Source organism: Medicago sativa, chromosome 1, assembly GCF_051527215.1.
Source record: "Medicago sativa cultivar Bolivia chromosome 1, Bolivia_mono, whole genome shotgun sequence".
Lineage (NCBI taxonomy): Eukaryota > Viridiplantae > Streptophyta > Magnoliopsida > Fabales > Fabaceae > Medicago > Medicago sativa.
Window position 1 is genome coordinate 74,071,912 of NC_140749.1, and position 67,263 is coordinate 74,139,174.

A 67,263-nucleotide genomic window follows, 5' to 3' on the forward strand; every position below is an offset into this window, starting at 1 on the left:
TAGTTTTTGTCATTTGTTTTTTGCAGGTGGACTCTTGAATCTCTTGGTGCCTTAGAACCTAGACAAAGTGCACTTGAAGAGGATTTTGAGGAGGAAGAGGAGAATGAGGATAATGAACAGCCTGCTGAGGAGCCTGAGAAGGTGCTTTCCTTTCTTAAGCAATCTACTTTTCATCTCTTTTTATATGAATGTGATTCTGATGTTCTGGTTTGATTGTTGAATGGTTTATAGGATTATCATCGTGGGCGAAGCCCTGCAAGGGAAAGAGATAGGGATAGAAGACGTGATAGTCATAGACACAGGTCAGAGTTCTCTCCTTGTAAATGTGCTGTTACTTCATATGAATTGATGTAGATACGAATCCCGTCATTTAAATAGCTATCCTGGTACTTCTTTTTATTTGCTTTTTGGGTTGTAGTTGACTCTGTTGTGCATGAGTGTATCTTTTGGGTCTATGTTGGAAGCTGTTTTTAAACTTGCACAGAGCCCTGCTCACACACACACTATGTATGTATATCTTAAAAAAGTTATACATCTATTTCCACTGCGGCATAAAGAGCCATTTGTGGTATACAACTGCTTCCTATAGTAAAGTTCAATGATCAATGATCCTGCCAGGTTTCTCTGCACTGACAGTGTGCAGTTGAGAAGTATGATGGATCAAACAGTTATGTTGCATTGGTTTATGTTCCCTGTTATCATGATCCTATTTATAGAAGATTTGGATTTTCCTTTATTAAATAAATGTTGGATCATCTCATTGCCTATTTTTTTTAATCTGGGGTTAAAATTAATAATTCTCCACTTGGTTGAATTATGACTATTGAACATCCATTGGAGAGTTTAATTTGATGTAAAAAATTTCTTTAACAAAAAATAATTTGTTAGTCAGAAACAAAAGTATATTGCAAGAGACAAAAATTCTTCCGAAGCTTTAAAAAAGGAAACACATACATATATATTTCTTGAATATCTTCAGTTGTCGAAGTGCGGATTACTTTCTTATTTTTATCATATTTAGTGAGCATCCTGTATTTCATAAAAATTGGGGGGCGATATTATCTTTATGCGAAGGCCATCCTATCCAACTTTTGGGCATTAAAATACGTTTCAGAAGTGGATTATTATCATAAGAGATTCCTAGCATATCATAAGGTTCCCATTCTTGAAAATCTGAACTTTCACAAGAGTGTGAAAAACATAGGCTGAAACTTTTGTTGCCCTGCAGTCCTTGAACAGTTATAAAAACACTAGTATTTTCCCTCTATATCAGCATGTTAGTACAAGATTCCGTCAAATATGTAACTGAGATATCTGAACATGAGTTAGTTTTTAGTTTTTTGTTTGAGGCATTGTGGTGGTGAAGTGACCAATTATTACATGTCACTTTAAGAACTGCATTGCATGCACATATACATCTAAATGGTGGTAAAGTTGGTACTGATGGTGAAAGCATTTGAAATTTTGATTTATAGACGGCCTTTTATCATTGATGTTATCATGTACTTTAAAATACAAAATAGATCAATGATGTAAGTCTTGTTCTGTTTATCGTCAGGCATAATTTCTCTCCTTGTGATTTTGGATGAGGGAAATACCTTATACTACGAAGAGCAAATCAACGAATAACAAGAATACACAATCTCTACCGTGATTTCCGCCAAATATATGTTTCTTTTAAATATTAAAACAGTAATATTGATAACTGAAATGTACTGTGTCGTGGTTTTCGTGGTTATGCATCTCGTGTGATATAGCATCACTTGGATAACGTCCGTGGTTTTTTTGAGTTAAATGGACATGTTGTCATTAGTGATAAATTTTGTTGGCGAAGCTTACTAAACTTTTGCTTTTTTGGTGTCCTTTTCATAGGGATCGTGACTATGACAGAGAATATGATAGAGATTATGACAGAGAGCGTGGACGTGGCCGAGATAGAGATCGGGACAGAGATAGGGAAAAGGAAAGGGACAGAGATAGGGAGAGGGACAGAGACCGATATCGTCTGAGGGAAGAAAAGGATTATGGTCGTGAGAGAGAAGGCAGGGAGCGCGAGAGGAGAGACAGAGATCGTGACCGTGGTAGGAGGAGGAGCTACTCAAGGAGTCGAAGTAGAAGCAGGGATCGCAAGGAACATGATGGTGGGGACTACAGAAAGAGACATGCTCGAAGTAGCGTAAGTCCTAGAAGAGATGGAGCTGAGGATGGTGAGCCAAAGAAGAAGAAGGAAAAGAAAGAAAAGAAGGAAAAGAAGGATGACGGGACCGACCATCCAGATCCAGAGATTGCAGAAGCAAACAGGATACGAGCATCACTGGGTTTGAAACCACTTAAGATGTGATCTGAACTGTATGGCTTGAATTTGGACTGGGTTACAAAAGACAAGGCAATAGCATGTTACCTCAAGGTTTGTGACGTTTGACGCACTTTCAGTTTTTGTACTGCCCTGAGCGGCAATTGTCAATTCAACAGGAATAGTTTGTCATACAAGTATGTACTTGTGTAGGTGCAGCGGTATGCTTGGTTGTTCATACTCCATAGAGTTGTTTTGATTGCCTTTATCTATATCATACAAATCCTGTACTGACAACTAGAGTGTTCAATTGATGTAATGGCTTGAGTCTATTGGTACTCTGATAAAAGGAAAAGAAAAACGTTGTGGCACTGCTCTTGCGATATGAATGGTGAAATTTAAAGCGAATCTTTTCTTCAGAATACAAAATAGAAAATAACCAAAATGAAGAATAAAAAATAGAAAAAATTAGATGTTTAAGCAATACCTAATTACGAAGTACAGAAGAGTACATATGAAAAATATGAGAAATGAAATATTTCTAAACGATATTCATATTTCAAAAAAATGGCACCATGCATTTGTCAAGAAGTCATTTCTGGTAACAGAAGCCTGTCTGTTTCATAACCCAGGTAGTGTGGACTTGGAGAACACAAGGGCTTGCATCTTTGTCCCATGAGAATCCTTTTTTTGCACAGTTCTCTGTCATCATCTTCATGTTCAAATTGCTTTGTCACTTTCTTTTTCATGAAAGACTTTATCATCTTCAACTTGAGGCGAATGACCACTAATTTGGATGGAATCCTAACCAATCGCCACGAACTAACCTTCCTCCTAACTTTTCCAAACCTGGTGACAACACAATGAAAATCCTTTTTACTTGCCCTCCATTTGGCTGTAATGAAATTATTCAACCCTTTCTTCTTCTCTAGAAAACCCAATAAAATTTTCAGACGTTGCTTATCCATTCTGCTATGCTTTCCTTCATCTTGCTCCAGTGCTTGTTCAAGTAAAAGAAGCTGAGATAATGCACCTACAACTGGTTTTGGTTCATACTCATTTGAAAATGCAGCCATATTATGCTTCTCTTTTCCAATTTTCTTCACTTTGGATGGAAGTGAATATCTTTTGTTTCCAAGGACACTAGAAAAGACTGAGCCGAGTGATGGCTTTGGCTTAGCCCTTATGCTTCCCTCATCACTGTCAGTAGCAATGTCTTTGTCTACTTGGAAGTGAAACTTTCTTTGCATCATTGTGGCAACCGGTAACCTTGGCAAATTAATCCTCAACTTTGGATGACCTTTCATGGTAACTATGGTGTTGAAATCAATTATGCTCTACTAGTACTACCACTAAACTTTAATCTTGTCTTTACCATAGAAGAGAAGCCGTACGAGGTAGCAGTTACTATAGTTATTATTGTGATCGAGTGGAGAAGAGTATGGGGGTAAGTGGGGTACATAATTCAACTTCCAACTTACTGAACAAGTGGGGACGTGGACGTGTAGCGGAAAACATAGGTGTTGGATGTACGAAAAATGAAAAAACTTCAACTTGCATCGTGAAAAGGTTTCACCATATAGTAGGTGATTAACTTATGTAGGGAAAATTATTTACCAATAAAATATGGTCTAAATACGTCTTCATTTCAGTGAAAAAAAAATTACAAACGTTTTTCAGTTCATGCAAATACATTAATTTCTTTTAGGGAAAATATACTTTCTCTCTTTTATTTGACCCCTTTTAAATTTTTAGTTTGATCTTGAAATGACCCATTTTTTAGGGTAAAAAGGCGTAGTGATATTTGAACAACTGTTTGAGGCAACTTTTGTGACAATTTTATTTTTCTCTTTTTTATTGGTCAAAAACAATAGAGAGAGAAAAAGAAAGACAGAGAATAAAAACATCATGTAAGTATAAAAGAAAGAATTTTCAAAAAGTTATCACAAAGTGGTCGTAGAAATGTCATTTCTCAGCGATTAAACACCAATCAAGAACACAAAATACTCACACGACAAAATGTCTTTAAGGGGGTGTGTTTCATGGATTGTAAATTTATTTCTAGGAATGTGACAATGAAAATCCTTGGTTCTCATGCTTGATTGAAGTTTTCATAAATTATGTCTAGGTATTTTTTATTCATTGTTGTTCCCATGTTAAGGGGCGGGACTCCTTTTATTCCGATGAAAATAAGAGATAACCACCCGTAACTTCTCACTCCAAAAGCGTAGTATTTTGTGTTCTTATCTGGTTTTTAATTGCTTATCAACGTTGAGTGATGTTACGGCATGCTAATGGAGGGAATCAACTTGTCTTTGTGAAAACTCCAGTCCCAGAAAGATGAAAACTCCTGTCTCACTTAAATAGAATGACCCATCTTAAGTGACAGGATGGAGAAAAGTAGCGGATATGACACTTGAGAATAAAAAGTCGAGGAAATTTTTTAGGTTTAATTTGTATACACCGTCTGTTAATTTTTTTCACACATTCATAATTATATCTTACCACAAAGATAATTATGAAGATATTTTAAGAACTAACATAACAAAATATTAAAATTGAGATATTTTATTTATTGCATGTGAAGAAAATGTTCACTTGCGAAAATGCATAGAAACTGAATCAATTTTATAAAATATATAGCACTTTTGTTGAAATTTAATGAAGGGTTGGATATATTTTTTTGTTTTAATTAAATTAGCAAAATTGATTTTATTGCCTACACAAAATTTATTAATTTTCAGTAAGGCATTATTAGTAAATGACAAGTTGTATAAATCTCATTCTACCCTATACCTCTGAAATTGAGAAATAAAATATAAACATTTAACATATTATAATATCGTATACTTCATTCCACACTTTTTTAGAAACGGCAAAATTTATTAACCAAGAAACCCGTGCAAGGTGCACTACTTCATTGATGTAAACATAGACTGCAATTGTAATCATTACATCAATAAGGACGGTAACAACAGAAAACAAAAAGTAAAAAATTTATCTTGATCCTCAATTCTTATTCTTCCCGCTGCCAATCATACATTACACATTTACAAAAAAAGTAGGCGGGTTTTTAGTTTTACAAGTGAATTTTGTAAAAGAAGATCTACGATTAAACTTAAGAAAATATATGATTTAGAACTATATACTTCAACTGTCAATTGATTAGTACGATCATATTTGAGGAGTAACAGACATTGTAATAGACACCAAAAATGTGTTCCTGTACACCTCTCCCATACAAGAAAATTAAGAAAGCTAAAGTATATAAATGAAAAAACAATTAAACAAAGTAACCAGATGTAGATGCTTCTATTCCTCCAATTATTACAGATTTTTATGCTTCCATTAAATGGGCAGATTTCTTCTAAAACAAACCCTCTCCTGCCAGCATGAATTTATTAGTCAGTCGAAATTCTAGTTAATAACAGACATCGATGTTAATAGTAACAATGTGCCCAATAGAACTCCAAAAATACGGTCACAACTCACATACTAAAGTGACTGAAAAGGACTACTAAAACGTGTTACTATTTGCAACAACAGTTAAAAAGAACTTACTAAATTCATCCAAGGAAGTTTTATCAACGCTCTCTCCACTCCTGATGAGGCGAAGTTTCCCTGAAGAGATAACATGGAGAACAATAACTCAGTATGATCCCAACATGGGCAACAACAAACTATCAGTTTGTAATGAGTCGAGAGAAACAAAAACCATAAATATAAGATAAACTGATATGTTATCTATTTAAGTGGGTTCAGAGTCCTTAATTAATTCCAATACTCATGAAAATTGTAACGTCGTCTTAAGTCAGTTCCCTCTTCACCAAGATAAAATCAGCCTTTCTGTGCAAAGAATACATGTTTGGGCTCTCAAAACTGAAACTCCATTGCAATACAAATGCCACAGCGCATTTGTCCCCAAATTAAATAAAATGAGTAAAATAAGCTCAGATGCCTCATACAGCACAACAAACCCAGAGATAAAAATAAGCAATGTATATAATAATTAACAATTTTTCAATTTTTCATAATTCAATTTTTCAACTATTATTTGAACTGTGGTCAAACAAATAATAATTAAAATATAATGATTAAATAAATATTATACTAAATGAAATAATAATCTAACAAAATAATAGTAAATCAATAATGAAGGATCATAATTTATGTCCTGCAGGCTACAGCATAAAATTCAATAATAAAAGGCCAAGTAAACCATCCATATGCGGACAGGTGAACCTTAAATGCATACCTTCATATGTCTCCAAAAAAGGGTTTTGATAAAATAAAAAATAAATAATTTAAAAAAGGCTCAAATCAGATTTTTAGTACCAGTTTGATAAGTTTCCCAATCCCCATCGTTGCTGATTTCTACTCAAACTGCCAGTTCGGTTCACACTTTTAATATATGATAATCATATTAACATTGATGATGGGAAAGTTGATCCAAATCATGGTCAGGTTAAGTGTTGAGTAGTATCACTTTTTCCGTGTAAAAGCACACCGTCTGTTCCTTTATATATATATATATATATATATAAAAGGGTTTTGCTAGAAGACACCTTTTATGAAGGTGTCTTTTAGCAAGTTATTCTATGAGCATTTGTTAAAAGACACCAACTAATTTTTATGAAGGTGTCTTTTAGCAAAGTTATAACTAAAAAGTGGAAATCACACCTTAAGGTGTGGGTTGCTAAAAGACACCTTCATGGGTGGCTTCTAGCAAAACCCATATATATATATATATATATATAAAACATATTTTATACCCTCTGAATGCAGAAACAAGCTACTACACCCTATGTTTCTCCACTACAATGTTCCTACTCTCCCAAAACCCAGACAAAAAAATGGGGAGCTTGATGCTTCTAACCTAATAAAAGGCATTACGGATACGAATGAAACAACTACTCTAAAACGTTCAATATACACACAACAGAGCCTAATGTTTGTTGGCCTTTCTCAGAAAGCTTAATAAAGAACAAGGAAACATAAACATATAAACCACCGTACCATCACGACGAACGCATATCTCTGGAATGCTTTTGACTTCACCATTAATACTATCATTATAAACTCTAGTCTCAATTTCACCCTCAACATACACTGAAGAACTGCGTTAAAGTTTCAAGCGTCAGTCTTGAATAATTTTTTATTCACAACAAAGTCAAATATCCCCTTGTATAAACACTTACTTTTTAAAAAGTTGTTGGACTGCATAAGCCCCTAGTACTTCATTATGCACCGCAATGCGATGCCACTGAGCAGGTTTAGGCAAATCCTTTGATCCTACAATTCTCTGGTCATACATCCCCCCCGTTCCAACTGTAAAGATGGTCACATTCTTCCCATTCCTTAATATCTTCTGTACAGGAGCTTGGCCAACTTTACCACAAATAATTGCCTGTTTTGAATCACTACCATGTTGGTCAAATTATTTTTCGGGTGCAAAAAGCAAATATAACATGTCATTAGAAGCAAAGGAGAACAGAAGACATACAAAATTGTTCAACAAACTATCTTCTATTCTAAGGTCTCAATCTCTATTTAGTGAGAATGTCTTTTTTATTAGCTTTAACACGACCATAGTCCAGAATTGATTCTACTTATTCAAACTCGTAAAAGTACTGGTTCTGGTAATATAACATCAACTGAGTACTTTTACGAGAATTGATTCAACTCTATTAAAATCTTGCACTGAAAAAAACCACTATACAATCATAGCAGACAAAACATGATACAATGAATCAAGCACGTCAAAATACAATATATCTCAACATAAAATAAGGTCCAGTCTGGAATTTCGATTAACTTCTAGTCTATGGAATGGAAGCTCTTCAACATAAATAAGTATATAGTTATGCACTTACAAAAATGTTGTTATAAACCTATTAGTCTTTATAACGTTAGAAGTTAAATAAGAGGGTTTCTTCAAAAATCTAAGAAATAGAAGCTAATTTCAACCTGGGTCTGTTTGGATCAACTTTTTTGCGCTTATCTACTGACTTAAGCACTTGTGAGATTGTTTGAGAGAGCTTATGGAAACAACTGATGACATGTTCATAAGCTGTTTTCAGCTTAGTTCCATAAACTCTCTAGGATAATTTATGAAAACAGTTTATAGCTTATATGAAAACATATTGACTTTATTTTATCTTTTGAGATAGAAATAACTTACACATAACCACGTACATGATGAGCACTTATGATATAAGTGCTTAATTATGCTGATTATCCAAACATAAGCTTTTATTTTTAAAACTCAACTATTACAAGTTTTTATTTAATATTTTTATTGTGCTTATTGAGAAGTTAATCTAAAGTGATTCGAAATTTATAGAATTAAGTTTTCTTTCAGCAACTACAAAATCAAAATTCCATTCCATGCTAGAGATGCCAACAAAACCCAGTAATAAAAACCAATCAACAACACACAGTACCTTGTGCACACCACGAAATCCCCAACCTCTACTGGGATCAACACCCTGCAGCTGTAACTCGGGCCTTCCACCAAGGAAATCATCAAACTCATCATCTAATTCTTCCTTGTTTAGCCCATTATTATCACGTGAAGGCTGACCAGCATCAGTTTCAGACGTAAATGTCGAGAAGCATAACACCGCGCTTCTTGGAACAGAAGCTGATGAATTCAGAAACAAACACAAACTTCAAAAATTAACTCGAGTAGCAATCATTTTCTCGTTACACATATGAACGAAAGTAAAATATAATAATGCCTAACAAGTGTTTGACAAAATGCACCAGTGAAACTAGAAATGAAAAAAAGTAACGTATTTAAGTTATTATATAGTTTATGCAGAAATAGAAAACAGAGTAAGAAAGAGACCGTGAGAAGAGCGTCGAAGATGCTTGGAAAGTCTTAGCGCAACAGAATTCATTTCCAGCAACGAGGAACTGCAACAACTTCTTGCAAGGGTTTAACTTCAAAAACGGTAAGTGTGGGTTTAAGCAATATTCATGGACCTAACAATATTGGGCTTCGTAAATGAAAGTATGAATAATTGCTCTTTTGACCACTCTATTTGCTCTTTAAACCTATGAAACAATGCTCAAGACTCGAGAGATATCTTCCTAAATATTTAGAAACATAAAAAAATCCATGGTAGGTTACAAACCGAACAGTTTGGTGGCCAAAAATATAAAATTCGAAAATATGATTGTTTCTTTTTCACCCTACTAGCATTTTTGGATTTTAGAATTTGAAATTAGGGAGTGAGAAGATTCGAGAGTGTGAAAAGAAATTGGGTTAAATATGATTTTGGTCCCTATAAATATGTCAACTTTTAGTTTTAGTCCCTCTCAAATTTTCCTTCAACTTTTAGTCCTTATAAAACTTTCAATATTCACTTTTGGTCCCTCTTTTAAAGTAAACTCATATGTAGAATTCATATTATTTAATAAAATTTTCCAGAAAAAATCAAAATATTATAAGAATCACTCCAAAAAAAATTCAGAATTTTTTAACAAAACATGAATTTAATATGAATTTTTATATTTTTACGGTTAAAAATTCATATTTAATTTTTGTTTTGTTAAAAAATTTTAATTTTTTTTAGGAAATATTTTTAGAATACTTTACACATTTCTGCACAATTTCGTTAAAAAATACAAAAATTAAATTAAAAATAGGGACCAAAAGTAGTGATTGAAAATTTTATAGGGACTAAAAGTCGAAGGAAAATTTTAGAGGGACTAAAACGAAAAGTTGACATATTTATAGGGACTAAAAACATATTTAACCCAAAAATTTAATATCAAGTTATGTGTGCATGAGGCCAACCTAACACTTGATAAATATGTTTTTTTTGCAAGGAGAGAATACTTATGATTGATTTTTGTTTTTGTTTTGAGAGTATTGTAAGAAGGGAAATGATTTGTATAATGGGAAGAACTTGTCACACCTTGAATATTACTTTAGATGTATAAATATGAAGGAAAAAATGTGAATTTTACATCGTTTAAAGTTGTATTTTTAGACAAAATATGTCATTCGAAAATACATACATTTTCAGAAATATCTATAGTTTTTTAGAAATAGGGTAAAGAAAGTTGCTCCCTTGCAAAATTTGCTAAAGTCGTCTAAAACTCTTTCCAAATACTTTTTTGAGTTTCTCCATGTATTCCAAATACTTTTTTGAGTTTCTCCACGTAGAAAATGTTTTAAATTTTATGAAGAAAATGAGCATTCATGCAAGGTGGGTGACTATCATCCATATCACTTTTATTTTCTCTGTTATTTTGCCCTAAGTTTTCTTTTTCTTTTTCTTTTCTTCCTTGACTCTCAAACAAAGTTTTAGTTAAGTGGGTCAAACCCTACCAGCCTTGTAAACCTAATCTCAAAATTCGTTTATATTTTTTTAAATGACAAATATTAGTACGTTAATATATTGCTTTATGTTTTAGAGATAGTACGAGGAGCTTTGTTTTTGGAGTTCAGCTTGGTCTCGTTGCAGCATCTCTGTTTCCTAAAGCTGAAGCACTTGGCCTCCTTAAATCCTTGAAGTCGATGCTTTATCTAAATCTTCCCAGCTAATAATGAGCTCAGTGGTATTATTGCTCACTGCAAACCTATCATGTGTACACATCTTGATTACAAAGTAATGCGTGTAAGACGTCAAGTTAATAGAGTTGCTCATAACTTAGTTAAAACATCCGTAGTTCATACTAGTCCCTGCAATTTGCATGATGTTCCTACAACTTTGTACCCATTTGATTTATGATGAAATGAATTGAGATTGCTTTCCATAAAATAAACGACAATCGAAAAACCAAACCGAAGATTTTTTGAAACACAGCATAAGGTTCGGCATCATTTACTTCAAATTAGGCTACTATGGTGTTTGTCCCATTAGGTAGGTAGTTTTGTAGTCCTTCATATTTATTTTGGCTACTATTAACTGCACATTTCTATTTTGATTTTGGTCATATATTGTTCACATTTTACTAGTGAAAAATATCACAATATAATAGTTAAAATTATATTTATTCAAAAAAAAAAATAGTTAAAATTCCTCTGGTTACATCAAAGCATGATTACTTATCACCCATATGCAGCTCATGTTCAGTTCAATTTACTAGAACTTGTTTCACAAAATACTTTCCGTAGAACTTTGTTTTTATTTATAAAAAAAGATGTTACAAGAGTTATGCTAAATTGTGTCCTAAGGGCGCAGGTTAAGGAGCTAAAAATAGAATTAATAATAAATTTTGCATTCTTATTCAAAAAAATAATAATAAATTTTGTATTGAAAAGATAAATGTTTAAACTTTTAAAACATTGAATACACAATTTCTAATAAAATACTTTTATTTTTATCTTCTTAAGTTGTGCTCTTAAGACACAAGTTAACATTTCCCAATTCTGGTGATTGAGATCATATTGTCTAACACGACACAACATATAAAAGATATAGAAGCAATTGAGATGTATAATGTTAAAACAAATGAAATTATCAGTTACAAGCCGTTAGCAATCAAATCAATATAATTTTAAACCAAACAAAAAGTGTAATGTTAAACATGAAATTATCAGTTACAAGCAGTTAGCAATCAAACAAATATAATTTTATCTACTAAACAAAATATTTGTTCTGTCAGTGAGTCCAACAGCTGAGCACAAGCCAAAAAATAATTTGCAACAACCTTCAATGGACCTAACCTAGCTAACTCAATTCTCAACCTCATTTGTCACACACACACTTATGACACTCACCACCCAAATGTAGAACCAAGCATTGCTCACACTGCCAAGGAAAAATTATACAAATATTTACTATGCTACTAAAATTGAATACTAGATAACTATACTGTTGTTGCTCGGACTTCAGGACCTTTTTCCTTCCATGGCGTCTTTCTTCTTCTGACAGTTTGTGCAGAGGAATGGACCTTCCCATGGCTTAGATACCGGAGTGATAAAATGATCGGTGTTCACTGGTAAACCATCACCAGATGGTTGATCTGCTAGGCAAACTGCACAGCGGTGAATACCAGAATTTGTATTGGAAGGAACATCCTTACCTAGCCTGCATTTTAAGAAAACAAAAAATCTTATCAAACACATGAATACACCCAAAATGGGAAAATAAGGACATGTTTACTTTCTAAAAACATTTTCAATTTTTACTTTTTACATCGGCAGCTGGAATGACATTTGATTATGAATCTTTATGACATTTGATTATGAATCTTTTTGGCTGTCATTGAGAGAACATGAAGGCAAACTAGAGAAAGTGCATTTTCGGAAACACTAACAACAATGTTTTGACATTTTTCAGAATTTTCAGAAATATTGAATCCATTTATAAAATGCATTTTCAAAAATGTCTATAATGTCTCTCTAATATTTATTTTATCAGTTAAAATGAAAAACAGAAAACACCCGAAGTAAACAGACCCTAAACATTTTTGTTCCAATCACTTGTTGATGATGGCACAAAAGAACTACTAAACTTTAAAAGGCAGCATGCAAATATAAATTTTGCAGTTATAGTCTAAGAGTGACCTCTCTGTAAGCATTGCAGAACCCTCTTCAAATAACTCCTCCACAATACCAACTGCAGAAAGCTTATTAGTTCCTTTGTTTGTCGAGTTTTGAGATTTCTTTCCAAAGAGAAGTGAACTAAGCACATTATGTTTCTTTCTTGGAGTTGCTGGCATCTGCAACACAGGATAGTCTGAAGGAATAATATCTACAACAAGGCAGGTTGTATCATCCTTCAGCCCTCTTGACCTTAGAGCTTCCTGTTCAGGTTAAAACAATAGACAAAGCATTGAGTAACCAACATAATGAGACTTGAATTCCTCAAAAAATAAGAACACTGCCACAAATAACCATCACCTTAACCACCAGCTTGGCAGCAAGTTCTGCAGGTACACCACGACATGACTTGGCAGCCGTATCAGAAGACAAAGTATCCCAAATTCCATCAGAAGCTATAATTAGTCTTCCGCCAGCATTTGAAAGCTAGGAAACAAATCAGGGGAGCCAGTGAGCATTGAACTTTAGAAGTAAACACCTTCACATAAAAGGGTCACTAGACTAAAACCATGAAAATGAAACCAACTCACCTTCACTTGCTTAACATGTGGTATTGGAACGATATACTCTCCCACATCGGTGTCACCAATCGATCTAGAAAGGCACAATCCACCAGGCCAACAGCGAAGAGGCCCTACCTAAACATATTAAGGAACCAAAACAAGTTAGATAAGGAAGAAATTATATGAAAGGAATATGAAGATTACACATCATACCTCATTGCCTCCGAATACGTTGAGTCTTCCTACTTCACCACCACTGGCTGTAACCCGCTCCCTCTCTTCTACATTTTCTTCCAGTCTGTGATCAACTGTCAAGAGAGAAACAACACCTCCCTGGGTATCTAATATGCATCGGGAATCCCCAACAGATGCAACTGTAACGGTCCATCCATCAATAATCACAAACGTAGCTGTCGTTCCAGAAGTTTCCCCTGCAGGTAAAATTAAATTTTAGAATGAGTGTACATGAACAAGTACAGCTCCAATAAGGATACAAAGAAAACTGTGTGTGTACCTTTTTTCTGAAATTCCATGTCAGTTTTCACAAAAGCGACAACTAGAGCCCGAGGCAGTGCTTGAAGCCATTCCTCCCTGCTTACACCTTGCGGTATGGCACTCATGACATTGTTTATTATGTTTTCCTTCGCAAAAATAGCAGCGGATATACCATTATGCCCGTCAAGGATCTGCCAATCAAGAATTCCTTATTGATATCATAACCATTGTGGGAATAAATTGACGCTCCACTTGATCACTGAGAAAATGTAAGATAAGATAGAAATCACACACTTCAACTCTCATTTATGTACTAAACCTAAGAAAGATACATTCCCTTTGGTCTCTAGAAGCAGAACAAATTGCCAATTCATTCATAAGATCTTATCTTAAGCAATATTTTCATTTCTTACCAATCAAATACCTCTCATCAAACATTTCACTAAAAACAAAAGAATGACAATCAAGTTAATTAAAAACACATGTAAACAAAGAACGTGTATGATACCTACCGCAAAAACAGAAAATGACGTTGAAGAATCGCCAGGAACTCTATGGCAATCTGTCTTGATTAGAAAGTAATCTTCTCCTTTTTTTGCCAAACCAGCCTGTCCATACTTCACAAAAGGCTTCTCCGTTTTTCCATTTCGTAGCTCACGGCCGATCAAGGTTGCCAACGGAACAAGTGGTTGCTTCATCCTTGATAATTCAGTCTTACTCATCCTAGTTTATAAGTCAACATTTCTGCAGAAATCCTAATCATCCAAACAAAATCAATATATTTATGTTAAATTTTGAATAAAAATCCAAAAGACTCTTAATAGATCTACGCATGTTGAGTGAATTGGCATGTTAATTCATTTTCAAAACAAGATCCATTGAGTCTAGAAGTACAAAACAGATCATCAATAATGAGCACTATAGTGAAACATGGCAAAACCTTACTTCCATAGAATCAAATTAATCATAGCTTCTTCATTATGAATCAGAATTTGCACATATGAGAGAATGTTGATTATTATAGCTGGTGAAGCAAAAATCACAACTTTACAATTATCTAATAATTGTGTAACGTGTATCCAACTAACTAAGCTAAGATACTTCATTTTTCAACAAAAATAAAATACAAATATAAAAAAAAAATGAATTTTAATAAAAAGATAAATAAAATCTGGATTCACGTGAAACAACAAATGAAGAAGAAAAACTCACGGGTGAAAAATGAAGAAGATTGATTCAGAATTTTAAGTATGAGAAAGGTGAAGAGTTGAAAAACCCTAATGGGTGTTGAGAGCACAGAGAAAAGAAGAGATCTTTGCTCTCTGATTTTCGATTGGTACAGAAATGTTGTATACAGAGGAAACGCGGAAAAAGAACAAGAACAAAATTTAATGAATAATTGTTTTTTAAGGAAAAATAAAACAAGAAGAATAGACCACCTCGTAATGACATTTTTGTCCTAATCTACTTTTGATTTAATTTATTTATTTTTCTATAAGGTGTAAACTACAGTATTTTTCCTATAAAAAGTTAAAAAATAGTAAGTTTAGTTTAGAATTTTATTTAGATTTTTTTGACAAGTTATTTTGATTCTTATACACTTTGTATTAAATGCATATGGTACAAATAATTTTTAGTTTTCTTAATATTGCAGGGTACAAACAAAACTCTTACATTTATCTCCCTTCAAAAGTATTGGTTGATTTTGAACATGAAATCCATTAATTTTTCATTTTTTCCTGAATGAAACTCATTATAGTTCAAACTATGTTTCTCATGTCCTTATGATCTTAACTCAATTGGTAGGGACAATACATGATATATGCAAGATACGGGGTTCGAACACCGATCACCACAAAAAAAAAAAAACCTATGTTTCTCATGTCCTACACTTGAAAAATAAATCATAAATAAAATGGTGAAACATGTGTATGTTTCGTCCAATAAAAGAATGGAGGTTAAATAAAGTGATAGAAAGAGACTATTTTTTTTATCATTTCTCTTTTTTATTTAGCTAAACTATTTTTAACAATACATAATCCTATTTTTCTATTTAAATTTAATTTATATACATTATTATGGTATTTATTTTTTACTGCTACCAATCAATTGTAATTGTGTGGTCATTCAAATTATTTGATTTTAATCATAATTATTTTTAAAATCACACATATAATTGTTAGTGTTTTGTTTTTACACTAATGATGTATAAAATTAATCTCACCAAGTTTAAGTCCTTATTTAATCTTATTCATTTATTTTTTGGTGATAAACTTATTCATTTCTAATTCTTAATAAACATGGAAACAAAAAAAAGGAAAAAAAATATAAAAATATCATTATGTACTAAAAATGGATTTTTGTTAAAGTGATAAGGGTAAAAATGAGACAAAAGATAATAAGCTATAAGCTATAAGCTACTTGAAATAGCTTCTAAAAAATAAGTTATAATCTCCCGAAATAAGCTATAAGCTCGTTGTAAAAAGACTGCAACCAAACGGGACTTTTTTGTCAAACAAATTTATAAGCTATCCGCTATAAGCTAGCTTTTTGGACTTGCAAAACAAAGCCTTAGTAATTTGCATTCTAACAATACAATGTAAGAAGTTGAAAAAAATGAATTAAATAGAAAGTTAGAAAGTTTTGTGGATAAAATATGAGACTAGGTTTGTAATTTAACTTATGTCATAAAAACATAAGTTAATATTTTTCATTTTAAAATGAAGAGACTATTTTTGTTAGTGTGATAAAATAAGAGGATCACAAGTGCAATCAAGAAATTGAAAAATCTGTGGTAGAAAAATGAAAATGATTTTTCTGTGGGGAGAGAAAAGAAAATATTTGAAAGATAATTGAAATAATTGAAAAACGTCAAAGCTAGGTAAGATAAGTGAAGTGTGGGGCTGTACTCCATTTGGCAATTGGCAAGCTTTACATAGTTATTGTGTCGCACCACTTAACTTACAAGGATTTTATTAAACAAAAGTCAAAATTGTGTTTCCTTCAACAAAAAAAAAAAAGTCAAAATTGTGCTGGCATTAGAATTTATTTTTTTAGTTCCAAAGTATGTTTCTGCTATGATTGCGCTAACTACTTTTGGCAATAATTAATAAAATTAAATTTTCTATATTTAAACATATTTGTTCATAAATATTAGTAGTTGAGAATATAAAAAAAATAATTGACTGAAGGCCATATAATTCAAACTAGCTCAATAGTCAATTTTCTTATATCACAAAATCTCTCATTACTTTTAGATGCATCTTATGTTTTGACGGTCTGCACTTTATACTCCCTCCAGTTTTTTTTATAAAAAAACAAATGAGACAACAAAAGTTGATTGTTTTGGTATACATAATGAATCAAATACATCAATTTTGTTGACCCATTTACCTCTTATAAAAAACATCGGAAAGAGCGTACGAGAAGAGTATAAGAAAGGATACTTTTAAATAACATCATCTTCAGACATCTTTATTTTACTTAATAAGTCTAATCATACGTATTGTTGTGAATTTGGACTCAAAATCACACAAATAAACTTAAATGTGTGGAGCAAAAGAAAAGTAATAATCAATATCAAAGTAACCACAAGCAACAACAACAAAAACAAACCTAGATCTAATATAGGAATCAAGTGAAAACGCAAAACCACAAGCAAAAGAGAAATAGAGAAGAGAAACAAACACACCAAAAAACCAAGAAATATTTATCTAGTTCGGTCCAAATTGAGCTACTCTGAGGGAGAGATTTATATCTCCAATCCACTACTGATGAGTTCTTTACAAAGAGATGCAAAAAAGGTTACCAGAAATTAGCTTCAACAAGCTCACAAAGAACGAACCCTAATTTCTACCATTTTCCCAATCTTTGCAATGAACGATACACTCAATGGTTTTCACTCACCCACGGTGTTTACAAATGTTTCCCAACTCAAAAGTGTTGGAACAAGAAGGGTATTGTATAATTCCTCTAAGGTTTTGATAATAACAAAGTATTAAAGAACAATCAGACATGCTAATATTTGTTCAAGTGTACAGGATCATAGAATATATTCATCAAGTACTGAACATGTATTAAAGCATCGAAAGCACAAGAGAAGCTCAAAGGCTTAGGTAGAAGATCTGAAGAAAGGTCAACCAGAAGTTAACACATTGGATCAGAAGAAAAAGACGCCTCTTAGAAGCTGAAGAAGATCATCAGACTCAGAAGACCTAGCTGGACACAGAAGACCCCATCAGACTTGGAAGACCTTTAGACTACAGAAGCACCGAAGGGACCCATACTCCGCGTTAGTTTTGTAGTCTTTTGTAGATGTCCACATCAAAGAATCTGAGCATATTTTTGTCTTCTTCTATCCATGTGTAGAAACACACAAATTACTTCAAAGACAATAAGAATGAACGTATACTTCCTGCTTCAGCAAAAGATTTTCGAATGACTATCTGATAAGTGCTCAAAAGTGATATATTTCATGTGTTAGTTTAGGCATTTTAGTGACTTGTTTTGCAAGATTATCCATGGAAAGCTCCAATATTATGCAAATATGTCATTTATGCTCTTGTGCCTTGTTCTACCCTTTTTGTGCAGGAAAATACAAGCAAGGAGCAAGAATTGTCAGTTCACAAGAAAGTCGCTATTAGCGTATATTTCGCTGATAGCGAAATTCTCACAGGGAGTTACGCCATCAGCGAAGCTGGGAGCGAGGTCTGAAGCAAATTTGAAGGAATTCGCTATTAGCGAATATTTCGCTGATAGCGAAATATGTCCAGAGAGTTACGCCATCAGCGCAACCTGGGGCGAAGCCAGAATCAGACTTGAAGAAAGTTGTTATTAGCGACATTTACGCTATTAGCGAAATATCTCTAGAGAACTTCGCTGATAGCGAAAGTAGGGGCGAAAACTCATGAAGATCAGGTGCAAGGACTATGTGGCACAACCCCATTGGCCACCGACACTTTCGCTGATAGCGAAATAGTCGCTATTAGCGACATTTCGCAAACTCAGCCCATTAAAACAGATTTTTCACCTCTCTCTATGAATTCAATTACTATTTTATTCATCTTTTCTGCATTTTAGAGAGAGGTTAGGCATTTCTAGAGAGAGAAACACAAAGCAAGGTAGTTAGGAGTATATTCAAGCCAAGATTTGTTGAGACATCATGGATCTTGTCAATGAATCTTCATCTCTTCTTCATCCTTTGCATATCTATCATAGACATATGTAGCTACATCTACTCTTGTGGTATTTAGGTATTCAAACAAGCTATTATGTAATCTTTTGATCATTTAATATATGGATATTGTTGTTATTTTTGCATTTAATGTTTTATTGAGATTTAAAATGATATGGACACATACTTTTGAATCTAGAAATAGAATAACAATTTATCTTAAGTTATCACTCTAGACATAGATGTTAATATTTGATAATCACTTTTAATCTAGAACTTAATGCTTTTGGGTAATTTAATCGGTTGGGAAATCGTCGATTAAACTATCCAATCGACTTTGTGATCGTTTAAATTTTTGGGAAATCGATGTTTAAACGATCCCTTAGAAATAACGATATCATTTGGACACGAATGATATTGTCGAGTGATTGTGATAATATCGTTTAAAAAGCTAGAATCCGATTAATCGATCGAGAGATTGCAGCTGTTACGCTTGGTTGATATCTCTAACCGCAAGCGAAATAGCCCTATCTCTTCTCGTTTTACTTTTATGTCGAATAGGAAAATAGTTTTACACAAACAAACGTTTTATACCCAAACACTTAATATGATAAATATTGTGAAAATGCTTATGATATACGCAACTCTCTGTGGATACGATCCTATATATACTCACGTGTAAATAGTTTTATGAGGTAAAAATCTTACATCACTATCCAACATAATTATTCATATCCGGCAATGGCTCAACGTCCTTGATCCGAAGCTTCTCAATGACTCTTTATGCATTGTCACTATTCTTCAATGTCTCTCAAATCCCTACCTATATAAGGACCTGAATACCATGAAGAAGATCAACAAGACTCTGCTATTTTAATTGTGCCATTACTCTAGCAAATCAAATAGCACATAAACATTTAGGATTTTTCGTTTCAACTTGTGTAATCTTAGAAATCCTAAAAGTTTAAAATAGTTTGTTCATATTGTTCAGTATACACCAACTATACAAGTTTGTTTATATTTGTTGTAAACAAGCATAAGTATCTTGCTTGTGAAGCTTGAGCATCATAAGTCTCTTGGTGAAACGTTGAGCTTCAAAGTCTCAATCAACTATGATTGAGCATCAGAAGTCTCAATCAGTTGCGATTGAGCGTAGAAGTCTCTTAAACTGCTTGTGTCTCAATTTAAGAGATAAAATTTGGGTATAAAATAAAAAAAAAATGTTTTTAGTTATGTGTATAATTTTTTGAGTAAAATTTACATAGAATGTCAATGAAAACAATTTTTTTTTGTTAAATAACCTAATGACTGGAGCTCACACATATTAAACGTGGATAAGTGGCGTGTCCGGAGTTTGAACCCCAACCCCTGCATATATTATGCGATATCCCTATTAACTGAGTTAATCTCACCGGGATCAATGTAAACAAATTCTACGAATGCATCTAATAATATATTTTCACTTCATCTAATGAGTCAAAAACATATAATTTGTCATACTTCATGTTAATTGATGTGTCGATGCAGCATTGGATATATGTCTAATTTTTTATTCTTATGTATATAAATTAAGGGTCATGTTAACTAGTGCCCCCGAGGCACTGGTTAAGGAAGCCAAAAGTGAAAATTTTAAATAAAAAAAACACTTTTTAAGTTTTTAATACAATGACAGCACAACTTTCAATGCAAGATACTACTATATTTAACTCTTTAACCAGTGCCCCGGAACACTGGTTAACATTTCCCATAAATTAATTACTCCTATTTTTTAAAGGTTTCTTTCTTTATAAATCAGAAACCGTATCTATCCCAAATTGACGTGCTGGCGTGGCCACGTGATGGTGGTAACCCACGTAACAGCTGGAAATAGAAACATCAAATCTTTGTTTATTGTTTAAAAAAAGGAAAGAATACAACCATCAATTACCCCCTTTGTATTGGATGACCCCATCATTTGCTTTTATATGCAACTCACACTCACTCATGCTGACTTTCAATAAAATACATTTTTTTCCTTCAAAAAATAAAATACATTTTTTAAAAAGTATATTCAGTTAAATAATACAAATTGGAATCTACTAGTTTATTATTATCTATGGGTAACTTTATTAATCTATTATTTATGGGATGCCTATATATATATATATATATATATATATATATATATATATATATATATATATATATATATATATATAATAACATTTTTAACTTTATCAAATTCTCACCCTACATAAATATGTGTTATTTTCCTTCAACAAAAAAAAAAGTGTTGTTTATTATATATTTTCAAACTATTACTTTAATCATTTTATTTAGATGGATTTAATTTATATACATTGTAAAAAAGTTTTATACGTACATTCAACTATATTTTACCGGAATTTAGATATGTTTTCTAAAACTAATGATATAAAAAATACAATATTTTTTATTACGAAAAATAAAATAAAACATAATGATACAAAAGATAATTAATTACAAAAGAGACTTACAAAAATCCTTCCAATATTCTTAGAATTTACATAATGCAGCAGCTTTCCTTAAAAAAAAAAAAAACATAATGCAGCAGCTTCTAAAACTATTGATTTACATACTTACATGATTTTTTTCTATTCACAATTTTGTAACTCAGCACAAATACATGGGAAGCACAAAAACAGCATTATCAAACCCTTTGTCCTTCTCTGCTTCCTTTACACAGAACACTAAAAGCTATAGGTTAGAATTTCCTTTTCTTCTTTTGTACAAAAATAAGGCACCTATATTGAAAAAAAAAAAAAAAGCACATGCAACTATTTCACTGCCTCTCTAATGATAAACATTAAAGAGTTAATAAAAAAAAAAAAAAACTCTATCAATTGTTTTTACAACTAAATTATAGATACCAACAAACATTGTTAAAGCAGTGAGGCAATAACCTAGGAAGTTTATTCCTTGGAGTAGCTTTCTTACTAGGCATTTCCACTTCTTCTTTTAGCATCAATTGAACCTGAATGCTTTCCTGATTGACTAACTAAGATTGGCTGTTTCCTTGATGATGAAGGAGACAATGATGAGACCATACTCCTTGTTAACATTGAAAAGTTATAGGAAATGAAATACAAGTTAGTCAGTTGAACCAAGAAAATTAGTATGATTTAAGTTTAAGCGTTTTTAATGATCTAACGATTATGATCAATTGACGGTGCAAAATTTTTTTAGACTAGTGGTGTATATGAATTAAATGCCTAATAATATGATCCTTGAAAAGAAGATAAGCAGCATGAAGTGCAACAATTAATACCTGGTTTTTAAGTTCTTTGCTGGTTTGAGATGAATTGATTTCTTTGGTCTGGGAGAATGGGATTGCCAACTCAGGTCTGATTCTGAACCTTCACTTGTTGCTAACTCAAGCTCATCATAGTCACTTGCTGCAAAAAGATATGTTGGACTTAATAATGGAGAAGATGATTGTTTGCTTTCTACTTCCGACTGTCCCATGAGGCTATCACAGCTCTCATCCCTATCCATACTTCCAGAAAATGATTCCCTGTCATCCTCATTTCCATTTACCCCTGCATGTAAATTTCTATATATATCTTCGGGATCAAGGCTACTCGAATTGTTTCTTGGTAGCTTACAACCTCCAGAAGTCCAAATTGTTGGTACACTTGAAGACAATAGAGATTTCAACTTTGGCAAGTCAGTCATGCTATTTGCACGCTGTTTAAAGTGTTCCGATTCTCCATCTTTCATCCTCGCCAAGGTTGCCTTTAGACTAGTAATCTGTTCCTTCAGCACTTTCACTTCGCCGCTATCTTTATTAACTCGTGAAGCACCAAGTTCAACAGTGGAGACTCTCTCAGCAAACTTCAGTGTACTAATTGTTTCTGCAAGAGCTTCTGACTCGGGGCTAATATGAACAAACATGAGCGTCTTTGCTTGGCCTCCTGATAAGTGTATGTAGATACATATATACAGATATCAGCTGCATAATAACTAACATAGAGAACAATATCAAGAGAAAGGATATGAACCTACCAAGAGAATCCTGAAGCAATTGAGTAAGTTTACTGTTTCTATAGGGAACATGTGATTGCTTTTGGGCAAGGGAAGCAATTACATCTCCTAAAGCGGAAAGTGACCTGTTAATATGTTGAGCCTCCTTTAGCCTATCTCCTGTGGCCTCAGATTTGTCAGCCCTCTCACTTCCAGCCAAATCGACTAGGTGGATGCATCCACGAAGACTATTTCCTGATGCAAGCTCTCTTCCTTGAACATGAACTGTCAAGCAGCTGCAATCAGCGCATCACAAGCTAGTACAGATTAATAAATATTATGGCAAACTTACATGTTCAAGAAGAGACCAAAATATGTCCTAGTCTAGCCGAATGAGATACTAGATTTGTTATTGAAGGATATATATATATATATATATATATATATATATATATATATATATATATATATATATAACAATGGAAAAATTATAAGTCTAAAAGATTTGTTATTAAAGGATATGTATATAACAATGGAAAAATATAAGGCTTCAAATTTGAGTTTAATGAATACGTACAAACGACCAATCACATTTCACCAGACATCAAATCAAATATCTATATGTGCATAATCATTAACTTTTGACGAGTTAAATAAGACTAATTTCTTTTTATTTTATTATGGTCTAACTAGAAAATCCTCATTGATTTGCTTAATTGTATTGTAAAATAAAACAAATCAGTGCTGTAAGTGGTAGAATTTAAGAAATGAACTTGATACGTACGCACCTATGAGAACGACTACTACGATCGTTCATGGAAGTAGCACTAACTGCCCGATTCTTTTGTCCCAAGTTCATCAAATTTAAGACATCAGCACTGGATGAAACAGGAACAAGGTTTGCATCTGGCACGTTAATACCATTTTGGGAACTGTTGCGAATTTCTAATGTATGCCAGTGTTAAAGGATCCCAAACAGGCACAAGAGAATCATTATTTCAAAATGGTACACACAAAAACAATTAGATACTAGAGTAGATAACTGAAAAAAGGATATCTTTTGTTAGAAGTGTCTGTCACTAGTAGGTCTCTAACTTGCTCATTGTATATCTCAAGCATCTGGACAAAGATATCATAGTGAACTGTGTCTTTCCTTTGTTCTGAGAGATAGAAAAGATCCCTCAGTGCGCGGTAGTTGACACCAACTGTTTCCTCATTGATATTGTCTGGTCCAGACTACATCAAGACATAGATGCACTAAAGCAGTTATAAAATTCTTACAATTTAGAGATTGAAAACAAGCTGAGGGAAGCATCATTGTCTGATTTTCTTAGTCTTACCATAGTGTGTGTTTTTCCTGATCCAGTCTGGCCATAGGCAAATATACAAACATTGAATCCATCCAAAACCGAACGAATCAGAGGTTGTGTATCTGAGAAAACCTCCCCTGCATGTAAACATGAAGAGCATTCATCACCAATGAAGCAAACACAAGGAGTATAAGAGTCAAACTCCATTGAAATTATAGGTGCTGCTATGCATAGACTTACGAAAATGGCAAAAACATCCATAAGATTGTAAATTGTCGGTCATTTTAATTCTCTATGTAGATTATTTGGCAACACAAGTAACTTTTGGACTAAAAGGACAACAAAAAAACCAACCTTGAGTTGCAGAAGGACCAAACACTTTGTTAAAAGTAAATGTCTTCTTCACCTCTTTCCCATTCTTAGAAGGTATTATGAGTGAAATATTTTCTTCCTCTACATTACCGACAATTCCGTGACTGTTTGGTTGCCTTTTTAAGGGACGAACTCTGCAGTATACCCTAATATTTCCTACCAAAATATAAAAAAGTTTGGCCATTTAGTCTTGTTCAGAAAATAAGAAGGAAATTTATTATGAAACCAACTGAGTTTTACCTTTCAAGTCCTGCATCTGATTGTATATCTTGCGGTTTTCTTCTAGAACTTTCTGATATCCTGAAGCAGCAGAAGTTAGGCTATGCAGATGCTTACTTAGATAGATGAAATCCTCCCTATATTTCTTGTGTAGAAAATGCATTCCTTCTTTTGTTTGATGAACAATCATTTTCAGTTCCTGAAGATTGTCAAAATCAAATTCGTCACTTCATCTTTTTATATTCCTGAATTAATCTAATGTTTTAGTTAGGTCCTCATACACCATCATATCATCCTATATATATAAAATCTAATTTTTTTTAATTTTTTTGAATGCAGTGTTAGATTTTAGTTACACTCGTGCTGTGTGCAACTTGAGTTATTGAATATATTGCTGAAAATGCATGTGTTACCTGGATGTTTTCACTTTGCCTTTGAATTATGTTTTGCTGCCTCAAAAGTTGGCTATTTGATTTTTCGTCTCTGTTGTACATCGCATTGTTATTTTTCTTTTGTTTGAGCTCTACATCATCATTTTCTTCCATCTTAAATAATTGATCAGACAAAACTTAAGTCAAGTTGTTGCAGAAATTGTGAAGCAAAGCATTTTGAAAAATCTATTTTGAAATCTAACTTTACCTCTTCAGATGGTGACTTATCTTCTCGAGGTGTTTTAGACTGCCATCACAAAAATTGTCATGAAATTCAACAAGACTTATATATCAAATTTTGGGTGTATATGTGTGTGCAACTGTACATGCATGCATAACACCCACATAAGAAATTTTTCTTACGAAAAGCTTCACTTATAAGAGATTGAAACACACCGTTTCTTGTTGTAATGTAGTCACGCGACTTTCAAATTCCTCCATGACTTTGCTAAGCAGAGATTCCACTATCTGACAAAAAGACATTAATTAGATCTTCAGTAAAGAGGAAATTCTAAAAAAACTCAACCAAGAAGTGCTATGCAACACATATATAGTGTAGCTGAGGATAAGCAATAACCCTTACAAAGGGAATTTCTTCTTGCTTCCTATCATGCAAAATTTCACGAACTAGTGAATACAAGGAAGCGGTAGAACCCTACAGATACCAATCCAAAAAGTTATTCAGATAGACATGGTGTGATCACTAACAACTCATGTTTTAAAAATTGAATCAGATATCAAAGTGTTGAGACATCCGGATCCAGGTCATGATTTAATTGTTTTAAACTGCTAGAAACGAGATGAAACTGTGGTTAGAAAACTCAAATAACCAACTGGTTGAATCATCCGATTCAGTTTTTAAAACATTGCTCACAACATCCAAACAAAACAAAAAATGACCACTAACTAATTACCCCTTCATTGCGATCTTGCGATACAACATCAATGCTTGAAGAGGGATCGTTCAGCAAACCATCTTTGTCACCCGATGACATACCTCTCGACAAAGACCTCATGAATGGTTCTGAGCTTTTCCTCACAATTGGTTTCCCATAGGTAGGTGGTTTTGGATTCCCACCATATTTCCACAATCCATTTTTGCCTCCTAGTTTCCATTCACTATACGATTTAAGTGCTAAAACACAATTCACTATCCTTGAAGATTTCCCTCCCTGAAAAAAGAAATAAAATATGTTAAAGTTGAATCAAATTACATCACAATAATGATGATAATGTTCCATTGATTTCAAAGTACCAAATGAACTCTTTAGCACTGAAACTATTATTTCAAAGTACCTGTTCCAAATCAGAAGCTTCAAATGTTGGAAGCCCCATCTCCTCCACAGTTACTAGAAAGTTCCTTACATTTTCAAAGTATTGATAAACAGATAGTGCTGCCCCATCAGGAATATTATCAATGTCGCTTGGGGCTTCAACTACCTTACAATACATACACAATGATTGTCAATGAGAGACTAATGATTATGATCATTGGCACATACATTGACACCAAACACGACACTGACACAAAACACATGGAAATCATAATTCTTTTGAGATTTTGAGCAAATAAAAGAAATTGAGTGTAACTATATATGCTGGTGTCGAGTTGGTATCCAACACCGACACATCTCGGGCACCAAACATCACATCTATCCGAAGTACCGGTGCTACATTGTTGATAACCAACAAGAAGCATATACATACCTTGGGAACAGCACCAGGTTGGATTTTGTTGAGAGCATTACAAAGGATAATGCCACTACGCAATGCATTTCTGAAATCTTCTTCAGAAGGTTCTTCCAACATGTCTTTTCCTCCAACATTTCCAACCGTATTTCGCAACCAACTAGCTGCTTCATTCCTTCTTGATGCTACAATTGAACAACAGCCACTATCTATGTTACTACCTATTTTGATCACTTTTTAACAATGCAAATTAACATGTTTCTTCAAAAGAAAAGAAAATGGCAAGATCTCAAAAAAAAAAAAAGTAAAAAAGAATAGAGAAATGTGATATTTACAAGCTTCTTGAGCTTTTCTTGAAGCAAAGTCGATGTCGCTTAATCGACCTCCATGTTTTTGAAGAACATCTTCAACAACAGATACAATTGAGAATGGCAAAGCTGGCTCTGGCTCTGGCTCTGGCTCTGTCGCCATTACTTGGGCCTCAAGCAATAACAACACTTTCAAAAAACAAAAATCCAAACCGCTGTACGAACCATGAGAAAATAACTCAAAGCCTTTTGATAAAAAAAAGATTCAGTCCTGGGAAAGATGAATGAAACCGTTTGTTAGAGTTATTCTTAGCAAGAAGAGACAAAAATATTATTTTGTAAAATGCTCATGAGAATGAGAAAAATAATAATGAAGATGCAGATATTGAGATTTCTGGGAGAAAGGCAAGGAATCGTAGAAAGTGTAAGGTTTTTTGAAGAAAGAAAAAAATTAACTCTATTTTCTTTTCTCAGTTTATTTTTCTCCCTCTAGATTTGTTGTTGCTAATATTGACGTGAAAAAGCTCCACCGAACCTGCTTCTCCGACCCTCTCGCCCACTCACTTCGTGGTTTACATTTAAAACACTTCATAGTTTGAATTGTAATTTGTTTCATTAATTTTTTTTAGGTAATTTTGTTTTATTAATTAAATGACATCTATAATTATTTGGGCCATTGACCATCTTTTATTACCAAAAAATAGTGGTAATTGTATTTACATTTTTATTATTAAAAGGAGGAAACTATAATTTTTATTTTTTATTTTCTTTTTGTTCTAATGAGCCTAGTGATAAAACTCCAACACTACTGAGAAATATAAAGTGCTGGTTCGAAACGTGTATATCAAATGTTGCTGCATTCTTTTGGGTCGACGGTGTGTTGGTTGAAGGGGTCTCAAGGGTTCGTGCGGCTGTGTTCTCTCACTTTGCTGCTCATTTTCAATCTACCCGAGAGAGTAGGCCTACTATGGATGGTCTTCAGTTCCAGTCTTTATCTTGTCGCCAAGGGGCTAGTCTAATTAAGCCTTTTTCGGCGGAAGAGGTGAAGGAGGCAGTGTGGGATTGTGATAATTATAAGAGTCCGGGCCCTGATGGTATTTCTTTTGGATTCATTAAAGATTTTTGGGAGATTTTGAAAGAGGATGTGATGCGGTTCTTGGTGGAATTTCATAGAAATGGTAAACTGGCCAAAGGTATAAACAGTACGTTCATTGCTCTTATACCTAAGGTTGGTAATCCGCAGTGCTTGAATGATTTTCGCCCCATTTCCTTGGTGGGTAGTATGTATAAAATTTTGGCGAAGATTCTTGCGAATAGGCTTCGGTTGGTGATTGGATCGGTTGTCTCTGATTCACAGTCAGCTTTCATCAAAGGTCATCGGATTCTTGATGGTATATTGGTTGCTAATGAGGTGGTAGATGAAGCTCGTAAAAGTAAGAAGGAGTTGCTTCTTTTTAAGGTGGACTTTGAAAAGGCTTACGACTCGATTGATTGGAGTTATTTAGATGAGGTGATGGTTAAAATGCGGTTTCCGACACTTTGGCGCAAATGGATTAAAGAATGTATTGGGACAGCTACTGCGTCAGTTTTGGTGAATGGGTCTCCAACGGATGAGTTCTCTTTGCATAGGGGATTAAGACAGGGCGACCCCCTTTCGCCTTTTCTTTTTCTTCTGGCCGCCGAGGGTTTTAATGTGTTAATGTCATCTCTGACTGAGAATAATCTTTTCTCTGGTTACAAGGTGGGTAGGACCGATCCAGTTATGGTGTCGCACCTTTAATTTGCAGATGACACTCTAATATTGGGAGATAAGTCGTGGGCTAATATTCGTGTTATGCGAGCAGTGCTTATCCTTTTTCAAGAGCTGTCTGGTTTAAAAGTGAACTTCTCTAAGAGCCTTTTAGTAGGGGTGAATATTTCTCGTTCCTGGTTGGCTGAAGCAACATTTGTTTTGAATTGTAAGGTGGGTTCTATTCCTTTTATGTACCTTGGGTTGCCTATTGGTGGTGATGCACGTCGGTTGGATTTTTGGGAACCTCTAATTAAGAGTATTCACTCTAGACTGTCAGTGTGGGGATCGAAATTTTTGTCTTTGGGTGGCCGTTTGATTCTGTTGTCATGTCCTCGTTGCCTGTTTATGCTCTTTCCTTCTTCAAGGCTCCGTCAGGTATCGTTTCCTCTATCGAATCTATTTTTAATAATTTTTTTTTGGGGGGGGGGGGGGGGGGGGGGGTTGTGTAGAGCACAGGAAAATATCTTGGATTGATTGGCAGACTATTTGTCGGAGTCAGGAGGTTGGAGGTTAGGAGAATTAAAGACTTTAATGTTGCTCTTCTAGGGAAATGGTGCTGGAGGTTGTTGGTGGATAGAGATAGGTTGTGGTATAAGGTTTTGTCTTCTAGATATGGGGTGGAGGACGGTCGGGTTAGGGGGGGTAGCCGTGAGGCTTCGGTTTGGTGGATGGTTATCTCTGCCTTGCGGTCTGAAGAGTGGTTTCAAGGTAATGTTAGTAAGGTTGTGGGTGATGGTAAAAATACATTATTTTGGTCGGATGTTTGGGTGGGTGAAGTGTCTTTTAGAGATCGGTTTATGATGTAGTTTATTTCTACATGTCATAACTATGTACACGTGAGTATATATAGGATCGTTTTCCACAGGGAGTTGCGTTAATCATAAGCATTTTCACAATCTTTCACATTAAGGTATCGTGTATAAAATGTTTGTTTGTAACACTATATCCAAAGATGACGTAAAAGTAAAAACGAGAGGAGATCGAAATATTTTGCTTGCGGTATAAGATAACGAGCAAGCATAACAGCAGCAATCTCTCGATCGATTAACATACTCTAGCTTTATAACCAATATTATCACAATCATTTCTACAACATCCTTCGTGTCCAAAGTGACATTGTTATTTCTAGGTTATCGTTTAAACATTCGTGTCCAAATCCCTTAAACGATAACAAAGTCGATCGGATAACTTAATCGACCGTGTCCAGCCTGATTAAGTATCCGAAAGCATTAAGTTCTTGATTAAAAGTAATTATCAAAGGTTTACAAACTTGTCAAGAGTGATATAACATAAGATAGATTGTTATTCTAGTTCTAGATTCAAGAATTTGTATCCAAATCATCTTGAATCTCATTGAAAGCATTAAACATAAGAATAACAACAATATTGAATCATTAAGCTAGAACCTTATATATTAAAAGATCAAAAGATTGCATAATAGCTTGTTTGTTACCTCAATACTACAAAGAAGATGATAGCTACACATAGACATGTATACTATGCAAAGGATGAAGGAAAGATGAAGATTCTATGTCAAGATCCTTCGTGTCCAAAGTGATCTTGAGTTGAATCTACTCCTAAACCACTTGCTTTGTGTTTCTCTATTGGAAATAGCTCTGACCTCTCTCTTAGAATATATGAAAATATCAATGGAATAGTGAATGACCTAAAAGAGAGGTAAAAATGCTATTTAAAGGGCCTGTGTTTTTGTACCTACGCCAATAGCGTGGTATGTCGGCCTATAATCTGGCCAATGGGCTTGTGCCACGTTGGCCTTGACCTGCTTCTACGCTCCAGCTACGCTAATGGCGTATCCTTCTGGAGCTTTTACGCTAATAGCGTAACCCACGCTAATAGCGTGTTTCTTCATGACCAGCTTCGCTCCAGGTGCGCTAATGGCGTAGCTCCCTGGAGCTTGTACGCTAATAGCTCAGTATACGCTAATAGCGTACTCTTCAAGAGTGCTTCAGATCCATGCCCCAGGTGCGCCATTGGCGTATCTCTCTGACCTTGGGCATTTCTTCATCACGCTATCAGCGTAGGATACGCTAATGGCGTAGGACTTTGAACTTTGACGTTTCTTGCTCCTTGCTTGTATTTTCCTGCACAAAAAGGGTAGAATAAGGCTCAAAAGCATAAATGACATATTTGCATAATATTTGGAGTTTTCCATGGAGAATCTTGCAAAACAAGTCACTAAAATGCCTAAACTCCTATATGAAATATATCACTTTTAAACACTTATCAGTTTACCAGGTTATATGAGTTATCATTGTTGAAGGGAGAATCTGTGTTTAATATGCATTTGTTAGGTTGGGGGGTTAATGAGGGGGCTTGGAGATGGAGGCGTAGGTTGTTTGCGTGGGAGGAGGAGTTGGTGGGGGAACTTAGTATTTTACTTTCTAATGTTGTTTTGCAGGAGGATACGTGTGATAGGTGGAAGTGGCGGTTGGAAACTTCATCGGTTTATACAGTGCGTAGCGCTTATAATTTTACTAATGATACTGTGCCTGTTGATATTGCGATGCCCGCATCCTTACTTTGGCACAAGGACGTTCCTCTGAAGGTGATTTTATTTGCTTGGCGCCTGTTTCGTGCTAGGATCCCTACTAAAGACAATCTTTTTCGTCGTCATGTTATTGACTATGATGCTCAGTTATGTATTGGAGGGTGTGGGGAAGTTGAAACATCCCCTCACTTATTATTTCATTGTAGGTTATTCGGTTCAGTTTGGAATCATATTCTCAGGTGGCTCGGTGTGTCTGCGGTCTTGCCTTTTGATGCTGCAAGTCATTTTTACCAGTTCAGTAATATTGGTGGTGTGGCAAAATCTCGATGTTCCATCTTACAGGTTATTTGGTTTGCATCGGTATGGGAAATTTGGAAAGAGAGAAATAATCGGATATTTAACGACAAACATTGTTCTATGTCACAGGTGGTGGATAAAATTAAGTCCCTAACCTATATGTGGTTGAAGGGGAAACATGTCAGTCTTCCCCTCAATTTCCATGGTTGGTGGCTTTCTCCGTTTACTATTCTAGGCATAGGATAATAGTCCCTTTCTCTTGTTTTGTTTTCTGGTGCTTGGTTTAAGTTTTGGTTAGTCTTGTAATTATTCTGAATACTGTTCGTTTGCTGGTGTTTCTTCCTTAGCATACCTTGTGCTAGGAAGGCCAGTCTTTTGTGGTAATATATTCATTTTAGCTTCTTCAAAAAAAAAAATGATATACCATACAAGTTTGTATTTATCGGTCGTACGACAAGTGATTTTTAAGTGCACATTGTTTAATGATTCTATAAAAATAAATTGTCTATTTTTATAAATTGTCTATTAAGTCGAATACTGGACAATGTAATACATAATCTGCGTTTACACGTTTACACAAGAATTGGATACTGATACTGTTTTTTCAGTACGAAATTATTTCTAAGAAAGCGTACTGGCATAAATTTTTCTCATCATACCAGGCATGAATTCTTTTTAACATGAAACTTTATCTTTTAAAATTTCTTGTTTGTTTATTTTTGTATAAGAGAGGTGCCGGTGCATTTACCTACGGGAAATCAGAAGCATAAAAAGTTCTAAAGGAAAAAACAAGTTGCAGCAGCGAAGGAACTTTATCGATTTCTTTAAGCTTTATGATCGGAAATTAAGATGCGATATGAAACTCTTGCGCTAAAAACAACAGTACACATACAACATAAATTACATTAATTTTCTACTTTTTATTTTTTCACTAGGATCACATACATATACAACTTCAGTACAAACCATAGATTGCAGATTGCATCTCTGTGAATTAGCCCGCCCCTGAAGCATCACATCTTGATGAGTTTCGCTTCATAAATCGTCATCAAATATTGTGGACATCAACAGTCCTTGAACAAACTCACATCTTTTCGTCTTCTCCTCCTTGTCCTTAACTGACATGGTTGGTGCCTCTACATGGCTGAAAAGAAAAAATAGACTTGTTAGAAACCAGTTGACAATAGAACTCATGCCATTGTGTAATGTTATTGGAAAATTATGCCCTTAGCAAGGCACAGACAATATTTGCAACAAGGCACTAAATTGATTGATCGTTCAGGTGAAAGGCTACAAATACAATCAGGAATTTTTAAATACATACAAAGTAAATAAAATGGTCAATTGAATAAGCTGGAAGATATAACCAACTAACAACACCACCACCTAAGCCTTATCCCACTAAATGGGGCCGGCTACATGGATCAAATTACACCATAATGTTCTATCATAAACATAAGCCTGTAACTAAATTCACAGATAAATTAAACATGCCAACATCATGCGGTTGGTACTAATAGCGGGAGAAAACAAGTCTCTTAAAGTCCATTTAAGTTTGAAGAAATGTTTTCTGTTCTTATTTTGTTTTCACTTTTAATTCCAAAACTGTCAAATGTTTCGCGTTTTCCTGTTTTCAAACACTAGTACCAGAAACAGTGAAATAAAGCTTTTCAGGACTCTAGTGTGCGACAGAAATGATAAGTAGGAAAAAAAAAAACATGAAAATGAATACAATCTTATTGCAATGTTAGAATAGAACCTACCAATTTCTTGAACATTTCATATACGTATAAACAATATTTAGTATTCTCACAGGAAAAACAATGATGGGAACCATATCATATATCAATTCAGTTAGGAAAACTTGTTACAGAAATTAAAAAGAAATACCTTTTTGATACAACCTCATCTGATAATTTCTTGGATGAACTTGTCTCAGTATGTGTGTGAGACTGAGAACTCGCAGATTCATTACCTAAAGGTGATATAAATGACGACAGCAGCGGATCAGGTGCTGCATTAGACGAGGACACTATACATGGAGATCCGCCAAAAAGGGATTGTAAATTTCCTTCTCTCAGCTCCTTCCTCAATAATGAAAGTGTAGAATAAGATCCACCTTTACGTGATTTCCTCTTGCGCTGCATGTATTCTCTTGTTAAGGAATTCAACCAAGTAATAGAGTATGGTTTCAACATAAAATCCTTTTTATCTTATTATTGATTGACCTTAAAATAAGTAAACTTCATAGCAACATGTTCTATATTGTAAAAAAACTTGACTTATTAAATGCTCAAAAATCTGCAATTTAGTATGTAAAAATCATTTAAGAATTGGCTGAACCGAATAGAACTTGGTGAGAAAAAAAAGGATATCTTAAATATACTTCCATGTTGTAGGGTTATGTGAGCAACCATATCAACCCCCACCCTCAATGCACAAACTGGACATACCTGCACACAAAAATGTCATAATTAAAAAAAAAAAAAAAAAAAAACTATTTATTTCTCTAACTACACAAAAAAATAACTTTTTTCGAACGTCAACATAGTAAAATAATATTGATTTCACCTATATGAAATAAACAGGGAAATATATGTAGAGGAATGAACAAAAGCTTTACGGCTTGCACTAATTAAGCATTTGTCAGAGACCCAATACTGAAAACCTTGTAAGCTGGTTGGAAAAACAACATAAGGCAAACAAAAGTAGTCATACATACCCCATTTTTTGCCTCCATTGGGTGTTCTTCATCAATGTGGCAGCACAATCCAACAATATCAAAATACTCAGAACAAAATGGACAGAGAAACTCTTCCCTTATATCTTCATCCGCGTCGTTCTCATCAAAACCCATAAACATATCTACATATGAACAGCCTCACATCAATAACCACAAATACTTGCACATAAACATAGGAGTAAAGAGGCAAATAATTAGAACCCGTTAGGATTGACTTATTTGAGCTTATTTAGTGATAAAACAGCTTATAAAATGCTCATAAGTTGATTTCAGCTTAATTTCATAAATTTTCTAAGATAGGTTATGAAAATAACTTATAGCTTATACGAAAACAATTTAACTTTATGCTGTAAGCTAGCATAAGCTGCAAATTAAGCTGTTTATTCCAAAAGGGTTTAAGTGGTACAAATTTTATAATTAGTGATAAAAATCTTGTCTTAATTAAAGCCAAACAATTTAAATTCCACTGATGGATCTCAATAATCTATACATCACAAATTCCAATTGCCGATTACATATATAATTCTAATTTCTCTTCCTATTAGCAACAACTAAAACACATAAAATAATCATAAGCTGAAAAGTGAAAACAGCTTTCAAAGTAACAATTTTTTTAGATTAATTTTTGGAATATAAATGAAATCAAAACATTTACAATCGAAAATTAGCCTAACTGAGCTAGTATCTATATGTAAAGGTAAAAAATGATGAAAATTGAATTGAGCTAGAGAGAGAAATTGGGGGAAAAAGGGGAGAGAAGAAGAAGGAACCTGATCGGGATTGAAGAGCGGCTTGATAACGTCTGGAAGCGGAAGAGAGACGAGAAGACCAAGAGGAATCACCGTCCATGATTGTGATCTGAAAGAGGATTAGGGTTTTGGATTGTGATGATGAGGAGGAAGTGAGAGAGTGAGAGAGAAGGAAAAAGAAGAAGAAAAGAAGAAGAAGGTGTGATCGCGAATGAAATTATTTCACCCCAACAACAACAAAGGGTAAAAGTAACCATTGCATCTCTCTTCCTCCATTCATTTATATCTCTCTTTTTATTTTTTTTTATTTTTTTTTTAATTTCCATTTTTAGGACTTCACACGTCATCGTTAAGAAACATCCAAAAAATTCAAGCTGGAAAGTCGAGTAAGTAAATACACGCGGAGTTGAGTCAAATTGTCAATTTCTGTGCACTGCTGCATGGTTAGTTGAAAAACAATATAGACTTAGTTGACTCCGACACACGTACCAATGCATATGTTTTATCTTTGATATCTTCAATTTTCTACTAAAAAATTATGAAAATTTAATATTTTAAAAATATTCACCGAGACGAATCCAACAACATCTTACATGATATTATTTATCTTTGTGAATTAGTAGAAAATGTGGTCAAAGTATGTCAAGTCAATAATATATATTGTCAACTAGGTTATTTATTGAGGGACGGATGGAGTATGTTTTTATAAGAAGTTTAATTCTTTTTTAATAAAAATGGATACATTTTTTTTCGGTAATAAAAATGGATACATTTTAATAAAACTTTTAAAGAGCTCAAGATTAAAGATTAATAATTTGATTCAGTTGCAAGAATTAAACTAGAGTTTAATTAATATTTAATGTTAATGTAAAATTATCGATACTTACCTCCAATTATATCTTAATAAATCGATACTATTTACAAGGAACTAATACAACTAAGTAACATAAAAAAATATCGAATAAACCAAGAAATAAAAATGAAATGAGACAAATTAATACATTATCTCGGAGATAAATCTACTTTCATTATTAAATAAACAAATAAACAAGTTAGTGACATACATATACTTATAAATCATTCATCAACAAAATTCTCACAAAATATTATTTACAGTGACAGTTAAATCTTGACTCATCTTTATCAGTCACCAACGAGATATTCACATCAACAAAAAATTAGACAAATGTCTTACGAAAAATATGTGCTAAATAAGTATATCCTATTCTTTAAAATGAATTGATTAAAAACAAGTGTTTACTTTTTTCATGAAAAGGAAGTAATTAGTAAAGGAAAATACATAATATTTCTTGTACAATAATTAAATTTCACCCAAAAAGAAGGAAAGCAAAAGTTTCTTTTTATTCTGAAAATACTACTTATTCAATAAACAGCTGCTAACTCGTCCTCGCTAGTTTAGCTCACTTGGTAAGGACAATGCATAATATATGCAAGGTCGGGGTTCAAACTTCGACCACCACAAAAAAAAAATGCTAACTCTCCCTCGTTGGTCAAGAACTAATTTTTAAAATTAGTTTTTGTTTTTTTATTTAGTTATTTTTTAGGAGTATTTAGTTTTTGGTTAGAATCTTAATATTACGTAGTAGTGTGTTAAAATAAAAGGGTTTGTCTAACATGTGCAATATTGCACATGTTAAGGTAACCAAGAGTAGTAACTTTTTATTGAAAATCAACAATTTTTATTCAAAAGCTACATATTTATTATAACAAACACAAGTTTCAAGTCAAAGTTACTACTTTAAACTTCTTAACATGTGCAAATTTGCACATGATAGAAAAACCCAAAATAAAATAAAGAGGTTTGAATTAGGGGGATGTATTGGATTAGGATTCTATGGGATTTTAAAAGACTTTTTAATTATGAAAAAGTCTTGTGGTATTCAATCAAGACTTTTTGCAACTTAAAAAAAGTCTTGTGGTATTCAATCAAGACTCTTTGTCATTTTAAAAAAGTCTTGAGGTATTCAATCAAGACTTTTCATCACTTAAAAAAAGTCTCATGGTATTCAAAATAATTCAAATTTCGAAGGATTGTTTAATAAATTGGATTTTGATGGATTTTGTGGGATTTTGTAGTGTAATTTTAACAAGAAAAAGTCTTTCATGAAAAGATGAGATTTCTTGGAATTGTTTTTCATTTAAAAGTTACTATCTCTTTCTTCTCCCTTCTCTCTCTCTCCCCTCCCCCCTCTCTCCTTTCTCTCTTCGTCTCTCTATCTCTCCATTCTCTCTCTCTCTCTCTCTCTCTCTCCCTCCCTCCCTCCCTCCCTCCCTCCCTCTCTCCTCTCTTCTCTCTCTCTCACCTCTCTCAGAAAAACTCAAACGACTTCTCTAATTTCAAACACAAAATGAGGGCTGACACAAAATTTTTTTTTTGAAAGATTTGTAAGGGCTGTCATAATTTTAAATATGTACAATTGAATTTTGTGGGAATAACATTTTTAACAAATAAAAAATGTGTATGGAGAATAATGTGTTAAGAGTGTTAATAATGTGATATTATGATTTATTGCAGAGGAAATTTTGAAGGCTTAGAGGCTTTGAAGCACCTTTTTACAAGATATGCTAATTGTGCTGGACAAGTGATTAGTGCCAGAAAGTCTACCATTTTTGCTGGAGGTATATCTCAGAGAAGATTGCAAAACATAATTGATCTTCTAGGGTTTGAAGTTGGCACCTTGCCTTTCAATTACCTTGGGGTCCCTCTTTTCAAAGGAAGACCTAAAGTTTCTTATCTTCAACCTATAGCAGATAGGGTTAAAGCAAAACTGGCAGCTTGGAAAGGATCACTACTATCCATTGCTGGTAGAGCTCAACTGTTGAAGTCAGTGGTTTTCAACATGCTTACACACTCTATGTCCCTTTATTCATGGCCAGTTTCATTGTTGAAGACCATTGAAAAATGGATGAGGAACTTTCTTTGGAGCGGTGAAATTTCTAAAAGAAAACTTGTGACTGTGGCTTGGAAAAAGGTTTGTAAACCTTTAACTGAAGGTGGTTTAGGGATCCGATCTTTGATTTGCTTGAATGAATCGTTTAATTTGAAGTTGTGTTGGGACCTAATGCATTCTCAGGAAGATTGGGCCAGAATTCTCAAAGCTAGAGTTATTCGAGGCAGCAGAGCCATAACATACCACATATACTCATCTATCTGGACCGGTATCAAGAATGAGTATGTGAATGTGATGGAAAACTCTAGGTGGTTAATTGGCAACGGCAGAAACACTCTTTTTTGGGCGGACAACTGGTCTGGAGAACCGCTGATTAATTCTTTGCATTTAACACCTCATGATATTATACATTATCCACCTTTTGTGAAAGACTATATCAGCAACAATCATTGGTTCATCCCTGATGATATCTTGACTTCGTATCCTGATCTGAGACGGCTTGCTAGTAAAGTAGTCATACCTGCTGAAGATTGTGAAGACAAACTCATCTGGAAGCATAATCCAAATGGTGAGCTCAGCTTGAAAGAGTCATATGATTTTAAAAGACAAATCGTTACTAAGGTACAATGGTCTGAATACATTTGGTGCAAAGACATTCCCCCATCAAAATCTTTGTTAGCTTGGAAACTTATCCATGATAAGATTCCAACCGATGAGAAGCTTGCGGAGAGAGGTTTACATTTCCCTTCCATGTGTTCCCTTTGTTGTCAGCACATTGAAACTACTTTTCATCTGTTTTTTGAATGTATGTTTGCATATAAGTTGTGGTGTTGGCTAGCTTCTATTTTAGATTTTCCACTGCAATTTCAGTCTATCCCTGACATCTGGACCATCTGCGAGAGAGGTTGGTCCCCTCAAAGTAAGATTACTGTCCAAGCTTCAATCATCAATATCATCAGCACTATATGGTACAATAGGAATCAATGTAGATTCAATGACAAAAAGACTATCTGGCGACAGGCAGTCAATAGTATCATATCTGCAGTAGCTTTGTCTGGAAACAACACTTCTAAAGCCTCCACTTCATCTATCAGAGACTTTATTCTCCTGAAGAAGTTCAACATCAAGATTAGACCTCCGAAAGCCCCTATCATCAAGGAGGTCATTTGGTCTCCACCTATCATTGATTGGATCAAATGCAACACAGACGACTCTTCCAATCAAAGCACTTCATCATGTGGAGGCATTTTCAAGAATTCGGACTCCATCTTCATAACTTGCTTTGCAGAGAACTTGGGAAGAGGTAACGCTTACTTTGCTGAACTCTCGGCAGTCATGAGGGCAATAGAGATAGCTCATCATAGAGGATGGAACAAGCTTTGGATTGAAACAGATTCCAAATTAGTGGTGTTAGCCTCCAAAAATATCAACTTAGTTCCTTGTGAGCTAAGAAACAGATGGAAAAACTGTCTTCTTACCCTTCAGCAGATGAACTTTGTTATTACTCACATTTTTAGGGAAGGAAACAACTGTGCTGATAAGCTTGCTTCAATAGGTCTTAGCATTCAAGGCCTCACTGTCTGGTTGGAGGTTCCTGATCTCATTCGTAGCTTTTATGTTAATGATAGACTTGGATTACCCAACTTCAGATTTGTTAACTTTTAGGAGGTTTGGTTTTATGTCCCCCTCCTTTGTATTTTCTCTCTTTATATAATATTTTGAGGTAGCAGTTCTTTGTTGCTCCTCTTTTTGGTTTTAAAAAAAAAAAAAAAAAGTCCCTTAAAATCTTATAAAATCCATAAAATCCTTAAAATTTTAAAATCAATAGTAAAAGAATTTTTTATTGGTTTTATTTTTCTTTATTCAAACGCTAGAATTTATTTGTTCATTATTTTTATCATTCACACTTGTAAGTTTGTTCTTTTTTCCCCTAAAATTCATTGAATCCTTTAAAATTTTAAAATCCCATAAAATCCTTTGAAATCCTTAAAAGTCAGTGTGATAAATCCATTAAAATCTTGAGTGTATAAAATCTTTTACATAAAAAGTCTTTTAAAATCTCACAGAATCAATACAATCTCACACAGTCTTTTAAAATCTTAAAGACTTTTTTTTATTAAAATAGTGTTTTAAAATCCTAATCCAATACACCCCCCTTAGTATAGTATGTCGGAAGCACATGGTGAAAAGTAAAGTAAACTAACCGTGGTCCGTGGATGCTTCTATTGAAAGCATAGAAAAGTCACGTGACTTTGTGTTTCATCGTCAACATATATCACGTGAGTCTACGATCTGTCTCTCCGAAAATCCCCTCCTCTTTCTCTTTCATTCCGGTTAGTTAAACTGATCAAAACGACGTAGCATCATTATTCCATTGGCTTCGTGTTTCAGTTTCAGATCCTCGGAATCTGAATGGCGACGAGGAATCGCACTTTGATTTTCCGAAAATACAGAGATGCATTGAAAAGTGTCCGCGCTCCGTCGTCATCTTCGCCGCCGTCTACCTCCTCTCGCGGTGGTCCGGTAATCGAATTGGTCAGCACCTCGCTTCTTAATCCCAATCGCTCTTATGCTCCGCTTAGTACCGATGATCCTGGTGGTTCAAGGTACTCTTTCACAGATCTTATACACTCTCTGTATTTTCTTTGATGTTTTCGTAGATCAATTCGAAAATTCTTAAAATGCATACATTTTAATTTAGATCCGTGTGTTATTTTATTTTTAATGATTCATTAATACAAAAAGGAAATCACATTTGGTTTTGAAGTTTGTAAATTGAAAGATGAAGTCATATTGGAGGAAATTTTAATTTAGAATGTGCATTACTGACTGAATGTGATACCATACCAGTATATTCACAGAAACTGTAAGCCTCTCCATCTGCTGATTATACCATGGGACTAGACTACCATTCCAAATAATTAGATTGATCCATCTTTTTAGATTGTGTGTAACTGTGTACGCTGTGCTTCAAAACAATTGTATTTAGGCTACGTACGATGAGAGGTGTGAAATCATCAATGAGGAGCGGATTTGGATTGCATTGTTGACGGCATTGCATAATCTACACCTTCTGCATATCCTCTCTCAGAGCTCTGCAACCCCCACCATGAGCTCCTGTTAAAATATGAAATTAAATGCAATCGGTGGGACCCTTTCCCGGACCATGTGCATGCGAGAGCTTTAGTGCACTAGGCTGCCCTTTAAATGCAATCGGAGAAGAAGAAAATTGAGAGAAAAAAGATCAGGAGAGGCAAACTAACAGAAGCAGCAAGAGAGTGAAGAGAAGGAGAGAGAAAACTCCACATGGCCTGCCACTAGCGAATGCAACTGAGCTACCAACTTTGTCAGCGATTCTGACAATATCTCCTTAATTCAGTTATTGCCTTAGCTCAGCGATTCTGACAATATCTCCATTGGGAAAATCTTTCCTTCAGATTCTTCCACACTCCGGCAGCACTTCCTGTAGACTTTAAGTGGTTGAAGTGGTGACCGAGCTTAAGATCCAAGAACGGACAAGGTTATTACACCGTTCCCACACACCGAAGCATGGATCAAACTGGTCATCAAGAAACTTATTCTTATTCTTCGAAACCATTGGTCTCTTCATCAATCGAGATCAAAATTAATAATAGGTTTTCAGTAGGATGAAAGACTGGTTGAAATCTGTGTTGGGTCCATCACGATTGAAAATGTAGCATTTATTTCAGAAGTTGCACCTTCTGGTCCAGCTCCACACATTTGTTCCTTGGCATTTTTGGAAGCAGGGCTGTGCAGTAGTGCCCCAAAAGGGAGATTTGATACCGCAAAAGTAAAGCAAAAGGAATGGAGGAATGATTCAACTAATGAATTGAATGAGTGAATTAAAGAGATCATCTACTGTTTATAGACCCAACTGACAATGACATGTTACAGACCCTAACTAAATGTACATGCTGATTAACAAAGTGAAATCACAATCATCCAGTAATAGATGGATATAATGATTATTTACTAGTAAAGATTTTTTATTTTATTCATCATTTTTCGGGAATTAGAATTGCCTTGGAAAGGGGTTTTTTCCCTTCGAAACTTCGATACTTGTTTATGAAATTGTTATGCACATTTCAATTATTTGTCTTTTGTTTTCACATGTATGCATGTTACAGGTTATATGAGACTTAGTAATTGTAGGATATTAATTGTTTTTGCGGATGCAGTAAGGGTTTAAATCCAATTACTGTGGGGCTGCCTCCAGCATGGGTGGATGTATCTGAAGAAATATCAGCAAATGTGCAACGTGCACGCACAAAAATGGCAGAGTTGTCCAAGGCTCATGCGAAGGCCTTAATGCCGTCGTTTGGAGATGGTAAGGACGACCAACATGCTATTGAGTCTCTAACACACGAGGTAACTGACTTGATAAAGAGATCGGAGAAGAGACTGCGGAGACTTGCTTCTGCAGGGCCTTCTGAGGATTCCAATGTCAGGAAAAATGTGCAGGTAGCTATCACTGCATAATTTTCACATAATACTTATAAATGGTGATGCATTTTAGTTTTTGGCTCAGAAGAATGCATATGATTAATCAAGTTAAAATCTTTGTGGGCTCATCACAAACTAAACGAGTGACTCTACCATGGTATCACTGGTATGATATATCATTTCTTTTTTCTAGATAGTATTTATGAGAGAAAAGAGAGAAATTATAATGAGTGGGGGAGGTCGGTAGATGAACTCCAAATAAGAAAATATAAAAGGAAAAAGATCCATAAACACTAAAAAAAGAAACATGGATTCTCCATTCAAAAGTGGAAGGACGAACTCATTCTCTAATAACACCAAATAATTTGTTCTGAGGGACTCCACATATAAAACACATATCTGCAGAAACAAATGTAGTGTATCCTATTTTTAGTGCTGCTTGGTAAACTATACCAAATTTAGTTGACATTATTCTGGCCTTCAAGTGTGTTACATTTTAGAACTCAGAGATCTTATAAAGTGAACTTCGCAAGGAGAGGATTAGGAAAAGGAACATATAACTTTTGCTGAGTTGCTCTCCCACTCCATGTTCTCTTCAATCTCCACCTCTGTCCTAGTTTCTGTGACTTATTATTTGCCTGCTTCTATTCAAGTCAACCCTTAGTTTTGTGCTTTGTTAAATTATTTCAAATCTCTTGCATTGAGTTGCATGGTTGGGGCAAGCATATATGATCACTACTCATGATCATTTGTTGATTGCTTTATATTTGAACAATCTATGTCAAAACAAAAATGGTTTTAAGTTCTCACTTACAATTAAGGTATCTATCTTCCTTTTTCGACTCATTTTAATTTATGGATTTTGAAATAATCTCCAAAAATGCCTTGATTTCTGCACCCATATGTTGTTGGAAGAATCTATAATGGTATTAGTTGTAGCTTGTTGAGCATTTTCTTATTCTGTTGGACTGTATGCAGCGTTCTCTTGCTACTGACCTTCAGAGCCTCTCTGTAGATCTTCGCAAGAAACAATCAACTTATTTGAAGCGCCTCAGGCAGCAAAAAGAGGTGAGGGAGAATCTTTTTTGTGTTCCACTATTTTTCATTTATTAATAAAGAAAATAAAATTGCAATTTTTTTAGGGGTTTACTGGCACAGTTTATCTATAACAAATAATTAAATAAATAAAAAAATTATCTGTTTTCAAATCAATTTACTTCACTTTTGCTCATCAAATTTAATTTACCCTCAATTCAAATTTAGAGTACTGTAGAAAGCTGCTTCTCTCATGACTTGTCACTTTTTTTCCTGGTACGGGAAAGAGATCTCGAGTCTTGGTTTTCCCTATCATCAGCTAATAGTGAACAAGTGGTGAAGTATACTTGGCATTTTGCTTTTAAGGAATATTATACTGAAGGAAATTGTACTGTTTGCCTTACTTATTCCCTTGCTCTCTGTCTCTTGTCGGGAGACTATCTCAATACTCGTGTTACATACCACTAAGTATATGGATTTTCATTTTACGATGATGCAGGGTCAAGATGGAGTTGACCTGGAGATTAACATGAATGGAAGTAAATCTAAATATGAAGATGATGACTTGGACAATATGGTATTTCTAATTCTTTGTCAGTTTTTGTTTTGTTTACCTTTGTGCTTCTCGTGAAGGGGGTGGTGGGCTAATATTTTTATATCCTTATGCCGTTTATTACCTACTTATTCACCGGAAGTTTTGAGCATTAATTGACAAATCTAATAGCAATATGATCATTCCATGTACTGGACGTAGTCGATTATATTAAATATGTTAACTGTTGACCACTGATGCTACCAAATCATTTATATCTAGATATTTAACGAGCATCAGATGGCCAAGCTTAAAAAAAGTGAAGCTTTCACAGTTGAAAGAGAAAAAGAGATCCAACAGGTAAGGAAAAGTTGCATATGCACCGTCATTCATGACACATTTAACTCTATGCTGTCTTCTCAATTGATTCACAGTTTTTGGTGTTTGCTTTTACAGGTTGTTGAATCTGTTAACGAGCTTGCTCAGATTATGAAGGATTTATCAGTACTAGTCATAGACCAGGTCAGCAGATCCTCTCCTTCTGCGAGGAGATAACAACTTTCTTAATTCCACACCCTTATGAAAATTGACATCCTCTATATACAGGGAACCATTGTTGATAGAATAGACTATAACATTCAGAATGTGGCAACCACAGTTGAGGACGGCCTTAAACAATTGCAGAAGGTCCTTTTTCTCTTCTTTTTCTACTATTTTGGTTAGATTCTATAACATTCTCTGTCTCTTTTGCTCTATGGTAATTATTTTGTTTATGGGCATGCAGGCAGAGAGAACTCAGAAAAAGGGAGGCATGGTAATGTGTGCGTCAGTGCTTCTTATCATGTGCTTTGTTATGTTGGTTCTGTTAATCATTAAGGAAATTATTTTGTGACCCGTGGTGATATTTCATATCCTATTCTTTATAATATTGGTCACGTCTCATTGGTGTGACATTTCCATTTACACACCATCTCTTGCCTGCTCGAACATAGTACAGCAGACTGTCTTAGAGAAGAACATGGAGTTTTGGAGTAGCTATAACCACTGCACATGGCTTGGCAACAGTGGCTTACGAGGCAATATAAATTCTCTTGAAATATTTTTTGTTTCGCCATGGAGGAGGTAGCGCGGAGTAGATGTGTTAGAAGAAAAAGAGCTTTAGAGGTTGGTGTAGTACAGTAGAAATTATACATAAATCCAGAAAATGTAAAGAGGGCAGTTATGAACCTGTACTTAACATTCTTTGCCTGTGGAACTTGGTGTTGAAGTCCTTTTCATGTGTTTTTTTCCTATCATTTTTATCTCTTTTCCCCCTCAAGCGATTGCATTTAGGGGGGATTAGAATTTTGTTAGCATAAAAAAAAAAATCATAATAAAAATGGAGGTTTTTGTTTGGTGATAGAATTTATAAATGCGGATGATTGGGTAACATTATCATCATCAATTGCATACTATTTGCATCAAGCAAGTCTACTTATTAAATAAAATAAACAAAATAAATAAAGTTATTTTTTAAGAACCTAACGGCCTTCCTAATTGCTACTACTTTTTTTTCCAACTCAAACTGCTATTTTTTACTGTTCCAATTATTGTTTATTTGTGTTGCAAAGGTAAAATGAACTTGTATTTAACTGCAAGAATATAGCTGTATAATCAGGAGCTAACAACAAAGTTAAGCATACCATAAAGCAAAAATACTTAATAAGATTAACACCTCACAGGTCACATTCATATCCAACAAAAGCAAAATAAACCAATCTTCCAAGTAATAAGCATGACCTCCCTTCAAAAAAATCACCTTACAACCTGCAAAATTATGCAGGTCCAATCTTGCTACCTCCATATGGTCAAAGCATAAGCACAACCCACACCAAAAATGATGAAATAGTTTGCTGCCAATGCATGAGTTACATAAACTCCTTTAGTCACTTATCAACTAGCCTTGACACTTCAATACATATTGCCAAAATTAATTAATTAGCATGTTCATAACGTGAATAATAGAAGAGGGATATGCACCAACCTTCAACATAATATATATACTGCATAACTCCATTCACCCCACATAGCCAACACAACAGATGAACAACGCTCAATCCTCTGCTACTCCTCATTTAGAACTTACCAGAATGATGCAACAGTATCACAAATATTGTTTCCTTAAAGTTTTTAAATCAGTCCTAGCCATTCATGCGGTTACAAACACCATTGAGAAATAGTATACTTGAGACTGTTTGCTTTAGTTTTCAACCAATTCCATGATAATTTTTTGCTTCTTCCACTAAATTTTTCAGCCTCACTTCATTGTCACTGAATGCCCTTCCATTTCTCGCCTCAAATACAAGCAAACATGTTCAACAACTCTCCATCTAACAATCAATCTCACATATTGATCAATGTGTTCAGCCTCATCATTATGTACGACGGAGTTAACACCAAAACTGCACATTGCGTACATACAGTCGTAAACACTGGACACTCAAAGAAAAAGACGAGTCGCGGATTCCTCTGTGTTGCAACCACCAACAAAATGAGTCATGTTTTGATTAAGTACTCCTCTCTTGATCAAATAGTCATTTGTAGCAAGTTTATTTTGGAATAGTCGTCAAGCAAGCAGTGAAACTTTGGAAGGAATGTACTTTTGTCGTGCAATTCCTGCGTGCCATAAGCAACCTATCTTCCACATTCTCTTTCTGCCCCATTTTACAGCATTTTTTTTCTCTAATTAGAAGGATTGTACAATGTTATAACATTTTTACAGCATACACATGTTGTATAATGTGTTATGTTACAAATTAATCATAAGTAAGTATAACTATGCAACTGATTAACCAATCAATTTGGCTTAAATGATTAATGAACTCATCACATAACGAATTATTCAGGAGAATCTAAATTCGATTCCTGGAACTCTTGATTGAATTATACATTGACTATAGAGGCATCCCTTGGTGTTGAATAAAACCAAATGATTTCTAATTTCCCCAATGTCCAATTACGTGTAAGAAAACCTAAAACAGATAAAATCATACTAATCAAAATTGTTTAACGAGTTAATACAACATTTGACCCATATTTGTTTGTCTATTTTGCAGGTAAGTAAATTAATGAAATATATTTTTTAAATAAATAGTTACGAGTTTCAACATAAAATAGCACGAATCATTCAACGTGCTTTCATAGCTCAGTTGGTTAGAGCACCCGTTTAGTAAGCGGGAGGTCTTGAGTTCAACTCTCAATGAAAGCAGAATTTTTTATTTTTGTCAAAAAAAAGCTTCATATGCAGAGACTTCAACCGTGTTCTCGTGTAATTAAAACCCCCAGATATACCAGCAACCCCTCCAAAGTATATAAAAGACAACCATTTGTTCCTAGGTTTTATTTGGTCGAAACCATTTTGTTTCCAAGTTAAGTAGCCGATAGCTACGTGTCATACTTAACAAAATCCAAGCCTTCTGCCATTCACAGCTAACCCAAGCTCAAAGCTACTAAAACAAGGGTCTTAAGCATTCTTCATTCTTGTATTGGCCTTGAAGTTACCGGGTGATTTTTTTTTTTAATTGCGATGATATTTAACTCTGTCAGTATTTAAACTCTGGATATTTAACTCGTCAACTTGTTTAGTCTCGTAACTCAAACCAATCTAGCCACACGATCCCTCCAACTACTGGATGAATTGAATCAACTACATAAACTAACCACACAATGATATTAGGAAAATACTGCATATAGACACTCATTCATACACCTAAATAACACAGAGAGAGAGAGAGAGATAAAAATGATTATTTGGTCTACAATACAAACCAAATAGTTATTGAATGAATTTAAAAAGTAAATTTTTGTCTATAATTGAGACCCAAGTGAGTAAGAGTTTAAATTTTAAGATTTGATCACATGCTTAAGATGCTTCGGTTAATTACCACCCTGACAATCACACATTTGTATGGTTCACGCATATGATTCCCAATATTCCACTATGATTGGAGGGAAAATGAAAGGAAAGAAAACAAGCGAATGACTACCATGTCCATAGGCCGTGCACTTTTTGTACAGAGACTGGTTCTAGACTTTTTTTTTTACGGAAAACTAGCTGTAGATAAATATTACAAAAATTAAATGAAAATAATGAGTAAGATAAGGTATTTCAGGGATCAAAACAGGAAGACAGAAAAATTAGACTACACAAAAAAGTGTATTTAGAATAAAAAGTTATTTTTAAACAAACATTAAATCGTCATCTGTATTCTTTCTCAAGGAATTGAATTCCATCTTTTAAAATATTAGTTGTTTTTTGAGAAGAAAAAAAATGATGCAAAATGTGCAACATTAGAAATGAAGAAGATCCCTATTCTTTCCAATATGCAATTAGTGGTTCCCAACATTTAACACGAACCGAGAGCTCTTACATTTGCAATAACTTTACAAAATTGGCAGGAATAAAATGCACAATGCATAAATAAAACAAGGATTTATAAGAATGTTGAATGAAGGATTTATGAGAAAGTTAAATGAATGCATATGATAGAGAACACGGACAGAAATAATAGCCCTGCGTGAAACTTTATATAATACAAAATAGGTGTTTAAGACATTGCAAAACAAACTTTCATCGACGAAAATAGGGACACTGGATATATGGATAACATAATGAATAACTGAACTCTAGGGTAAACTTTCATCGACCAAAAAAATTCATAGGTACCAATGGGTAAAAACTCCAACGAGCATCTGGCATTTTGCCAAATAGACCCACAATCGTAACTAAAACTTAAGTGACTCACTCGTCGACTCCAAACTATTACATATAACCAAGAAAAAATCATGATACTGAACATTCATTTTATGTATTATCACTTCACAGAGAGAAGTCTAGTATTGTCTACGGTGACCAAAAAATCAAGCCACCATACATCTGTCACCATGAGATATGAAAAACCAAGTATTGCCCAAGCCAATCCAGCAACACTCTATTTACCAATGTTGGACCCTGTTGGACACAAAGAAACGACACATTGATTCGACCCCAGCTTGTCCCATCATACAGGAGGACTTTAATGATAGACCAGACAAAACTCCTGCAAAATTCTTGATAAAGTTAAAACACAAGAAGAAAACGTAAACATGCAAATTACTAAGATAAAAGAATAATTCCATCCAGAAATTCGCAAACGAACCAGAAAAGGCTAAATATAAGACACGGCCCCATTGAAGCATGAACATCTACTGATTGAAGTTAAATCCACCCGAAGGCACAGAAGGAACCTCAGCACTACCGAAGTTGAATCCTGATTGAGAAGCATCGCCTGGAGGCATAGTCTCGTCTTCTTCCTCCAACCAGTATGTCTCAAGAATCTTCACAGCCTTTTCATAAATCTCTGTGTTGTCATGACTCTGGAGGTTCTCAATTTTCTCCAACCCCTCAGCATCATCAATCATCTGGGCATATAGATTCACGTCACCATTATTGCCTATATTTTTATCCGCTTCTCCAACCTTCAAGATGTTTTCAAGGCCTTCCAGACAAACTGTCACAATCCTAGGATCGGGACAGATAAGAAGATCACACAAGGGCTTAATACACCCTTGACTTACTAGGTACCTGTCAAACATGGAGAATAATTAATATTTAGCAAGAAAAATAAATAACGACGCCATAATATTATTAACCCTCCAGGGAAATATTGAAAATGCATCTCTCATACTTGATTTGTTCGTGAGATCCACCAGATGTAGCATTTGAGATAGCCCAAGCAGCCTCTTTCTTGATATCAAACTCAGCATTTTGAAGCAGACTCACCAGAGGACCAAATATATTGGCCTCGATCACAGCCTGTTAAATATTAGGAAATTAGGATATAAGAATTGAAGAAATGTTCACTGCAATCAGAACTCGAACAATATCAAATTCTAATTATCATGCAGTTCAACTGTACCTGAATCTGCTGTTTATTCCCAGCTGTAATGTTTGATATGGTCCAGCAAGCTTCCTTCTTGATGCTTTTCTTATAATTATTGGTCAACAGATTATATAGACAAGGAAGAGCCTCATGATTGATGATAACCTATGGGGCAAGGCACCAGGTTCAAACCAACAAACAAACAATAGAAATTATGAAAAGCATGCTTCAACATTGAAATGCATCATTTACGTAGTATAAATGATAAGATCTCAGTAGAAACTTGTTGAGGTAACACATGACCAAAAAATATTCAGAAGAGCTGGTCATCTCACAATCCAGGAAAATCGGTATTTGAATAACCTCAATCCAATTTAAAGAAAGGTTTGACATATGGATCAAGCAATAATGCAAAGAAAGGTTTGGCATATGACTCAAGCAATGACATTGAAATAGGTGTAACGATAACAACAAAAAGTTTTTTTTCAACGGCAAATGTTAGTGGTTAGTGTGCTCTGTTAGTGGGGATTGAGTGTGCTCTGTAACTGTGTGTTGAACCATGACCTCCCTATCACTCTAAGCCTTTTTTTTTTTTTAAGAAGCTAACTTAGCCCACCCAAATTGGCACTGGGGGAATCGAACTTGAAACCTTGAGGAGGAGCATACCCCCAGATCCCAAGCCAATACCATCAGGCCAACCCAAGAGGGTTACTCTAAGCCTTATGTTCGTAGTTAATGTGCTCTGTTAGTGGGGGTTGAGTGTGATTTGTAAGTGGGAGTTGAACCCATTACCTCCATATCACTCTAAGCCTTATGTTTCTCCCCCCTAAACCAACTCATACACCTTATAACCCCTGTTAACAGTATTTCTTTTATCCACAAAAAAAAGAAAGGCAAAGGAACATGATGTTCGTAACAAATAAAACCACAGGAAAATCACTGAGATCGAAAGGCAAAGTAACTTGTTGTGCATAACAAAACAACAACATGAGATACTCCTGGTGGTCAATACCTGAGTTTGCAAATCATCTCCAGTGACAATGTTTCCAACAGTACGAAGAGCAGGAATTAGCACTGAAGGAGATGGGTGCCTGAACAAGAGTAGAACATTCAGAATTATAAAAAAAAATAAAAAAAAAAAAAAAAAAAAAAGGCTGTAGTGTCACATGCATTCTTGCACAGCCAAATTTGAGATGTGAGGTACTCACAATAGAAGCTCAACAAGTCGGGGACAAACACCAGCTTCAATTACAGCTTGAATTTTATCATTTGTACCATCAGAAAGATATGATAGTGCCCAGCAGGCATCAGTCAAGACTTCTTCATCATTTGAATGAATAAGACCAGCAAGAGCAGGAAGTGCAGGTTTAACCTATAAAAAATAGTAGAATGTAAGATCCAAAAATACAACATAATAGCAGTTAACACAACACAAGCAGTAAATCAAATATTGAGCAGATGGATAACCACCCTTCAGGTTCACATACACAACCAACAGATAATAAATAAAAAATTGTACTAGTGGCTACTCCAATTGCATACTTTGCAATTTCATGACAGAAATGCATGAAAGAAAATACAGAAGAAAAAGCCAAACAATGTTATCCATAAGATCAGAAGTATTCTGTAAAATACTATATGTAATACTCTAATCTATAGGGTAAGTAACCATATTCTTTTGACTCGATAAGAAAAAATAAAAAAATAACTGAGTAACATAACCCCCTTCGATTTCATCTAGCTGTTACAGCAGGTAAACTTAAACAATGACTACTGCTCAAGTAATATTTTACCTTGTCAGAGGAGTGCATTACCAGACAGAAAAGTAACAGTTAAGAAAAATGCCACAGGACTAAGTTATTTGATTCATAGAGAATAAGCTACGCATATTTTTATACCTGATCAAAAGGAGGCTGTGGCTTGCCCCTGCAGAAGTTTGAAAGTGTCCAGGTAGCATTTCTCAGCATAGAAAGCTTGGCATGCTCATTCAATTGTGCCAAAAGAGGAACCAAAGCCCCGTGACCGAGAACAAGATCACGACATCTGGGAGAATCTCCAGCAACATTTCCTAATGCCCACACAGCCTGCAAAACAAAAATCACAGAAGAAATGTTTAGTTTTCAAGAAAAGATATCATGGGTGCAACTACAATTTCATACACACACAAAAGAGGTTACGACCCAATATTTAGAAAATAATAATAATCTCCTTAGTTTCCCAAAGTTTCTGCATTTTAAAGGCAGATGAAGGTATGTTAAGACAAGTCAAATATACCTGTTCACGGACATCGTCACTAGAAGAAGCAAGGAGCTTCACAAAAATTGGGACAGCCCCATGGTCAATTACCACCTTAGTGTTTTCAGATGTTCCAGAAGCTATGTTTGTCAAAGCCCAGGCTGCCTCAAACTGCAACACACAGTACATGACGTTAAAGCTATGTATCAGCAACATCAAACATGGATGCATACTTGCATAGGTATGGCGGGTACAGGAATTTTACAAAATTCGGGGTGGGTACGTCAATAATAAAACTTTTGAATTTTATATATATAACATGAAAAGAGTTATATTGTTCAATTCACAACAAAACATCACAATAAAAGTTTAAAGTTTAAAATTCAAAAAATTTGAGTTTTATATATATAACATGAAAAGAGTTATATTGTTCAATTCACAACAAAACATCACAATAAAAGTTTAAAATTCAAAAAATAGGTTTGGTTACAAAAAATAAAGAAATTCAAATACACAAATAATAATAATAATAATAATAATAATAATAATAATAATAATAATAATAATAATAATAATAACCATAAATTTCACTTGCGGCAGAATAATGAGAAACCATAAATTTCACTCGCGGCAGAATAATGAGAAAAAACAGAGTTCCGACAAGCATCATACGTGTAAAGGTACCATGGTACGTAACGCTATCTAGTATGGGTACTTGACAGTTTTACAAGTACAAGTGCTTCAGAGATCATCAGCGACAAAAAATTAATTACTAATCATTACTTAGAAACACGCAGATAAAAACGAACAAAAGAACAAACCTGCAACTGCGGAAAGTCTTCCCTCATCAGAAACTCGACAAAACGAGAAACAACACCAGTCTGTATAACCTCCTCAATCGGTGGAGTACGTTCTGCCACACAAATATCAAAGTCAATCAAAGATGCCTAAATTAATTACTTCATTAATTAAAAAACAGTAAATTAGAGTAATTAATCTATCTAGTTCCTAACCAATTGATAGCAGCTTTCGAAACTGAGTCGTTGATTCAAGCTGCAAGTTATTATCATCACTCCACACACCAGCAACCATAGTTGGCAAATGTTCCAACTGCAACAACAACATAGAAAACGCAACTACAATTCATAATTATGTAACCCTAACCTAATTCAAACAAATCTAAAAAAATTAACAACAAATTAACCAAATTAATTCAAATTAAACAATTAAGCAATCAGATTACGATTAATAAAGCTTTGATCAAAGTGATTTAGGAATAATAAGGAAGTTAATCGATGAATTGAAAAAATAACCTTCTTCTCAACGACGTTAGAGTGAAGAGCGGAAGGAATCTGCTGAGGTTGAAGACCTTCGCGTCTCTTTTTGAGCAAACTCTCTTCACGACGATTCTTACGGATCTCAACCATGGTGTCTTCACGGCGACGGCGGCCTTCTTCGGCATCGACGGCAACCTTGTATCGGTTGCGACGGACCTCGGTCCTGGAGTTTGCGTTTGGACGATACGACATCGTTTAGGAGGAAGTGATCGACGGAGAAGAGAAAGAGGCAGTGGAGACTATACTGCTCTATTGGATGTTGATTTGATTGATAAATGAATGAAACTAACGGTAGGGTTTGTGTTTTGTACTAGTAGATTATAGAATAGAGAGAAAAACACCAAGATTTGTGATTTCTTTTTCTTAAGTTTAAATTTTAAATCAATTAACCATTCATTTATGGTTAACTCCTCATCGTTGCCTTGTTTTTTTGATTCTTAAATTAACTATAAAAAAGATTAGTGTAAGGATTTATTTGGATAAACGACTTATTGGCAGCTTATGGTAGAAGCGTTTATCATAATAAGCACTTGTGCATAAGTTTACATAAGATATTTTTATAAAAAAGGGTAAAAAAAGTAAAATTGATTTTGTATATGTTATAAGTTGCGTCGAAGAATTTATGAAATTAAGTCGAATGAAGTTTTGTATTTTATTTTATTTTATTTTTTGAATAAAAAATACAAACTTATTATTTGTAGACATTAGACAAAACCTTTTTTTAGTATTGTATGCACTTTTGTCATGTCATTTGAGAAATTTTTGATTTACCCCATTGTAAAAAAATTAGATTCGACCTTGTAATTTTAAAAATAAAAAAATAAATTGGACCTTGGTGTCACTGGACTATGCAAAATTATTAATGTGGCATGATGGTTTTGTAATTGTATTTCTTTTTCAATTTTCTGGAGACACGTGGATGATACATATAAGGTCGTTAATTTATAAAGTATACACAAATAAATCATTTTTCTTTACAACATTTCATATCCTCTAACTTGGTCCTTTCCATTTTTCCCTAAGCTTAGACAAAAAATGAAGCCATTGCAGAGAAGAAAAGAAAAGAAGGAGAGGCACCAGGGTTGGCCCTCTGCATAGGCTCTAGGTGCGACGGCCTAGGGTCCAAGTTTGTAGAGGTCCATTTTTTTTTTAAGATTTACTTTTCCCACCCTATGTCTTTCCTCGCGCGCCCTATTTTTTCCAATTTTACCCTCGGGACATTCCGGATTATATAATTCGGAATGCACCAGTGCACAGAACTGAAACAGATTTGCATGTCATTGTGGTTTTTATCATTTTTTTGCCAATAAATCATTATATATGTTTGTATAAAAGACAATTAACTTAAATATTATATCAAAAAATGATTTTATATATATATATATATATATATATCATTATACCAAAAAAAGTTGAATTTATATCATTACACATTTCACCTAATGATATACATTTCAACTAAACTAATGATATATATCTAATCTATGGCGCCGAAAGATCAATGGGGCTATCATCCACTTCAACCTTCACACCAGGAGCAGGACCAGCACCAACCCTCTCATCTGGATCAAGATTTTCAACAATGTACAATTCTTCATCATCTTTTATGACCGCTACATCCGCCGCCCGACTTAGCTCATTATAATCTGCCATCCGGCTGACATATCTATCAGGCCAGGTGTCTGCATCCTCTCGATGGTATTGTCTCCATAGAGCAAAGTGGGAGGAATCAGACAACCATCCTTCAATTTCAAGGCCATAAAATGGTTGTCATTCACATATGCCAGACATATCAACGGATCGATAGTTAGAGGCGGCGGTGGACCACATAGAGGGAAAAAGGTTTCTGATTTTCCAATGGACAACACAACAACCGTTTGGCTGAATTTCTGTGCGATGAGGAACCCCATATCCGGCATTGTCATCTATTTATCCGGTGGTGCATTGCCAATACCGGAGTAGGATAGAGCGTCCAAGACCTCGTTATACCGCCTATCATCATTAATCATCCTCCGATAGCGACCATTTTCTACACTGATAAGCTCTTTGTAAAGGTTGTACCGGACTAATATGTGATCATCAACAGTCAAGTTATGTAGGACCGCAACTGCTCGGAACCCACAATGGCCATCGCCGGGTACATCCGTAACCTTTTCAATAAAGCCATGCATCCAAATTGGGATTTGGTCTTTGTGTGGTATGTGGACTTCAACGGGTGTTGGCTTCTTTGGATTTTTTGGAATTGGCTTAGGAGGAGTAGGAGACATGTTGCTTTTCCGTGCACTCTTTCTACTCGTCCCTGTTGACCGTGTCTGTGAACCCTGTGTTTCTTGCTCCTGGGAGTCAACAATCTCCCATAGGGAAGGGGACCGCCTTGTCGATCGAATGCTTTGCTTATCTTTCTTTGGAGCTCCTTTGGTGGTGACCTTATTTGGCGGTGGACGCATAGAGGTGGTTTCCAGTAAAACAGATTGTCGAAATTGTTCTTTCAAATGCACCTTCATGTTGTAATCGGCGTCCTTGAACCGGGCCTACAATGTGTAAAAAACTGTCATTATTGTTGTTGATGGAAAACAGTCAGGAAATTGCATTCTGTTACTACTACTGATACTGTCCGGATTATATATTCCGAATTATATAAGATAATTCGGATTATAAAAGCCAGAACTTCCCGATACACCCTATGCATGAGCCTTAAATGCACTTGCATGGGGCGTAAATGCTACCTCTCCGGATTATATTTTTCGGATCCCATCAATTATGTCCGGAGTATATAATCTGGATTGCACCAATACAGAAACAGAAATCCTGAGCAGAACTTAAACAGAGACAGTTTTGAAAAAAAAATACCTGGAGAATATCCCATTCCGGCAATAGAGAGATGTCTTCTTTTTGAAGCTTCGGGTCAACCTCGTACTCGAACCTCAACCTCTTCCAATGGGTGTGAATTTCTTCCAAACGGATGGCGGTGCCGTTCTTGATCTTCAAAGCTATCATACACGCACACGGTAATCCGTAAGTGATCAAACTCAAACAACCACATCTTGATTTATCCGTACCAATTTCAAGTGCTTTATTGTACTCCACTACGAGATAATGCAAAGCTTCCCTTGAAATGTTTCAGATCAACCTAGACCACAACACTTTGTCTTTGAACCGATGTTCAAGCATGATAATGCTCGTCTGAAACAAAGTATGTATTGCGGTATGTTGCAACTCTAGCATGTCATGAACGGATTTCCAGTTTGTGCTCAAATCACCCATAATACTACTCAGATACTTTTTCAACCGAGCGTGTGCAGATTCAGCTCTGTTTGTTGTAGTATTCCCCATATGAAGGTTTTTGTCAACCCAAAACCTCACAAACTTCTCCTTAACCGGATCCAAAATTGTTTTTTAACATATTCCAAAAACTTGGAAAATTTTGCGCATACAACTGTGAACCGGGTCCAATTATCAATATATGTTTCCTCCGTTTCGGAGTCCACAATATCCATCCATGCAGCCATCACAGTCTTCACCACCGAAGCAGGCTTGATCGCTTGCCTATTCTTGCCTTTGAGATCCGTCACTTTGCAATCTAATTTACACTTTGCTCTCACATTTTGTCCAATGTGATATGAGCACAACAAAGTAGTAGCTTTAGGGAAAACCTTTTCCACAGCATTGATCAAGGCATTGTCCCGATCAGTGACAACTACTTTGGGATAGAGATCTTTGGAGTGCAACATCTCACGACACCTCTCAAGAGCCCAATAAACATTGTCTTGCCTCTCAGACAGCATATAGGCAAAAGCAATAGAGTATGTTTTCATGGTAGAGGTATTACCGACAAACTCAAGCAATGGAAGACAATACTTGTTTGTCATGTATGTTGAATCCAACACAAGCACCGTGGAGAACGTGTTAAACAACTTGATAGAATCTGGATGTGTCCAAAAATCATCACTGACTTCATCAGAATCATGATACTTCCTACAATGATAAACATAACCATTATCAACCAAAGACTTCAAGAGATGTTGCATGTCATTCCTCGTACCCCTAATGGACCGCCTATACCTGTAAGTAGCATTATAAACGTGTTTGATGGTAGTTGAAGTGGTACGGTTCCTCTTCTTTAAGTTGGTAAGCATTTGCCTTGGAGGAACGTTTGATTCCACCATCTCTTAAAGGTGAACACGTTCATCTGGGTTTAGACGACCGGCGGTTTTATGACCTTTCAACACATCTGTCATGCCATGGTTGTGTTTACCATCACCAACTTTGAGGCTCCATTCACCACCAGTCAACAAGTAACCTCTCAGCCTAAACGGACACTCGCATTTAACCGAACCAGCTATCTCACGCCGACTTTTTCTCTTGTACTCGGTGTATGAACCTCCCCTTTCACATATCAAAGTAACAAATGTGTTTCTTCCGTTGCCACCGTTATTGGATTTACCAATAACAGTGGAAAAATCAAGCTTCCTAGCTTTCTCCCGAACCCACTCCAACAAATCATTGCGTGTTACAAACCTGTGTTTGGTGGTAAAATGTTCTCGCTGGTTAATACAAACAGCAACAACTGGAGCTGGTACAACAGGAGGAATAGGAGGAGGAGCATCCTCTACTTTCGGGGGTGGTGGTGGGGGATTCTCGGATTTGGCATTTCCCGAATCATGTGCATCTTGAAGTAAAAGAAGCGACAACACAACAAGAGGTTCATTCTGAGGTAGATCATCATTTGGGGGATCAACAGGAACAACCATGACTGAAAAACAGTGTGAAACAGAGTCAGAAAATGAACACAGTTTCTGCACTGGTACAGTCTGGAAAACGTAATCCGGCACACATGAATGCAGTTCGGATTACATATTCTGGAAAAGTACTGCAAAGATCATACAACGTGATCAAATGTTAATCGCCTAAAAATCGACTAGGGAAAGGTTTATATACACATTACCTTTGCATTCAGTCGAAAATGATGTTAACCCCCCTTGATGGCCAGATTGCTGCTCCAAACCATGGAGTGTTTTTGATAAAGGTGGTCTGCTTCAGCTAGGTTCTGGAGAACTATATATAACCTAGCTGTTCGGATTACGTTTTCCGGAAACAAACGACTACTTTTCCTGCCCGGTTTAAATACAGGGCGTGCGGATACTCTTCTCCGGAATACAACCATCGTGTCCGGATTATGTGTTCCGGATTGTATTCACCATGACCAAACCCAAGTTACGCAAGTGCCATGGGGTAGGGGTGATTTCCTAATTGTTTCGGATTATATGATCGAAATATTTTCCAGAATATATAGTCCGGATAAAGGGTATTTTGGTCAAAAAAATAGGGCGCGCGAGAAGGCCATAGGGTGGGAAAAGTAATACCCTTTTTTTTTGGGATCTATACAGCTGCAAAAGTTGTTTTATAGGGGATTTAGATAGCGAATTGCACTAGGGGACCCAGCATGAACATAGTTTTAAGCCCTAATAATATTTTTTGCTATATATTCCCCCCCCCCCCCCCCCCCCCCCAACAAGTATTTAAAAACATAAAGTTTATTTTCGAGCGAGTTGTACAAAAACTTGGAAAATTTGGACCGTGAAATGAAACTGGGAAAATTGATGATAATTCAAGTGTTTCTAATGATGTGCCTAATGCATTTTATGTTGAAAATTTTGGCGATGATTATGAAATAAATTCTTATTTTGATATTTATGATACAAGAAATGTAAAACTTTTGATAACAAATTAAAGGATATTCTAGTTGAGAACCGGTCTACTAGAGAAATAAATCTTATTTTTTCTAGTGACAATCTTAGGCATTTCTCATATGCAATTTATTCAAGAAGATTAAGCACTTATGAGATTAGTGGTCAAAAATTGTTATTTTACTACGAATATATTGACGAATTATATTGTTTTAGTTGTAAATTGTTTAAACCTTCTACCTATGGCAACTTGATTCCTACCAAGTGATTGGAAGCATGTTAGCCAGAGACCCACACATCGTGAAAATAGTGTCGAATATGTGGCTAACTAATGTGAATACTTGGAATGAGTTAAGAATAAAATTGGATTAAATTCATAAAATTGATAAACACTAGGGATGGGAATAGGCTAGGCCGAGCTAGGCATTACAAGGCCTAAGCATGGCCTCTCATATTTTTTTAAAGTCTGGCCTGTGGCCTGTCATAGGCCTACTTTTTAGGCCTGAGTCTGGTCTTCTGAAAGTCTGATACGGCCTGCTAGCCTGTTTAAAAGCCTATATCTTATAAACATCTTTAAATAAGTAATGTGGTCTAAGTTTAAATGGACTAGCGAACTAATAGTTCAACTAGATTAAATTCTCTTTTGATAATCAACACGAGGTTTTAGGAAATTCGATTATATATTGTATCATGTTTCTATTATAGTTTATAATAACACATTTATATCTGCAAAAAATTAATGTATACTAATAAAGGATAAAATTGTTCTCGTGAGCTTAGCTCAGTTGGTAAGGACAGTGCATAAAATATGCAAGGTCTGGGGTTCGAACCCCGGCCACCACCAAAAAAAGAAAAAAAGGTTAAATTATTGAAAAAGTTTACAAATTTATATTTTAATTCAAAGTACAAAATATAATATAATAATAAACAATATTATTCATATTACTTAAATAGGTCGGCCTAATAGGCTTATCAGGCTTTTTGAGAGGCCTGTGGCCTGGCCTTTTAAGCTAAATAGGCTTAAAAAAAGCCTAGGCCTTCTCTATTTAAGAAAAAAGTCTGGCTTGTTGTAGGCTAGGTCGTATGCCCCTGTAGGCTGGCCTGGCCTATTCCCATCCCTAATAAACACCAACAAAAAAAAATTATGAAAGAGAAGGAGCGTTGAAGAGAAGTCTTACATAAGATATTTTCAGTTATGAAAATGAAATGTCTTGCTAAGAATAATCTTACCTACATGTCTTTTTGGTTAGGTTTGGTTCCCCTTTTAATTCAAAGTACAAAATATAATATAATAATAAATAATATTATTCATATTACTTAAATAGGTCGACTTAATAGGCATATGATGCTTTTTGAGAGGCTTGTGGCCTGGCCTTTTAAGCTAAATAGACTTGAAAAAAGCCTAGGCCTAATCTATTTAAGAAAAAAAGTCTGGCCTGTTGTAGGCTAGGCCATAGGCCGGACTGACATATTCCCATCCCTAATAAACACCAACAAAAAAAATTATGAAAGAGAAAGAGCGTTGAAGAGAAGTCTTGCATAAGATATTTTCAGTTATGAAATGTCTTGCCTACATGTCTTTTTGGTTAGGTTTGGTTCACACACACACACCCCCCCCCAAAAAAAAAAAAATCCTTTGTTTTGTTATTCTTTTACTTTTTTTATTAATATTATATAGCAAGAGGTGCATCTGACACACAATGTTTTGAGGCGTTAGCATAGCTGGGATCCAAAACATCATATTATGGTCCTAGTTTTTTTTAAATGTCATATTGTGGTGACGTGGAGTGTCCGCATAGATAGGATGTAAATTGTCATAACTATTGCATGTCTTATTCGTCGTTTTTAAAAAAAATGATGTTATGCAAGGGGTTCATTTTCTCACGTTTTGCCCAAGGCCCGTAAAATGCCAGAAATGCGATTGGGAGACGATCAACCAGAACGATACAATCGGAGAATCTTTGAATAATGTATCGAGAAGAATGAAGGATAGCTTGCGCGATTTCATCAACTAGGTTTTCGAATGTAAGAACTTTTTTTCTCTCTATGAACTATTTTCATCAACTAGGTTTTGGAATGCAAGAACTCGTCTTTCTCTCTCTATGAACTATTGTGGTCCCGATGAATGGAAGAATATATGTTGTTTGGTTCTTTAACGTTTATTGATTGTCCGTAAGGAAAAACAAATTTAAGTAACATAAATGCATATTTTGATTATTATGGTTTATTTGTTGTTGTTTGATTAATGTTTAACTACTCTAAATTGTGCGTGTATGGGGGTGGGGGTGGTATGACACGTGTTTTGCTAAGAAAATAATTTTTGCCTACGTAAAATTAGTCTCTTCGTTGTAGTTTTTCACCATGGTGATAATTTTATCAGGGATGATACCATTTTTATGGAGATTGGGTTTAAACTTTTTCTCTTTGAGTAAATTCTAAGAAATGTGGTGTTTTTGAAGTGGTTAGTTCGGTGACTGACTTGGGTTCTGATGTAACATGATTTAGAATTCAAAGGAAAATTGATGGGTTATATGATAGGTTTGTGCGAGTGATTATGGATGACAATGGTGGAGATATTGCAATACATGTTATGGGTAACAAAGTCAATGGTCGTATTTATGTTGAGCATAATGTGAAGGACAATGACGTGGGAGTAATTGAGCCTCGTCGCTTTGAGTTGAAATAGTGTAACAAGGACGAAGAAGAAAGTATGGATTTAATGATGATACTAAGGTGTGAGGTTTTATGACGGTGAAGATGAGAGGACCGCTTCAAAATTATTTGAATTGTTATTTTGTTTTGAAAATAAAATACTTAGATTTAAATTGATAATAAAAAATATGTTTTTTTTTAAAAATAGTTTTATTTTTAGAAATTAATTAGTTTTTAAATAAATTATTTTTAAAAATAATATAAAATAATCTTGTTTATAAAATAATAATAATTTTATGTAAAAAATCAATCAATAATTTTATTAAAAGAACTTATTTTTTAAAATAATATTTTAAAATAAATCAATAGTACTTTTACGTAAAAATATTTATTTAGTCAAAAATATATATTTTTAAATAAAAATAATCTATTGAATTTTAGAAAAAGGTTGGATGCACTAAATTCATCCACAATATCAAATGGATGAATCAAGTATAATTGATTAATAATTTGGCGATCACCACCCAATCCATCTGATCAAACATTTGTTGAAGTTGATTTAGGGTTTTTAAAAAAACGTCGGTAACAGTTTTGAATTCCTTTTCTTTTTTGAACCTCCAATCGAACCTCATATTATCTGTAACGCCCATACTAAACTTAACTAGAATATTTAGAATGTGCGTTAAATTTAGTACTGGATACATTAAAATTACAATAATAAAAATTTCAACTGAATAAATATATGCATCTCTGCAGGATCGTACATTTGCTATCTGAATACATGTTTGGAACCGTAATAAATAATCTGAACTAGTACGACACGAGCATGTGAAAATATATCATTCAGCCTCCTGTATTGTCTCCTTGCCGCGTACAACCTGCTGATTTGAAATAAAATAAAAGGGATTGGGGTGAGACGGTATGTCTCAATGAGTTCCACCTATCCTAGGCGGTAGGCAATCTCAGGGAACCTAGGATCGCCATCTGTCTCTAAGCTCAACCCTTTTTGGGTTTATACAGTTTTGTCATGCATAACTGAGCGATCGGGGGATAACTAGGATCGCTATCTGAAATACTGATTCAATCCTGATACTAATGCTGAAATCATACTCACTATTATAGTCATAATGTCTGTCATATTATGTTAGAAATGTTAGCGTTGAACAAACAGTATTATCTGAATTGATTTTACGGAATAAACCCAGATGGAGTAACCCCAGAATTTATTCCACTGCTAACTGGTAATAATTCCAACTGGCGAGAACCCAACTGTCGGGGATACCGGACTCCTCTGATTATCGTGGGGTCATCCTCACAGATAGTGCCCGTTCCAACTGGCGGGAACCTTTCGTATCCAACTGGCGGGATAGCGAAAGCCACAACTTAAACATGTTTTAATATTATAAACTAAACTGATTTTCTGATAAATGAAATAACCCTCAACTCCACTACTAACGGGAAGTTAGAGATGCATTTATCTTAACTGATTTTCTTATAATGGTAATATTTCTGAATTGAAAATAAAGACGAAGTGAATCTCGTCTTTAACTTGTAAATTAATCTGATAATTCTAATATTTTCATGTGTCTAATCATACGAACCTATTCAGGTTCTAGGCATATCGTTGTCATATGTCATTCCTAAAGGTTATAAATAATTTCCCATACCCTAGTGAACTTATATTGTATAAGAGAACTAACATATAAATTAATAAGCTAAAATAAATGATTTAATATAATTTCATGGAATTTGAACTACCCAGGGCGGGGTTTCTATCTAAAGGAACTCACCTCGAATCACTCTTGGAAAAATTGCAAAGCATCTTATCAACAGCCTGCAGCTTCTGCTATCTCCAAAACTCCATAATCAATTTTCCAAAATAGCTTATGCCTTGACTTATAGGTATTGACTTTTCCGAAACAGTCCAACCCACTTGTGACATACTCCTAACTCATCAACCAGCATATAGAAAAATTACCATTTCAGTCCCTGCACCAGAAGTTTTCCGTTTGGCTATTTAAGCACTTCCAAAACAGCTTAATTACTATTTAAGCACTTTTATCATCACTAAAACAGCTTATAATTTTACCGTTACTCATATACCAGTTTAACACATCTCTCCTAAACTGATCATTACAAAAAAAATACTTGAAACAACTCAAATTCCAATTTAAGCTATTATCCAAACGGCTTAACTAGAAACTTATGACTTCTAGCATATCAATTTCAATTCAAACTTTCACACATAATTCCAACATGAATAATCAGCCCTTTTAATTACTTACAAATCAGTTTGAATCCACAACTTAATCATTTAAGGCCTTTTGATCAAAACAGCTTAACTGCAGCTTATTCCCTCTAAACCATTCATTTTCTGTTCAAATTTTCCAGAGGCAATCCCAACATGTAACACCTCCTAAACCAATTATACAAAATTCCAACATGTTACAATCAATAATCAGTTGAAATAGCTTACGGGAATAACTTGCACACTTTTTTTTTTAACAAGATAACTTGCACACTTTAAGTCCTAAGTTCTCACACCAGTGCTCCTAGCTTATTATCATTATTCATGCCATATTTCTAAATACCATTACCACACATAATCCTCTTCCAATTACACATAAAACATATATCAAAGCTTGGATTAAATAAATTCCCATGGAAAGGTGATTATGCCACTTACCTTGTGATTAATCCATTCTTTGGTGCTCTAATGCAAACTCATAAGCTAATTCCCATGAGGTTTGATTGAAGATGAAGGTTATGGAGAACCAAGAGGAGGGGCGGTTTTGAGAGCAATGGAGGGAAATAATGATTTTTGAACTTAATTCTTGCTTACTCCACCACCAGAAGCTCACATACATGCTTTCTTGTATGATTCCATGATGATTTGGGTGAAAAATTGTGAGGGTTATGGTGGTGAATGTGGAGACCAAAATTTGAGAGGGAAGGAGAAGAGAAAATGTTCTAGAGTGGTGTAGAAACATGAGGAAAGTGGTAGAAAATTTGACCTTTAGCCAATTTTTAAAAAAATCCTGAGTGACAAGATTACTAAAATACCCTTCAAGTGAAAAAGACATAATTATCCTCCGTTAATTCGTAACCATTTAATTTCTCATGTGAATAGTAATACGATAAACTTACCAAATATCGTCGATTTCATAATAAGTAATTAATCCTTTGATAATTATTTTCGTTCTGACATGTAACTGATACGACAATTTATTTAAAATTACGCGGGATATTACATTATCAAGCATGGATTCAAGACTCATATTATGTTTATGTTTGGGATTTGATACATGTTGTTTTTAGGCGAAAGAGCAATGCTATGGTCAGGTGCTCCAACAATCTCCATCAACCACCCTCTCTTTGATTGGGCCATGTCATAAGTGTTTTAGTGTGTGTTTGGTATGGCGGTGGAGAGAATTGATTTTGATAGAATTGAGTTTGAGAGAATTGATTTTGGTTAAAAGTGAGTTGAATGTGAATTGATTATGTTTGGATACACTTTATTAGAAGTGATTCTTGTGGGTTGATGTTGTTTGGATAGTTTAAATCAAAATTGATTTTGAATGTGTAATGACTAAATTATCCTTTTAATTGTATTTAAAACTAAACACCTCATTCTTATTTTAGATACTTATTTGAACTTATTTAAAATCATAAATGAATTTTTATTGGTTCAAAAATTTATTTTAAAATAATATCAGTTTATATAAAAAAAAATTAAGAAAATTTATAAGATTTTTTTAAATCTTTTTGATCAATTTGGTTATTTTTAATACAATATAAAAAAATTCCAAGGGTGTAAAAATACACAGCATCAAACGATATTATTAATCCAAAATATACCAACACAGCCCAACCCAATAGATAAAAAAAAAAACTCCAATTTATGTCCAGAAGCTTCATTTACATTTCTCTCATTCTCTCTCCTTATTATCTTATCCCTTCTTTAGTTTTTCTTCTTCTTCAATTTCAATCAAACATTTCTACCATTTCTATCTCCTTCTCATCTCTGACTACTCACGCTTCTAACCTTTCTCATCCCCCATCTCACTATTTTTCTCCCATCCTACCATTTCTCCTACCATTTCTACCATTTCTATAGATCTGTATGGAAGGTGTGTGTTGTGAAGAAGAAAGTTGTTAATGTGTAATATGGGTAATTATGGAAATTTACATGTCATTGGAAAACAAACAGCCAGAATCGATTTTGCTTTGCCGTGAAAGCTTCAATTTGTAGCTATGAGAAAACCCACGTTTGGGGCCAAATCCGCGTTTCAGAGAATTGATTCTGAAACCCATCCAAACATCAAAAGTATGTTGAAACCGCGTTTCAAAAAGCAAACTGGCTTTTGAGGCTATCAAACGTGATACCAAACGAGCACTTAAACCTTTTTTTTTTCTACCGATTCTAAACTTGCCCAATAATATATTATTTATTTATTTATTTATTTACTGTTATTTCTCTTTTTCGGCTTTCATCCAGCAAAGGCAGAAACCCACAGCCATTTGAAGGGTCATCTTCCCCATCTAACAACAACTTTCCTAATTGTCCAATAGAAAGAAGTGAGTTACGTTCATACCATTTTCATTTTGAGTCTCAATTAAAAAACAATGTTATAATTGATCTTTCTATTGCTAATAGAGCAAGAAATAAAGCATCGACAGTGAGAATTGACATCACGAAGCTTGTCAAAAGATGGAGAGAATGAAAGAATTCGGAAAATCAAAGAACCCAGTAAATAAAGAACCTGTTTTTAAACATATAGTATGTGTTTGTTTTGTTGAGATGTGATTGTTGTGTTTGAGCTTGTTGTTTTGACCTCATAAGTTAGATTTGGTTCACAACAGTCATGGAGATTCTTTTTTCTAGTCATGGAGGTATGCATGTGTTTTTTTTGTTGTTGAAGCTGAATAAAAAAAATGGTAAGTGTGGGTAAACCTGCATAGCCGGTCAGCAGGTAGTTAGTTTTAAAAGATTGATGATGTGGACCAGTAGTTGAGGGAGTGATTGAGAGAGAGTGTGAAAGCAATTGCAGCTAGCATTTCTCTTAGGCGAAATATCAATTGCT

At 34.6% G+C, this 67,263-nt stretch overlaps 7 protein-coding genes, 1 non-coding gene and 2 pseudogenes across 9 annotated transcripts in view; 4 read left to right on the forward strand and 6 right to left on the reverse strand.

The window, feature by feature from the left end:
* Positions 1 to 2,664, forward strand: part of LOC146957299 (PRP38 family protein) — a 3,960-nt gene extending 1,296 nt beyond the window's left edge. The window contains exons 4-6 of the mRNA XM_085735648.1: positions 27 to 141; positions 232 to 302; positions 1,873 to 2,664. Coding sequence (XP_085591774.1) covers positions 27 to 141; positions 232 to 302; positions 1,873 to 2,341 — 655 coding nt within the window. The 3' untranslated portion in view covers positions 2,342 to 2,664. The remainder of the gene's footprint in view (positions 1 to 26; positions 142 to 231; positions 303 to 1,872) is intronic.
* A 2,775-nt stretch (positions 2,665 to 5,439) lies between these two features.
* MTSSB (mitochondrially targeted single-stranded DNA binding protein) lies at positions 5,440 to 9,298 on the reverse strand. The gene is made up of 6 exons (XM_085735654.1): positions 9,144 to 9,298; positions 8,737 to 8,936; positions 7,492 to 7,700; positions 7,310 to 7,410; positions 5,855 to 5,914; positions 5,440 to 5,677 (listed from the first exon to the last, which is right to left on the reverse strand). The coding sequence occupies exons 1-6, from the start codon at positions 9,193 to 9,195 to the stop codon at positions 5,661 to 5,663; spliced, it is 639 nt and encodes a 212-aa protein (XP_085591780.1). The 5' UTR covers positions 9,196 to 9,298; the 3' UTR covers positions 5,440 to 5,660.
* A 2,485-nt stretch (positions 9,299 to 11,783) lies between these two features.
* On the reverse strand, positions 11,784 to 15,229 carry LOC146957301 (putative protein phosphatase 2C 5). Its single transcript, XM_085735659.1, has 8 exons — positions 15,065 to 15,229; positions 14,365 to 14,607; positions 13,872 to 14,043; positions 13,571 to 13,788; positions 13,385 to 13,492; positions 13,155 to 13,280; positions 12,819 to 13,057; positions 11,784 to 12,339 (listed from the first exon to the last, which is right to left on the reverse strand). The coding sequence occupies exons 2-8, from the start codon at positions 14,572 to 14,574 to the stop codon at positions 12,141 to 12,143; spliced, it is 1,272 nt and encodes a 423-aa protein (XP_085591785.1). The 5' UTR covers positions 14,575 to 14,607; positions 15,065 to 15,229; the 3' UTR covers positions 11,784 to 12,140.
* Positions 15,230 to 21,690: 6,461 nt separating this feature from the next.
* Positions 21,691 to 27,620, reverse strand: LOC146957302 (kinesin-like protein KIN-14G; annotated as a pseudogene). Its single transcript, XR_015022826.1, has 16 exons — positions 27,363 to 27,620; positions 27,046 to 27,212; positions 26,635 to 26,778; positions 26,253 to 26,510; positions 25,922 to 25,993; positions 25,735 to 25,806; positions 25,547 to 25,585; positions 25,321 to 25,452; positions 24,929 to 25,106; positions 24,671 to 24,844; positions 24,347 to 24,453; positions 23,795 to 24,242; positions 23,049 to 23,302; positions 22,312 to 22,957; positions 21,947 to 22,094; positions 21,691 to 21,787 (listed from the first exon to the last, which is right to left on the reverse strand). The product of XR_015022826.1 is annotated as a kinesin-like protein KIN-14G (transcript).
* Positions 27,621 to 32,726: 5,106 nt separating this feature from the next.
* Positions 32,727 to 35,676, reverse strand: LOC146957303 (protein DEHYDRATION-INDUCED 19 homolog 3-like). Its single transcript, XM_085735687.1, has 5 exons — positions 35,447 to 35,676; positions 34,656 to 34,798; positions 34,307 to 34,386; positions 33,824 to 34,078; positions 32,727 to 33,077 (listed from the first exon to the last, which is right to left on the reverse strand). Exons 1-5 carry the CDS (start codon positions 35,523 to 35,525, stop codon positions 32,969 to 32,971), a joined length of 666 nt encoding a protein of 221 aa, XP_085591813.1. The 5' UTR covers positions 35,526 to 35,676; the 3' UTR covers positions 32,727 to 32,968.
* A 2,271-nt stretch (positions 35,677 to 37,947) lies between these two features.
* Positions 37,948 to 38,575, forward strand: LOC146957304 (uncharacterized). Its single transcript, XM_085750233.1, has 2 exons — positions 37,948 to 38,418; positions 38,525 to 38,575. The coding sequence occupies exons 1-2, from the start codon at positions 37,948 to 37,950 to the stop codon at positions 38,573 to 38,575; spliced, it is 522 nt and encodes a 173-aa protein (XP_085606359.1).
* A 2,019-nt stretch (positions 38,576 to 40,594) lies between these two features.
* LOC146957305 (syntaxin-43-like) lies at positions 40,595 to 45,772 on the forward strand. Its single transcript, XM_085735694.1, has 8 exons — positions 40,595 to 40,943; positions 42,537 to 42,819; positions 43,780 to 43,869; positions 44,336 to 44,413; positions 44,651 to 44,728; positions 44,825 to 44,890; positions 44,975 to 45,055; positions 45,153 to 45,772. Exons 1-8 carry the CDS (start codon positions 40,750 to 40,752, stop codon positions 45,258 to 45,260), a joined length of 978 nt encoding a protein of 325 aa, XP_085591820.1. The 5' UTR covers positions 40,595 to 40,749; the 3' UTR covers positions 45,261 to 45,772.
* Positions 45,773 to 47,541: 1,769 nt separating this feature from the next.
* TRNAT-AGU (transfer RNA threonine (anticodon AGU)) lies at positions 47,542 to 47,615 on the forward strand. Its single transcript has one exon. It is a non-coding gene; the product is annotated as a tRNA-Thr (tRNA).
* Positions 47,616 to 48,893: 1,278 nt separating this feature from the next.
* LOC146957307 (importin subunit alpha-2-like) lies at positions 48,894 to 54,117 on the reverse strand. The gene is made up of 11 exons (XM_085735706.1): positions 53,817 to 54,117; positions 53,517 to 53,613; positions 53,325 to 53,416; positions 52,543 to 52,674; positions 52,167 to 52,352; positions 51,477 to 51,640; positions 51,281 to 51,359; positions 50,305 to 50,433; positions 50,074 to 50,201; positions 49,546 to 49,970; positions 48,894 to 49,446 (listed from the first exon to the last, which is right to left on the reverse strand). Exons 1-10 carry the CDS (start codon positions 54,030 to 54,032, stop codon positions 49,592 to 49,594), a joined length of 1,602 nt encoding a protein of 533 aa, XP_085591832.1. The 5' UTR covers positions 54,033 to 54,117; the 3' UTR covers positions 48,894 to 49,446; positions 49,546 to 49,591.
* Positions 54,118 to 55,322: 1,205 nt separating this feature from the next.
* Positions 55,323 to 59,004, reverse strand: LOC146957308 (uncharacterized; annotated as a pseudogene).
* Between the last annotated feature and the right edge of the window lie 8,259 nt (positions 59,005 to 67,263).

What these genes read in the sequence shown, in the direction of transcription:
- MTSSB (XM_085735654.1), bottom strand. Translation starts at nt 9,195, where the DNA reads ATGAATTCTGTTGCGCTAAGACTTTCCAAGCATCTTCGACGCTCTTCT. An exon ending in TCTTCGACGCTCTTCTCACG is followed by an intron (nt 8,937 to 9,143) that starts GTCTCTTTCTTA and finishes TGAATTCATCAG; the next exon opens with CTTCTGTTCCAAGAAGCGCG. An exon ending in GATATGCGTTCGTCGTGATG is followed by an intron (nt 5,915 to 7,309) that starts GTACGGTGGTTT and finishes TTATCTCTTCAG; the next exon opens with GGAAACTTCGCCTCATCAGG.
- LOC146957301 (XM_085735659.1), bottom strand. Translation starts at nt 14,574, where the DNA reads ATGAGTAAGACTGAATTATCAAGGATGAAGCAACCACTTGTTCCGTTG. An exon ending in CGTCATTTTCTGTTTTTGCG is followed by an intron (nt 14,044 to 14,364) that starts GTAGGTATCATA and finishes CTTGATTGGCAG; the next exon opens with ATCCTTGACGGGCATAATGG. An exon ending in CACATGTTAAGCAAGTGAAG is followed by an intron (nt 13,281 to 13,384) that starts GTGAGTTGGTTT and finishes TTTGTTTCCTAG; the next exon opens with CTTTCAAATGCTGGCGGAAG.
- LOC146957303 (XM_085735687.1), bottom strand. Translation starts at nt 35,525, where the DNA reads ATGGACGGTGATTCCTCTTGGTCTTCTCGTCTCTCTTCCGCTTCCAGA. An exon ending in CGCTCTTCAATCCCGATCAG is followed by an intron (nt 34,799 to 35,446) that starts GTTCCTTCTTCT and finishes GTTCATATGTAG; the next exon opens with ATATGTTTATGGGTTTTGAT. An exon ending in GATGAGGTTGTATCAAAAAG is followed by an intron (nt 33,078 to 33,823) that starts GTATTTCTTTTT and finishes TTTTCTTTTCAG; the next exon opens with CCATGTAGAGGCACCAACCA.
- LOC146957304 (XM_085750233.1), top strand. Translation starts at nt 37,948, where the DNA reads ATGATTTATTGCAGAGGAAATTTTGAAGGCTTAGAGGCTTTGAAGCAC. An exon ending in TGACTGTGGCTTGGAAAAAG is followed by an intron (nt 38,419 to 38,524) that starts GTTTGTAAACCT and finishes ATTCTCAGGAAG; the next exon opens with ATTGGGCCAGAATTCTCAAA.
- LOC146957305 (XM_085735694.1), top strand. Translation starts at nt 40,750, where the DNA reads ATGGCGACGAGGAATCGCACTTTGATTTTCCGAAAATACAGAGATGCA. An exon ending in GCCTCAGGCAGCAAAAAGAG is followed by an intron (nt 43,870 to 44,335) that starts GTGAGGGAGAAT and finishes ACGATGATGCAG; the next exon opens with GGTCAAGATGGAGTTGACCT. An exon ending in GAGAAAAAGAGATCCAACAG is followed by an intron (nt 44,729 to 44,824) that starts GTAAGGAAAAGT and finishes TTGCTTTTACAG; the next exon opens with GTTGTTGAATCTGTTAACGA.
- LOC146957307 (XM_085735706.1), bottom strand. Translation starts at nt 54,032, where the DNA reads ATGTCGTATCGTCCAAACGCAAACTCCAGGACCGAGGTCCGTCGCAAC. An exon ending in GTGACGATGTCCGTGAACAG is followed by an intron (nt 52,353 to 52,542) that starts GTATATTTGACT and finishes TTTGTTTTGCAG; the next exon opens with GCTGTGTGGGCATTAGGAAA. An exon ending in CACAGCCTCCTTTTGATCAG is followed by an intron (nt 51,641 to 52,166) that starts GTATAAAAATAT and finishes TATTTTTTATAG; the next exon opens with GTTAAACCTGCACTTCCTGC.